At 29.5% G+C, this 72089-nt stretch overlaps 4 protein-coding genes across 4 annotated transcripts; 2 read left to right on the top strand and 2 right to left on the bottom strand.

Moving 5' to 3' along the window:
* Nucleotides 1–17054: 17054 nt before the first annotated feature.
* Nucleotides 17055–25843, top strand: LOC129308165 (agamous-like MADS-box protein MADS4). Its single transcript, XM_054949205.1, has 8 exons — nt 17055–17400; nt 19742–19820; nt 23522–23589; nt 23704–23803; nt 24094–24135; nt 24234–24275; nt 24726–24859; nt 25467–25843. The coding sequence occupies exons 1-8, from the start codon at nt 17216–17218 to the stop codon at nt 25543–25545; spliced, it is 729 nt and encodes a 242-aa protein (XP_054805180.1). The 5' UTR covers nt 17055–17215; the 3' UTR covers nt 25546–25843.
* Nucleotides 25844–34068: 8225 nt separating this feature from the next.
* On the top strand, nt 34069–36787 carry LOC129310147 (uncharacterized). Its single transcript, XM_054952013.1, has 2 exons — nt 34069–34757; nt 36240–36787. The coding sequence occupies exons 1-2, from the start codon at nt 34385–34387 to the stop codon at nt 36254–36256; spliced, it is 390 nt and encodes a 129-aa protein (XP_054807988.1). The 5' UTR covers nt 34069–34384; the 3' UTR covers nt 36257–36787.
* Nucleotides 36788–43533: 6746 nt separating this feature from the next.
* Nucleotides 43534–44115, bottom strand: LOC129310024 (uncharacterized). The gene has a single exon (XM_054951832.1). It carries the CDS (start codon nt 44022–44024, stop codon nt 43815–43817), a length of 210 nt encoding a protein of 69 aa, XP_054807807.1. The 5' UTR covers nt 44025–44115; the 3' UTR covers nt 43534–43814.
* A 26231-nt stretch (nt 44116–70346) lies between these two features.
* LOC129307856 (uncharacterized) lies at nt 70347–70995 on the bottom strand. Its single transcript, XM_054948784.1, has one exon. The coding sequence runs from the start codon at nt 70796–70798 to the stop codon at nt 70589–70591; it is 210 nt and encodes a 69-aa protein (XP_054804759.1). The 5' UTR covers nt 70799–70995; the 3' UTR covers nt 70347–70588.
* Nucleotides 70996–72089: the final 1094 nt, after the last annotated feature.

The raw sequence follows: 72089 nt of genomic DNA on the forward strand, positions 1-72089 counted from the left end.
CATTCCTATGACTTTTATGAAGTCTAAGGATAGTTATTTATGTTTTTAGTCATTGGGTAAATCTGATGACAATATTTAGTGTTGTTAATAATGGGTTTAGAGTTAACCTTAATACTAATTATCCTAGGTTAAGCTTAATAGAGATTAAGTAAGCTAAGGGAAGTTAAAAATGAGATTGTTTATTGTTAATATCACTAATTAGGGTTTTAGGCTTTAATTGTGATTAAAAGTTAATTAATAATGATTAGTTATTGATGATGTTTGTTAATCCTAATTTGTATATTAACTAATTTCAGAACTAGTGTACTCTTTGTGAGCTTCATCGAAATTCAAATTGTACTCTTTTTAAATCAAGAGTTGCGATAATCAAGAGTTAAAGTCTCATATATGTTTATGTCTACATTTATGAGCTTGTTTGAATTTAGTATGGGAATAAATGGCTTTATGATGTGCTACTAAACATGATATAATATATTTTACTTGAAATAAATTAAAGTAATTTTTTAATATTTATATTGATATTTATTTTTGTTTTTAAAATATTAAAATATTCCCGCTCATAGGACATAAATCTAGTTAAAAAAAAAAGTATATAATGACTAATAATGACTCACGAGCCGATTCACTCATTTAATTTCTAAACAAATCTTCCAAATATACAATTAGGGTGCGGAATTGCAACGACATCGTACTGCGCGCTCGATGACATTTTACTTAAATAAAAATTTCAAAAAAGAAGAAACTCCTTAAGGGCTTAAAACTAATTTTTTTAACTGGGAAGAATATCAATACATCGTACTCGCTACCTGACTCTACCCGAGGATCTGGCCCGATCCAATTATACTAATTTCTCTGGCTTTACGAGAATTAATTAATTAATAATCTAATTCGATCCTCAGGCCTGAAAAATTGTAACTCGACCCGACTTACACGGATCGGCTGGGTCAGCCCAAAGTTGTGGGACCAACTTAGGGTTTTTATTTTTAAAATGAGGGGATCAACTTAGGCATTATTCCCCCTACGTTTAATATATTTTGGTTGGCAAAAAATCACAAAAAAAAAATTAAAAAATTTATTGACTTAATTTATATTTTCAGTTGTGCCCTTATCCATAGTTAACACTAACAATTTTCTATTATAAAATTAGTCAACACACATCAGCCAACAAAAAAGTAAAAATGGAAAAATATTTTAAAAAAAGCTATTAAATATCTTATATTTTAAACCAATATAGAAAAATATCGGTTTATTTGCATATAAGTTAGCGGAGTATTGATTGGAACTTTCATGTACTTGTTTTTTAACTTATATTTTTAAGTACGGGTATTTTAATAGTTTAATACATGTTTTAATTTCAATGAGATAGTTAGATGCATTATATGTATGAAAAGAGAGACCAAGAGGAGCATTTGAAAGAAAAGGTAAAGCAATAAACCTTCATTTTGATAGAGGCCATGGCTGCTTAAACACAAGGGGTGACTAAGAAAACAATCTTTGTAAAATTATCCTTAATTAAACTTGACAATAGTCAAATTGATCAAATCAAATACATACTTTCTCTGGTTTTTATTGTAAAGCCACCTTCTAAAAAAATTGATAATCTTTTATATAAGACATTTGGTTTGGTAGTTATTATATTTTTCTAATATTATTTTTATTTAAACTCATTAATAATAAAAAAATATATAATGCAAATTTAACTTTTCTTCAATTAAATATAGGTAAAATTTAAAAAAATCAAATAAAAGTAATAACCCTGACCACCTCTCATTAATTCTAGTAAAGCGCTTAATAGTTTCTCATATACTCTTTTCATCTTAATTTATAAAATATTTTTAGAGGAGATTTGATATATTAAAATATAAGACATTTTAATAAAATAATATTTTATTAATTATATGCTTTTTCAATATTATCATTCTCATTATATTCTCTCTTTTTAGTATTTTTTTTCTTAGATGAAATATTAAATGAATGATATTTTTAAAAGTTCATATCTTTAATTTTTTAAAAAATAAAATAATAAAATATATTTAATAAATTGTATTAGTAATTGTAATTTTATTTAAAAGTATTTTATTAAATTGGCAGCTTGATGTTGGAGTTGGGAAAGCGTGTTGGCGAGTGAGAGCGCGAGTGGGGAAGAAGAAAGTAACAAGGTAGTCCATAGGCGAAGAACGATGTGTGGTGACGTGGTGGTCTGCTAAATAGCGCCAAAAGAAACGTTTCGTATTTGAATGGAGTTTTGATACTCAGCCTCTCTTGTGATCTCTTTAATGCCCCTTTCCTTTCTGGGAATGACGCTCCTCCTCTTATCCCTCTTGACGTTGATGCTGTTCCTCCTTTTTTGGCATCCCCTGGGCCCCACCCCCTCCCCCTCTCCATTCATCCATCTCTCCCTCTCGGTCCCCACTACCTCCTATGCTAGCTACTCCTTCATCCTCTTCTACTCTTACAAATAATTAAGACCATTTACTCAACCCATCAAGTCATCTGTTCAGTGGTTAAAACTGTAATTAAACTATAATCAAACCAATTATTAATAAAGTATTTCATTTTATTAGATTGATCAAAATACTAATTCAATAATTTATCAATTCAATTAGTAATTAGATTAACTTACGTTTCAATATTACACGTCTCATACATGTCTTTTGATTTCCACTTGATTTTCCACTTTCATTACATCACATATCATTCTCTTTTGGTACTAAAAATAAAACCATTTTTTCAACCTATTGAGACATTTAATTAATGGTTAAAATTGTAATTAAACTATAATCAAACTAGTTATTAACAAAATATTTCATTTTATTAGACCAGTTAAGATACTAATTCGATAATTTATTTGTTCAATCAGTAGGCCAGGTTAATCTGAACTTCACTACTACACATGTCTTACATATCATATGTTTTTCGACTTCCACTTGATTCCCTATTTTCATTAATTACATCACACATCATCCTCTTCTCTTATAGGACTAGTCCAGTTAAGGTATCGGTTCACAGGTCAATGATAGTTGAATCATAACTAGAATAGTCATTAATAGAGTATTTCATTGAACCGATCAAGATACTTATTCAATAATTTATCAGTTAAATAAGTTGGATTAACTCAAATTTCAATACTAGCCATCTCTCACATATTATCACATATCACGTCTCTTTCACTTGATTCCCCACTTTCAGTTCACTTCATCGCCCATCATTGATATGTGTTCTGTTGATCTTTGTAGTGGCTTAGGTTAAAAGATCTTTTGAGACTCTCACAGATCACAATGGTTCACATCACAGTCCCTCTTGCGCACCATGTGCTCTATAAGTTATCAAACCAAAACTAGTAATTAATGTGACAATAATATTTGGCTTGGTCCAGAGTCCGGACGAGATCAATGAGAGATAGATACATACACAGTGAGAAACAAACAAATACAAGAAACACGTAGTTCTCATTACTTTTATGAATGGTACTTGCAATATGCATCGGGTGGTTGGCGTCGCATTTATTCACTAACTTCACTGCATCGATCATCATCGATCAGACACAGTGCAGTACCCACTAGCTTATGATGAATCCCCACACAACAATGTCATTATCTGATCAGATCAATGCAGCTCCAAAATGATTCATTCTGATCTGGCCCACTCACCCATCTCTGTTATATTTACTCAATAACCATTTATCAAGCTCTTCAAGCAGTGTTCGTATATACTGGAAAATGAAAAATGGCCTGGGATCATATATATATATATATATATAGAGAGAGAGAGAGAGAGAGAGAGAGGCTTGTGCTGATGAAAGGGTTTTGTATAGTTTAGTTTTATATACATTCCTTTGTTATGACCAAAGAAGGGAAGGTAGTACAAGAAATAGCAGACTCTTTTTTCATTGATCTGGCTCATGAATTCCTGTATAAAGTGGGGGTGCATGACACCACCATGAAAAGATGATGAAGTAATTAAGTAAGAGTGAATATATGGATGCTATGTCCATTTCATATTTATGTATATGTTGTAGCAGTATATATATACAGATATATATATATATATATAGAGAGAGAGAGAGAGAGAGGAGGGTGGGTGTGGAGGCGGAAAGAGCAGAAATGGTTAAAAGAAAATGAAAGGAATTGGACCATTGGACGGCACAGTACACAACCTGACTCACAACACCAAGTGGGGTTTAAGAGGGGGAGAGCATTACCCCTGTTAACAGCATGTAAGTCATCTTCTAGATTGACATATGAGTTTGCCATTTTTCATGCTAACCCTTGTTTAATATTTTTAAATATAATACATTTGATGAGGATAAATTAAAAAATTTCTTTCCTTTTTCAGATAATTAGAAGTGACTTACTCCTTTTGTTTAAAATTATGAAATACTTTTAACTAGTTTAATTTACACCATCAATAAGTTAGTTAATGACATTTAGAATTTCATAGTTTTCATATTAACCCTTGTTTAATATGGTGTTTAATTAGAAAAATCATACTCCCTCCTATCCAAAATATAAGCACTTTCTCTCAGCTAATCTTGATCTAAAATATAAGTAATTTAGTGTCTATAAAAAAATTATTTTGCCTCTTATATTTATTAATCTAGATTCTTGTGCTCATAAATTTATGACCTTCTTCTCACTCATCATAAATTAAAATTAAGGGTAAAAGAAAAATTATATATATTTCTATGAGAATAAGAATTTTATTGATATATGAATTATTGTTAAAAAATGCTTATATTTTATACGAGGGAAAATATTATTTACACCATCTATTTAATGATATTTTTGTACAAACCTTATTGACTATATCAAGAAAAACTCTAATTGTCTTATATTTTTAACATGAAATTTAAAAACAATGCCATATAACACTAGATGGAAGGAGTATACTATATATATAGGCATAAAGTGAGTACATGAGTATTTATGGTATTCAATATAGCAACGTCAATTGGGTTTAACAAAAAAAGTTAGTCTCTTACAATATGGTAAATTAAGATTTAAATTCTTACTAATAAAAGTGTCTATATTTAATACTCCCTTCATTCAAAAATGTAAAACATTTTTAATCTATCAATAAAATAATTACTTACTTTTCAACTAACCCTATCTTTTTATATTTACTCTTATTAAACATACTATAATAAATATAAATTCATTAGTAATAAGAGCACTTAAAAAAAAGATAATGATTACACCTCGAAAGATTAAAAATACCTTACTTTTTTTTAATATTTAACTCTTCAAAAAATACCTTATAATTTAAAATAAAGAAAATATCATACTATACCTCATGTAGAATTGCATGAGAATACCTATTAGCACTAAAAATAAATAAATAAACAAATAAACAAGTGGGAAATATGATTGGGTTGGGCAGAATGGCAAATGAAGAAGCAAGTGGGGCATTAGGGAATTGATGATGGAGCCAATAAAGTCACGTAGGTGGTCGCTAGTCACAATCAAGTAGGGCCTACTCTATACACTGTACATGGTGCCATGCCTGCATTATCTTCACTTCAGGCGCTTCAATTTTATTTATATTCTGCAGAAATAAGAAGCTTGTGATTTTGGAGGCTAAATAATGGAGATCTCAAGCAGAGGGAGATTCAAAGGAAAAGGCAATAATAGAGAAAAGAATCTAACAGAGAGAAAAAAGAGTCTTAATCATGACTGTGTTGTATGGTTACTTAGGTTGATAAGTCTGGACCACCTGCACTGTTCTCTTCTCAAACCCCTTTTGTCATATTTCTTCCATATAATTCATCCTCATTACTTCCTCTCGTTATGAGAAACAATTCAATCTGACAGCTTAAAAAGTTAAAACTCATTGAAGTAATACTTTGGTCCATTTAATAAAATAATTTATTTATTATCAATTAGACAACAACAAGGGTAAAAACAAGGAGACCAATAAAGCCACGATCTCCTAACTTTTCAATTTTTTTAATAAAATATAAAAATTATATATTTTTAACCCCTTAGTTAACATGTTATGAAAACTTTGAGATACTAGATGAAATTTTCATTTTAATTTTATAATCATATTTTATGCATGTATAATTCAACTGTCGTGGTAGCTTGAAGATATAGTTATTATAGAATCTACTTATTTTCAACAAAATAACATTACAGATAGTACTAGGCAAATGGGTTATGAGCTAGCATTTTTGCAGATTGGGTTGGGCCAACCCGTCAGATAAAAAGGGTTGAAAAATCTAACCCAACTCATTTTTTTAGTGGGCTAGCGAACCCACAAGCTGGCCTGCAAAAATTTATCAAATTTTTTTAACAATTTAAAATTTATATAATATATATATATATATATATATTTATTTTACATTTTAAAACAAATTAGCAATTAAAAAATTATAAATAAATAAAATAAACATAGAATTTAACCAAGCAAATTTATTTTGCTAGATTTTTACTATTAATCATCTTCTCACCTAGATGTGTTATCTTTCTCAGTGAGAAAGAAAATTTGAATATAAATCCATATTATTTTTCTCAATGAATTTTTATTTATGATTTCAATTAATAGGTCTTATGAGATTAATTAATAATATATATTTAAAATATTTTTATAAAAACTAATAAATCATCGATTTACAAACTATAATAAAAAATTTATTTGCAAATTATAAAAATAATTTACACTATATTTCAAATATAAAGAATATATTTGAGAGTTATAAATTATATATTTGAGAAATATTATCATTATTGTAGATTTATAAAAAGATATAATATAATAAAAAAATAAAAAAAATATTTTTTAAAAAATATATTAGCCCATGGGTTAACACATTTAACCCTCGGGCTAGCCCATTTTAGTCCACTAATTTTACGGGTTAAACTAGCTCAACCTATTTTAAAAAATGAGTCAATTTATTCAACTCAATCCGTCAAATTTTATAAGTTAAACAGGCTAGCTCACGGGCTCAACCCATTTTTTTGACTCTAGTTACAAACTCATAGTTGTTCTTAAAGCATTGATATTATTTAATTTTGCTTTCATTTTATATTTGATAAAAAAATTATGAGAACTGTTACTAATGAACTTTATAAGACACTACAACAAAAATATCAAGATATATTGAATGAAGAATATATCAATTAAAAAAATTAAATAGTAAATTTAATAAGCAAGTAATATAGGTTTTTTATATTGAACAAAAATTTGAATCCCAATGATATATTTAAATTATTCGATGCTTATAGAGAAACTAAAATATTCATTAATTTAATGATAGTTTATATTAAAAAAAATTTTAAAACTTTTATCGTAAACATGATATTAATTATTCTAATACCATAAAAAATTAATAAGAAAAATTTAAAAAATAAAAATATTTATTTATTTTTGTTATATATGTGTATGTGTGTAAAATTGAATATAAATATATAGGTTGAAATATTTATGCAATGTTAGCGAGATATATATATATATATATATATGTATATATAATTTTTTTTATTATCATATATGTTTGGTCAATTTGGCCTTCTAAACAAAATTTTTTGGCTCTACCCCTGGACAACAATTTTAATCAATAATCTTTAAATTAGTATCTTAACTGATTTAATATTTAACTAATCTGATTTTAATACTTGTTATGTTCAATTTACCTACTTATAAATGATCAATTCATCATTATATACATGATTTTCTCTTTTATTGTATTTTTAGTCAAATTAAATCACTCAATGTATACAAGTCACATTGGACTCTAACTAATTTGAAGTAGATCGTGAAGCTGCATGAGGGTAATGAAAGCAACAAAGACGAAACACTGGCGTCTAGCAGTGACCTTGACTAGATCCCTCTAGTTTTCTTTTCTTTTGTTTTTTTTTTCCTTGACATTATACAGATGTTATAAATTTTCAATCCCAAATATTTATGGGAATTTTACCTTGTCGCCCTCAATTTTAAGTCCGGATTCAAATTCAAAACTACTAACATGGTTAGAAGCTAAATTTCATGCTCGCAGGTTAACTAATTTTCAAGTGAAATTTATCCATTCTCTTAGAAAGTATAACTTTGCTCTCCTATTTATTTTTGATTCTATCTCCTTGTATTTTAGAAAATTTGAGAGTATTGCAAATATCACTCATCTAGACTAATTCAAACTTCACTATGTGAGATCATTATTATCAATAATAATTTCACTGATACATTATGAATGTCTTTAAAGTTTTTATTTATCACAACTGCTTAAAACTTGGACTCAAAATTTAAAATATACAAATTCAACTTAGTCAATTAGGTAAACCAAGCTCTCTAGATAAAAGTGTAGCTCTCTTCCATTTCTCTAATCAAGCACTAACATCAAGGTTCTTTAAAAAAAAATCTCATACTTTCTAAGAGCTTACTTCTCATAAAGTATATGCTTTTAGAAAATTTATACACTCATTTGAGTTCCTTTATAAATTATTTATATCAATATCATTAATATCAATATAAAAAAATATAAGAAATAAAAGTGTGTAAAATTTTAAATATGTTCTCATATAACAAGTTTAAAAAGTAATATCATATTATTTTTTTTCTTTTTCTCATAAAAATTAAGTTTGAAAATAATTTTTAAATATTATCTAAAAATTTGTATGATAATTTATAAATAAAATTAAATAATTTTTTAAAATATAATTTATAAATAAGATTGGAGGAAGTATCACCATGTACACGAATTCAATCTCACAGTGCCTAAAGACTACTTTAATAATCACTGTGGTCCACATAAAATTGCTTGCGGATGTCACTTATGTAATACTCGCTTTTGTGCTTTCTAGGATAGATTGACAGTCTTTTTCATAAGTTACTTTATATAAAATAAAAAATATCATTAATTATTTTCTTTTAATTTTTTTGTAATTTTCAATAGGTAGAGTAAAATATTACATATGATAAATAAAATGTTTTTAAAACTGAAATATTTAATAAGGATATGAATTAACAAATTTTGTAATATAACATCAATAATTTAACTACATTTTATTGCTAATGTGCAAGGTAATTAAAAGTAATTTATATTTGACTGGAGGGAGTAATTCTTTATGTTTCCCTTTGTTGTTGATCTTTTCAACATGTTGTTAACGACTTGCTCAATATATAGGACTGTGATGCCTGTCATTCTTCTTACTGCTAGTTTTTTCTTTAAAGAAAAAATATTCATTTAGTTTATGTAATTTTAATTCAATTATAACTTATAACTCAGTTTCTAAACTTTAATTTATTATAACTTAATTTTTATAATTTTAATTTGATTATAACTCAATCATTAAATTTTAACTCGATATAACCTAATACTTATAGTTTTAACCATTTAAAATATTGATCTTTATATTTTTAGAAAGTATAATTCTAAATAGTTTTTTTTTGAAGTTTAGGAATTAACATTTTAAATTACTAAAAATTTTAATCTCTAGAAAGATTATAAAGATTAAAAATTTTTAAATAATTTTTTTAAAAACTATAAAGATTAATATTTTAAATAATTAAAATCATAAAAATTGACTTACATTTTAAAATTGAATTACAACCAAGTTAAAGTTTTAGAATTCAGTTAAGATGAGTCTTATAAATAAGCCAAAACTTGTAGGGACCAATTATCAAATGATTAATTTGCCAAAAGAAAAAAATATTCACATAGTATATACATACATAAATGTGTGTGAGTTTTCCACACCAAAAATTCATTCTTGAACTAAGATCCATGCTACATTATTTGGACGGAAATTTATTTTTCAAAAGATTTTATGGCGATGAATTTTTTTCTTTCATCACCTAAATGGTAATTGTCTCCATTTTTATCTTCCTTGGATGAAAAGCAATGCAAGAGATGAACGATGACGTCAGCTCAATCCCTCCATATATTCGATCGGCCGCTTTTGCAGGTCCCATAAACAAAGACCCAACAGTACTCTAAGTGGACGAGGTACTTCTCAACCCAAATCTAATCACATGCTATTCAAAATAGATGTTAGCACTATGAGTTCTCTCATGTAGGAGTGCACAAAAGCCCTCCAATTTTTTTTTCACTCAATTTGATTTGGAAAGATTAAATCTTGTCTGATCTTATTAAAAATTAATCTTTCAAGATTGAAAAGATTAAAAAAAAATTAACCTGTTTTTTCGAGTTGGGCTGGACAGGAGATTGAGCATTTAAACTACTTGATCCAATTTGATCCTATTAAAATTTATTTAATATAATTATAATTAATTTAATAATTATTTATGATAATAAGTTAAGATTATTAATGATTTAATAAGTCCGGTTCCACGCATGATTGCAACTTGCATGCGCAAACTAATAATGTAATAATTTACACCACTTGGATTGTAATTGAATTTTTTTTCTTGTCGTTGAAAATTATTATAAATTATAAGTATTTTGATTATATTAATTGAGTTTATTAAGTTAAAATAGATTATTCCCTCTTATAAAGGAAAAAGGAAAAAGAAAAAAAGTTAAGTGAGTATTGAACTAACAGGACTAATCTCTCAGTTCTATGGACTAAATTTTATCTTGTTAATCTTTGGGTTATTATTAAACTAGACTGAATTATGAATTGCCTGACTTAATTATTTTCATAAAAGAGATCGAACTTTAAATTAGGTTAATATCTAGTCCCATTCAACTTTTTTGTGCAGCTATACTATCAATTGTGATTAAGCAATGTCTTTATTTACTATATTTGAATAATGTGTGTGCATTAGTATTTGAATGCCTAATGATAACGAAACTGGTTAAAAACGTTGTCTTGCGGGGTTAAATTTACTTCAACACTGATATTCAAATTAAAAGCTCTCATTCTACTTTTTTTTTTCCACCCCCTTGCCGACATAATCTACTTTTTGAGAGTCAGCAGTCATTTTTTAAACTAAGAGAGATCCTCAAGTTAAGGTATGTTTGAGTGAGTTTTATAGGAATACAACTTATAAGGGATGTGGAAGGGAAATTAAAACTATAATAGTCTTGGGATTGTATGCTTGCAAGCGTCCGGTTTTGAAACTAGCTTGCTTAGTCATTAAAAAAATTTAATGGTATGTTTGGATCAATAGGGCTTGAATTTGGATTAAATCCCCCCTTTGGATATTAAATTTTTTTTTATGAATTTGAATTTTTATTATATTTTTTATAATTTCAAATTATATATATTATTTTAAAATTTCAATTATTTTAAACTTCATATTGTCTTCATATTTTCACTATTGATGTTTTTATAATTCTTATATCACTTTTTATTTTTTGTTATCATTTCTCATGAATTGAAAAATAGAGGTAAATTTATTACTTTTAATTTTTTTATTTTTTTTTAGAATATCAATGCATCACTCCTTTTTATTTGATTTTTTTTAAATATAAAATAGTGCCTTAATCCAACCAAGGGATACAGAAGTAATCAGTTCTCAACTTGGAAACTAATTCTTTCATCATCCACCACCTTTTGACAAAAAAGTAATGGTTGATGAAAAGCACAAAAGCTCTTTACAAACTTTAAAGTATTATGAACTAACAAATGTATATAATAATTTGCCTCTAGCTCTGTACATAAAGTTTAAATACATAAATCTAAATGATCCAAACAACATTTTGCTTGCTCAGTAATGTCACAAAAGGGGTGTTGCTTATGTTGATTAACACAAGATATTTTAGTTTAATTTCTTCATTTTTAGGCATATAATTATTAATTTATTATAGTTAATTAAGTTTTTTTAAACTATGTTATACATTCTTTTCTCTTATATATAAAAACAAAAGAAGTATACGTTAAGTTAAAAATATAATATATTTCTTCCATCTTAAATTGTAAGATATTTTTAGAGAAAGTTTGACATCCCAAAATATAAGACACATTGACACAAATAAAATTTCATTAATGATGTGTTTTTAATATTACCCTTCTCATTGTATTTTTTTTAATAGAATATTAAATGAAAAGAATTTTTGCAATTTTATATTTTTATTTTGAAAAAAATAAAGTTGTAAAGTATATTTAATGAATTTTATTGGTATTTTTAATTTTATTTAAAAGTATTTTATAATTTGAAATAGAGTAAGTATTAGTTTATTTGGAATTATTTGTGAAATACATATCCAAACAAAAACTTCTCCTTCCCCTTTCAAAAAAAATATATATATATATATATAAAATAGATTTTGAGGACTATACAATAAGAATTTGTTTTGTTTGTTTAGCCATATATTTGAAAATATATAATTATGATTATAATTATGACTCGTGAAATTTCGGCCACCGTTTTCAGTTTTGTTGATTAACTAATAGTATGTGGGATGGTTAATTAATAAATAGCTTTATGCACATGTTATTATTGGACTAATAATTTTTTGCTCAGCTATGTATAACTATTTTCACCTAAACAGATCTTTCTGCCTTCTTTTCCCTTTCGTCAATGACCTAATGACACTCACCTATACATGTTTTCTTTTGTTTTTTTTAAGGGTAAGACTTAAATACTTAGTTTTATATATTTTGTGTATTTTTACCCAGTCAAATTAAAAACAAGTAAATTTTAATATGTTAATAATATTAATAATAATAATTTATTATAGAATAAATAGTCTGTAAATGATACTCATGTCTTTACTAATTAAACAGAAATAAGTATATTAAGTATATAAGGTTTTGTTTATAAATTTTTTCTTTTTTTATTTTAATTAGTACAACATCTAAATAAGGTATTTCCTAAGATTTATAAAGGCTCATATCTGACAAAAGCGATATTGTTAACTAATTCAACTTACAAATTAAATAACTTTCTTTTTCTTTCGTTTTCATCATTATTCTTAATTTAGAGGCTATAGCCACGCCGAACTGAATCTTCGTCATATAATAATTTTTTTACAGGACTTTTTTAATTTAATTGACGCAAGCAATCGTTTTATGTATTTTTGTATGTATGACATATTTTTCTTTTTCTTTTTCTTGTTATAAAAAAATGACATATACGAATAAGTGTTTTTTTTTTTTTAAACCAAAGTACACGAATAAGTTAAAACACGTTGTGGTGAACAAGAAACCACGAGGGTCCAAAAGCATGTTAGATAGCTTGCAGTCAACTTTCCTTGAGATTTTGTCTCCTCTTTATTTTATTCAATCCTTTTATGTTTTTTATGTTTCATGTTACAGTGTAAGCAGCAAACATGCAATTCATACCCTATAAAGATATGGATTCAAATTTCATTGTCTATATACAAAATTGCAATTCTGACTCTACCTTAAACATTTATATTTTCTCCGATCGTATATTGTTTCTAATTTAATTTCTAATTATCTCATCGAAATCTGAATGTTGTTAAATTATTTAATTTGCATTTTCTTTAAAAGAAAGGAATTTTTTAAATTTATTCTTACTAAATGAATTGTTTTTAGAAACATTTTCTATCTTATATGAAATCTTTGACCCTAATTGTAAAAATTTTTGAAAAGGTAAAATTAAAAGAACGTATTTAATAGTACATTTTTTCATGCAAAATGACGTATAAAAATAATCGTGATCTTTTTTTTAAAAAAAAAAAAAGAAAGTGACTTGTAGAAAGTACTACACAAGAAAATAGTCTAATTTTTCAAAATAGTTTACCATTACTAATAAATTATTTTAGTTTGTGAAAGAAACACAATTTTTGCTTGGTCATGAAAGTTGAAAGCGAACGCTTTCTTATCATAAAATATACTCCCTGTCGTCTTATTAATTAAGTCACTCCCAACTTTTTTAGTTGGAATTAAAAAAATTTGAGAGAATGACAAATAAGCACCTTGTAAGTCTTAATATCAAACTAATATTTCTAAATTTTAGTACTGCTTTTATCATGTTTCAATACTAAAGTTTTTAATTTGGTATTAATGTTTTTATAAGGTCTTTATTTATCATTCTCCTAAAAAACTTTAAATCTCATTAACTCTATCTAAAAATTTAATAAGTCTCTAACTTTATTCTTATTAAATATACATTTTTTACATTTAATAACTTTCCTAACATTTAATAGGAGTAAAAGGGTAACAATGCACACAATAATAATTGAGGTGTTTTATAAATAGAATTAAAACATACTCTCTCTCTCTCTATCATATGAATAGGAACACAGGAGTATATTGTGAGTGCTATGTTAACCTCTTTTGTTTAAAATGAGATCTGCAAAGTTTAAGGTGTACAAATTAAATAACCATATGGTTCCGACATTTAATATTCAATTATGTCTAAAATAAAATTGTCTCTAATAGAAGGACATTGAAAAATTGAAAAAAAATTAAATGATCCTATTAAATTCAAAATAAAAGAAGTGGTTAATTAAAAGGCATTAATAAAACAGATTATAAGGATATGTTGCTAATTACTTCAACCTTTCTTTCATCCTTTCTTTTATTTTTATTTTTATTTTTTTGAAAATTTTTTGGTTGGTGGAGCAAATCAAGAAATGTTATTTACTTATGTTAATTGCTTTTTGTAAACAAACACAATACATACAATAGTAAGTTTCTGTCAAACCACCAATATGGCATGTCACGAATTGCAGGCACCACGTTGGTTTGCCCATAAAAAAAATTTCCAAAAAAATAAGACACATTTTTTACAATCGTGGAACCACATGTTTTGGTCTCCAAGGTAATAACATGTCTAGTTTATAGGAGTACGTTTTCCCTCTTCTTGTGCGTGAAACACAACACTATCCCTAATTAACCTTTTCAAGGATTATTATTATTATTATCATCTTATTAACATTTCTTCTAATTAATTTATCACACCAACCAAGTAAGTAGATCAATAATTGATCATGTATAATCCATCCGTTTTCAACAAAAGAAAAATTGACTGGGTTTTCTAATGATTTTTTGCTCAAGCTATAATCAAAACTTGAGAAAATTATAACAATAGGTCCCTTTACTTTGATTTCATTTTGTTTTGAGTCCGTACACTTTTATTTCATTGTTCTCAATCTGTTTAGTTTGATCCGTCTATAAGATTAGTCCCTATATTTTTTAAAATATATAGAAGGGTTAACCACATTATTGTTGACACAATGTACTTGATCTTGCTTTTGCGTCTCACATTTGGTTCAATCCAAACATACAAGGAAGCTTTTTTTTTTTTGGCCCCTCACCTCTTTGTTTTTAACCACGCCTTGCCAATTTAATTTTTTTTCACATCAGCAAAGGAGTTAGCATAGTTACATCGAAATTAACAACGTCAGTGCCATTTCATGTTCGTTATGTAAATTTTTAAATTTGTAAGAATTTATGTTGCAGATGAATCAAACTAAACTATTGAGAACACTGAAATAAAATGATAAGGACTAAAAATAAAATATACAATCAAAATAGAGGGATCAATTGTTGTATTCTTCTAGACTCAAAAAGGAATGTAAGTGTCATGTCATTTTCATCGCTTGGCTTCTTATTTTTTGAGATAAATGCAATCAACCATGTTAAACACGCCAAATTAAAAGGAACAAATAACTAATTAAAGTCACTTCTTCATTGTTGTATGCAAAATTCTGGGTCATGTGGTTTTAACTTGACCAATTGCACCACGCATGTGCATATTAATTAATGACCAAGTTTTTAAGTTTTGTTTTGGTGAAGTCAAGTTATTTGATTCATATCAACAACGAAATTTGAATGAGAATTCCAATTTAGGATATTCACTCAATATTACAAGAGAAGGAAGCCCAAAGGAAAATTTCATCCAAAAATACTAGCATGTTGGGTGGGAAGGTCTTTTAAACTTATAAACCACATTTTATTTGTAAGGCTCCCAGATATAGGACTTGTGACAATATAATGCTACCCCATTTGAGAGTCGACATCCCCGCAGTTTATTTCATAGCACTTCACTTTACCTTTCCCTAGTTAAAACCATCTGTGGGTAGGTCTTTCCATGATATGGGCCTCTTAATGAAAGCACTAGTGTTATAAGTATCAGTTTAAAAGGAAAACCTACATCAAAAGATTAGTCTATTAGGTGAAAAAATATCCATTAAACTTATAAACTACACTCCATTTATGAGGCTCCATGACATAAAATTCATGACAATATGTGTGTTTGTGCGCGTGCGCACTTGTTAAGAGGTTTATGTTGATTATGAACAATCATTCATTGACTTCCATGACTCAAAGATCTAAAATTTGAATTTTGTAATAAAAATGAAATTTAAGTATTATTGAGTCTAATTAAAAATAGTTTTCATTCATTTGACTTAAAAGAAATCAAGTCGTCTTTTACTAGATTAAACCACCATTCTTAAAAGTTGTCTTATCTGCAAGGGTGTGATTCATGTTACACAAGAACATGGATCTAAATATCATAGCACATGCAAGGACTTTGTTGCTGACTACTTTGTTAGTGCTTCTGTAATTCTCTTTTTAAATCTTAAGATTTATTTTTTAATTGCTCATGAGTATTCTTGTATAAAATATAATCCTATTCAAGATACAGTTTATCATTAAATGTGAGTATATCTTTTAACAGGAATTTAAAGTTCAATTCTTCATATTATGAGAGATCTTAGCCAACACCTTCCACTATACCTAAATTTGGTTAGTTACCTTAAGATTTATTATAACCTTAGAGAGCTTGTAAAACCTAATTAATCTAATTTTGTTTTAGAGAATTAAATATATTAATTGAAGAAATGAAAGGGTAGAAAATTAATTAAACATAAATGCAAGGATATGTGAGGAAGCTTACATTACACAGGAATTAAGGACCACCTGGTTAAGGTTAGGTCACATGATTGCCCAAACCCGAAATGGCCAGGTAGATATCAGACTTCATCCAGCTTTCATACATCGACACGTGGCACTGTTGCATATTAAAAAGATTAAAAAAAAACCTTATAATTTAATTTCCCTCTCCCTTTTAAGGATGCTCCCACATTTCCCAGATTTTCCCATGATCACTTTGATCCTATGCTTCTCAACTCCCCTTTTTACCCACCTTCTTACCTCCACCGTCCGATCTCAATCACACCTTTTTCGACATTCCATCTCTCTAGCTGGAAGAAAAAGGCACATTCACACCCACACACAGTGAGAAACAGTCTCTCTCTCTCTCTCTCACATCACATAATTATCACATTTCGCTCCCCTTTGGTATATATACACGCCCAGGCGTACGTAGCAACCCAAAACCAGAAAACCAGATTTTAATTTTGTGAGAGAGAAGAGAGGGGAGAGAGAGAAAGAGAGAGATGGGAAGGGGAAGAGTGGAGTTGAAGAGAATTGAGAACAAGATCAACAGGCAGGTGACCTTCGCAAAGCGAAGGAACGGTCTATTGAAGAAAGCTTACGAGCTTTCCGTTCTTTGCGATGCGGAGGTTGCTCTCATCATCTTCTCCAATAGAGGAAAGCTGTACGAGTTTTGCAGTAGTTCAAGGTATTCCACTAAATCGCAAAATCACACACACACACACACACACACACACACATGTATATGTATATGTAAATTCACTTTCACTTTGTTTTTCTTTTGTTTATTTCTTCAAACACCTTATATTCACAGCACAAAAAAGGAACCTCCCTGACTCTTTCGTCTTTCTTCTTTCCTTCATTTCTCGGTTTTGCATAGTTTCCATTTCTTCGTATCTTTCGCTTTTAATCCTGATGACGATGCTTCCGAGATCTTCTACTTGATTTTTCTTTTGTTTTTTTTTTCCTGTGATAACCCAGGGTTCCGGATTTTTTTTTTTTTTGAAAGATGAGAAAGTTCATTTTCTTTTTTTCACTCTTTCTATTTTTTTTCCGTTTCGGTGAATGTCTCGGCGTTTTTAGCAGGTTGAGTGATTCTGCGATGCCATTGCTGTTAGATCTGCAACTGGAAACGCCATAAAAGATAAAGAAGGAATTACTGTTATATTGACTTAGGTTTTTCTTTTGGAAATCTTCTTCTGGTTTTTCTGAAGCTCTCTCCTCAGCTTTCTTTTCACGCTTCGCTCTTTTTCTCTCCCAAGTCTCGTCCCGGCGTCAGAAGTTTCCGTTTCCCGTTTAATTCAACAGATCCGGCTATGGCTCTAGTCAGACTTGTTTTTAATGTAATTTACGTGCTAGAAAAGGAGAAGCACATAGATTGTCCTATTTTTCTGAATCTTCAGAAGCTGGTATAGATTATTTTCTTGGTTAGATGTTAGGAAAAATTGCCAAGAATCAGTGAGACAGACCTAATCATGTCTCATTTAGGGCGAAATATATGCGCCTGCAAGCTTTTTTCTTCTTTTCTTTTCGAAACCAGTCTTGTTTTCTAACTTGTTTCCATGCTTATGTCTCTCATATTCAAATCTCTCTGGCCTAGGGTTTCGTTCTATTTCTAAATTTAAGTCTTCGTTTTCCTTCGGATCTCTCCATTTTTCTCCTTCTTCCCTATGTCTCGTTTTCAACATGCTTTATCAGGGACTATTTTTAACTTTTCTGCTTCGGATCGATCATCTCCGATCTGTAACCACAAATTTCAAAGTTTTGATAGCTCGCTCGCTTTTGCCATTTCTCTTGGCAGTTGATCAAATCTGATGATAGACAATATCTTGACCTTTGCTTTTGTTAAATCAGAATGGTCTTTTCTCATAAAGCCTGTAATACTTCTCGAGCATACACTTATTGACGCGAGAGGATTCTCAGAATTTTGTTTTTCCCCAAGCTACTAAATTTGCCAAGTTTTCTCACTCTCTAGAAAGCAATTCTGCGCCTTTCAGATCTCAATGTTTCTCAATATGTGCTCTATGCTTCCATATGTCTAATTAAAGGGTGGTGCGAATGAGCCATCTATTGTTCATAGGACATCCAAGTTTTTTTTTTTTTTTTTTAAATGGTATCAATACTGAGTTAATGCTTTTACTTAATGGATATCACACATGAGCTCCACAAGTCCCATTGGTTTTTACATGTATTATTTCATCGTAGTACTGTTTATGCTGATTATTGATATTTGTGTAAAAGAAGACATTCTTTTACCCTCCCATGTAATTTATTTTATTTTAGTCAAACTGCTAATTTACCATCTTTTCCCCACAGATTTTTATGGAGCATAGTAGACTTGCCCTAATTATTGAAGGTTTAACACTATATATATATATATATATATATACGTGTCTTGTAATTTATTTGCGTTCCTAGAAGGCCAATGGAGTAGGGAAAAAGTAGTTCTTTCATTATTGATCTTAGAATTTCTGTGAACTCATGTTTTTTTTTATTCTATGAGAAAAACTATTTCTTTCATAATTAATAATTTTAGTTTGGTGGAGCAAATTTCAGAGTCAAAATATGCCTTAACAGAAGGCATGAATAAATTCTTTTTGGTACCTGCCGTTTGTTGTACAGGTCTTGTATGTTTGCGTTATATCAGGAATGATTTTATTACTTTTGATTTGACTAATAATGTTTCAAAACATAGACTAGTCAAACTAATCATTGACTCGGTGCAAGGAAGGGAAAAAAAGAAAAAAACAAAGTCAATTTAATAATCATCATATGGTCGAGTTTAGATAAAACTTTGGATAACACAATTATTCGTGTTATTAATATTAATATAAAATATTTAATTATAGAATATGAAAATGATTTACAGTACTGACTCAAGTTTCCCAATCCTTCATATGCTATTTATTTATTTGGATTCTCAAAATGACCGCAGCTACTTCCTTATATTTTCGGGATTTTTAATTGTATACTACTATATGATATTCGTTGTGGAAATGATCTAAATGTTGTGGACGTTGTTAATGCAGCATGCTCAAAACGCTAGAGCGGTACCAGAAATGCAACTATGGAGCACCTGAGCCTAATGTCTCAACAAGGGAAGCCTTGGTAATTTTTTTTTTTTTGGGACCATCAAGTCTTGAAAATTATCTCTTTATCTCATCTTTTAAATATTTTTTGGGTATCTACATCCATTTAAAATTAAGATAATACAAACTTAAATATAAGTAATAACCTGTTAAAAAACATTGAAGTTCATTAATTAAAATGAATTATTAATTATGATCTAAAACAAAAATGTTTAAATCCATGCAAAATTCTAATTCAAATCCCTTATATTAGACTTCTAAAAAAGTGAGATAATTTAGGAGCGAAAGAGATTGGATCAAATCCTTCACTCTTAAGGTGAGTCTCATACAGTCAACTTTTTCTTTTTTTAAGAGATAAGTGAGGATCGTCGTCGGCCAAGAAAATGCTTGCTATAACTTCTTTTCATTATGTTCTCATATGAGTAAATGTAGCCTCATATATTACTTATTGGTTTCCAAAAAGGCTTGCCTTATTTCTTTAATTTCCTTAAATACTTTTTAATATATACTTTGCCTCAACTTCTTTCCCAAATTGCTGGCAAGAAAAAACTTATGTTTCAGTTTCCTGATCTTGTAGCATTCTTGTGGTTCCTTGCCCCATGAACCAAACAACTACTTCTGCACCTCTTGATTTCTTCTTCAGACATATTCCATATCTAGTAGTTAACTATTGAACACTTATATCTCATTACAACCAAAAATGCTCTCAAGTTCATATATAAAAATTGATGAGGATGTCATTCTTCTTCAACTTAGTTTATTTTCCATATACACCTAAGTGGTCGGGTAGATAATGCATTAAATTTTTTTGCAAATAACTTGAAATTATTTTCGATTAACAAATAACAGTAGCTAGATAAATATAGAACGAATAATCAATATATCTATTTAATTAGGCCAGCAATACACCAATTCAACCAGTGAGGAAACTTAATATAAAGCAATATGCCAACTAATAATAAATCAAAAGCTTAAAAAAATGTTCTTCCTTTACCGAAAAAACATTTTTTAAAAAAAGTCTTTTTCCTACTGAACTAGAATATGCAGTACTGTCGTCAATATTCGGGGTATTGTGTTGGTGTTAAGGTGTGTGTTCCTGCCACATGTCACGTGTTCAAATAGATATTAAGAGGAGAAAAGAATATGCAGTGTCAAATAACATATAATTAAGTAGGAGAAACAAGACGTGCCATGCTGAAGGTAAAAGTCAGATGTAAAAAGACTCCATAATTTTGTGATGGGAATTGTAGAACACTCATACAATTTATGTAAAGAGGCCTTTAATTCTTACCTGATCAGTGAATTGAAGGGAATTATGAGGCACTCATACATACAACAATAACAAGTCTTATTCCACTAAATGGGATTGACTATGTATGTGGATTATATGATATCATTGTACTGCAGCACTAATACCTACAAGAAGAAGAAAAATATCGATGAGAAAAAAAGCAAAGATTCTCTAGTTTTTGAGAGACGAGGCTCTCCTCATTAAGTCATGATTTTCCCCCCCTGTAGTTGCTCTCAGTATCCTTCTCTATCAGAATTCTATCTCAGTCCTACTTGTATACCTTGTAATCTTCCCTTCTATTTGGTGTTTTCTTTCTGTTATACACGTACCCTCTTAGGTCATGGCCATGGACCCATGAGTTTATTTTGTACCCGCTCACATGCAACAATTACAAGACGATTTTTAACACTCAACCACGAGCGCCAAGTTTTCCCCTAACTTAATCTAAATGACTATATATGTTGGTGTTCACGCACTTACTAATAATGACTCCTGTTCAATTAAACCGGATTGCAAGAAGGTTTCTACTCATAATTCGCATGATTTTCCTGCACTTTCTCAAAATTACAAGACTATAACGAGGAAGGACATATAAATGATAAGCTGGATTCTTTAATGCTATAAAGGGTACAAGACAATAGAGAGAGGCAAGGAATGCTGCAGGACAATAGAAAGAACTAAACTCTTGATACTTGTTAGCTATATATGGTTCAAATTCTGGTTTATTTTTTGGACCCATTGGCAACTTCTGGGGGGAAATATCCAATCTTCGGACAACTCAAGTATATAGTCTTCCTTCTCCACTTCTGCGGAGTTAACTCAGCATTATTTCCTTTCTCAATTTCAAAAAGTCTAATAATTTAGGTTTACAAATATTTTTGCTTGATTGAATTGACCCTTTCTTGCATTTGAGTTGGTTTTCTTTCTAGGCTGATCATTTTGAGCCATGATATGGATGACTTCCTTCTGGCACAAAGAGAGAGTGAGATGGACGTTTCCTTGAGACCTTGACTATAGCTTGTTTATTTCCATATTGATTGGCTGTTCTTATTTTCAGCACGTGAACTAATCTCGATAAATAGAGCGCTTTAGGTTTCTCAATATGTGGATAGCGCAGTTTTAGGTCTGCTCTAAGTAAGGATCAATAAGTCAATATTTTCAATGAGATAAAATCAATTTTAAATTAAGTTAATTTCATTTCAATTTTATAGAAGGATGGCAAACCTGCATTAGCTTCCCCATACCATCACTTCGTGTTTTTCCTTCGTAAAACAGTGGTCTAGTAAACAAAATGTTATTCACCTCGTGAAATTAGTTAATCTTCCCGTTGTGCTGTATCTCATGTTCAATATCAGTAGAAGGGTGAAATTGAAATTTGAAGTCGACTGCCCAATGGAACAGTTTGTGCTTTTAATACCCAAAAAAATAGTGTAGGTTTAACTAACAAAAGTTGATTCAATTAGTATGGATTTAAATCATAACTCATAAGATTGTAAGATCAAATTCTATTGTTGATGTGAGGACTTTATTAATTTCAATATCACTAAGTTTCATCATAACCCCCTGGGGTTCCTTCGAGTTTTGCTTGATAATTCTTTTGGATGCTTGCTTGCTCGTATTGTCTTCCCAACTTTTTGTTGTTTTAGGAAATTCGGCAAACATATCCATCCATCATAAGGATCAAGTTTGACGTCCCCTTGTACGTAAACCAAAGCAATAACAGATAGAAGAATGTAAACTAGGCTTATCTAAATTTTGTTGAGGGAGGATTTCAAGGAATCTGTATATTGTCTCATTAAGAATTTGAGAATGAATTTGGCTGCTGATCCAAGATCGACGCATGAGTTAGTAACATTATACTCTATATATCACTTAATTGTCAGAGTATAGATTAGAAACTTTATCTCCTTTCCCTGCGAAAAAGGAGGACCAAAAAAAAAACTTCGCTATTATCAAGGTCTTTACTTCTCAAGTTTTGACCATTGATTTATATCCCTTTTCCTCCCTCCAACACCACCACGGACACATAGTAAACATGTCAGTGACGTTAGGCCAAGATGTTATTAATGAAAAGCTATGGATTTTGATACCAGCCATATTTGTTTGGATCATTAAAAGGAAAAAAGTTAGCCTTACGAATTAATGTCTTCAGTAGTGATGTTAACATTATGAAGACCTTGTTTGTCTGTCTTCCTCGCGCAAGACATCCGAGCTTAAACGTTAATGGCTGCCGTTGAGATTAAAGACAAACAATATTACTCGATCTTTTGGAAAACAATCGATCATATCCATCATGATAGGAGTAATGGAGAGCAATTTACTTAAAAGAGAAAAGAAAAGGAGGAGAAAAAAACATTCTTGAATTACCACAAATATGGGCTTGCTGGTTTTAGACTTCCATGTAACTAATTTTACTAGTGGGGGTGTAGGAGTTAAGCAGCCAACAGGAGTACTTGAAGCTGAAGGCACGTTACGAAGCCCTGCAACGATCTCAAAGGTATTGACAATTGATTCTAGCTCTATGTCATGCTCGAATAATACATTATCATTATTTTTCCCGAAAGAAGAGCTATTTAATGATGCACTAAACTCTCACTATACCGTACAACAGGAATCTTATGGGAGAAGATCTGGGACCTCTAAGCAGCAAAGAACTCGAGTCACTTGAAAGGCAGCTTGATTCCTCCTTGAAGCAGATCAGATCAACACGGGTACTTCTTTTTTTTTTTTTTTGTATGGGGAAAAAATTAAAGAAGCTTTTTGATCTTCAACTTGAAGAATGATCATCTTCATTCCTCAAACCTTAGCCTACATAGTATTTTGAAATATGATATCAAGGAAAACTGGGATATGAAATATGACAAATATTCTGATTTCTCTCTAGTCTTTCTTTGCTCACGATCAGTGTAGCATTTAGTTATTCTTAAGCTCGTAAACACCAGCCATTAGTTGTCTTCTATCTATATAATGTTTTTGGTTTTATAACTCATTTGTTTTACAGACACAATTTATGCTGGATCAGCTATCTGATCTTCAACGAAAGGTACGATAGACAATTTTGCTTTCATAGGTCAATGCTTGCCCTGTTTGTATGGTCTTCCGCCACTTTGTTTTGTTCACTGATCACATTCATTTATGCAGGAACACATGCTAGGTGAGGCAAACAGGTCGCTTAGACAAAGGGTAAGAACCACTTCAAGCTTTTAAAAATTTGTAACTCCCTCATAGTAGGCTTCCTTTATAGTCCTCCCATTTAATCATATAACCCCTCTCCGGTTCAAAATATAAGCACTTTCTCTCAATTAATCTCGATTTAAAATATAAACAACTTAGTACATGTAAAAGATTTTTTTGTTTCATTTCACCCCTAGTATTTATTAACTTAAATCTTTATGTAAATGTATCACCTACTCATCATGGAGTGTATTAGTAATTGTGATAGGGGTAAAAAAAAAACACAATACATACAAACACATATAGATATTTATGAGAACGAGGAATATGCAAATTTTCCCTAAAATCTGTTTATATTTTGAACATGAAGGAGTACTATTTTTTCCATTTATTGTTCTCTCGATTGCCCAACACCAAAAGAAAATAATAATAATAATGAATTTGGTTTGCGTTCTGCAGCTGGAGGGATACCAAATTAATCCACTCCAATTGAATCCTACTGCTGAAGAAATGGGATATGGGCGACAACCACCTCAACCTCAGGATGACGGCTTCTTTCATCCCTTGGAGTGTGAGCCAACCTTGCAAATTGGGTATGCTCCCTTCATTAAAGGCTTTTAGCAATAGATTGTTTAATTATTTCATCTGATTACATTTTTTAATTATTTCAAAAGGACCAATGCCACTGTCCCACATTAAACTAAATTTATGACTGTGTCCGCCACCCTCCCTTAGAATATGAATAATCACGATACACGTGATCTTAAAACTAGATACACTACTCCTTATGATTATCTGACTTGTAGTTGTTATCAATCAGTCAAGATCAGGTGCTTAAATTGTTAGAATCATCTAATATATTTGTGGGAGCCAAAATTAATATATTGGAATGTACTAAGCACTCTTGAAAGAATTTAATATCAAATAAGAACTTAGATGGATCGGATAAACTTCACTTGTTAATTGTTAATATTTCTTTGTCCGAAATCCTAGTCAAATATTCAAAGGTCCTTTAATGATATCTTTCCTAAAATATCCAATCACTTTGTATTAATTGGTTGGGACTGCATGATTAGGGACGATCCAAGTTAGCCATGTTGTATTTATATAAATGTAGAATATAAGTATGTTTGAGTGGTAATATAATTACTGTTGTTATATAATTAAATGAATAATGGGAAAATGTTGAAGCGGATGCAGATATCAGGCAGATCCGGTATTAGTGGTTACAGCAGGGCCAAGCATGAGTAACTACATGCCAGCAGGATGGTTACCATGAGATAGATTATGAGGACCAACCAAGATGTGGTTTCAATTTTATTTTAATTAAAGACGAAGAAAACAGAGAAAGTGAACATGGTAATGCCATGCCATATATTCAAGGACTTTTCTATAAGCAGGTTATATATATTCACTATTTAACTAGGAACATTAATGTAAGTAGTGTTTTCTGCTGTGTGTACGCGCTTCCATAAACTGCGCTAGATTCCTTGTTTCTTCCCTTTTCCTTTATTAATAAGTGATTAGTGTCTGCACCAACTATATTCCCCTAATTACACATAATCCTTTCTATATAATTTTAGCTCTCTCTTTTAGATAATTATATGCACATATATATATATATATACACATACCATTTGTATTAATGTAACTCCTTGGGATCATAATTACTGTTATTCTTCATGAGAACTTAGACGCGTTATCGATAATTCTATATCACTTGACTTATAGTTTTGGCATTAGAATTATATTGCAGTGGGGGAATAAAAAAGCAATTAATTAAGGTGGAAGATTCAAAATATTTGAATTTGGATTAATCCGCCAAAAGCTACAGAGTTAGTAAAAGAAAAAGGTATTTTTTTGTTTTTTTAAGTGAAGCTTGATTCAGAGCACTTCATCAAATAACTGTTGTGTATGCACTTTTTTTTTAGTTGTCGATAGGTATTCTTCTAGTATACCAATCACATTTATTATTAGCATGTGATGCACAATTATTTATCAGTTTTTAAAGTCTCTTTTATAATAAGAAGTGCATCTAGAAAAGTGCACCAAATCCAAGTTTGTAGACCGAGATCTCAATATGAACTAGGTTGCTTCTGTTTCCTTCCTTTCCACTTATTTCTTTCCCCAATTTCCATTATAAGCGACTAGATGAGGGAAATATAAAGAAGGAAATGAAGAGAAAAAGCAAGTACCAAGAAAGATGAAGTAGATCTATCTACTTACCTATTATTGTCTCTTGTCTGAAACGCAAGGAAGATAATTTTTTTATTTTTGTGGTTAAGGACTAGGGGGCACGGAGGTAAGGGTAAACCCATCAAACTCGGATCACTCTCCTCACCACTATCCCCCATCAAGGCACACCCATCACTTACAATCAGGCTCGAGCAAAATTCGAATTCAAAATAGAGCCTCATTGTATACTCTAAACAAACCAAACAAATCAAGCAGCTCAACTAACCTTGTGTCAAACACTAATTCGCCCAATGTGACCCCTTTACTTCTAGTCTAGGTCTCCTGCATTACTTTGTTTTTTACTCCCATCACCAGAGCACTTACATTATACTCACCTCTAAGGAATGAACAGTGACTTCCTTGCAAACTCTTTAATCTTCTAAGTTTCGATAGCTTAGGCATTCTATAGGACCTTGGAAATTCACAATTGCTAATCAATATTCTAATTGAGGAAAAATCTCCTCCAGCACGCCTGGCAAACACAAGAGGCAAGATGCTCTGAAACCAGACCAAACAGTAACTTTACCAATAAAGTTGAGTCTAGCAAAAAAAAAAATTGTTCCTGACATGACAACGTTGTAAATTAATTAATGTTTGAATCCTTGCAATAAAATAAATAAATTTAATAATTCAAAAGTTATTTTATTTAAAATGAATACAAATTTTTAATATAATTTAAAGCTCATTATTTATTTAAAATATTATTCTTTTCAGCCAAAAAAAAAAATCTGGAGGGAAATAGCACCGCTTTTGGAGGGATTAGTGAGTGTGTGGTGATTATCCATAGTAGTGCTGACCACTGTTTTGTTTTCTCGTCCTCACTTTTGTGAGTCACTCAACATTTTAAGCAGGAGAGCCAACAAGGTTGGGCCCCATTGTTTCCTTTTCATACGTGGCATTTCCCACGTTAACATATGATTCTTTTTCTCTTTTTCTTCCTGATTTTGGAGGAGCAGACTTTCCTCCTCGGAGAATAAATGAGAAATTGTTATAAATTTAAACTGTTAAATTAAATTTAATATTTTTAAAAAATATGAATTTAATTTGAACATTTTAAATATATAGTAAATGAGTGGTAGAGAGAAACCCACCCTATTTTTGAAAGGGTGAATGTCTATTTTTTTGCCCCACAAAACAACTTTTTATTAATTTCCACTACCTAACAATATTGTCTCACCTAATTTTAACATCTAATCATCCCCTATCAATTATGTACATATATAATATCAAAGTAGGAAGATGTCATATGTTATGAACAATACAATTGAGATCCTGAAATCCATACAAGTCTAGGATATTTTTCTTTATCAAAATTAAATAGGAACTTGTTGTAAATTATGAACAGTACAATTCATTTTGTATTCCATACAAGTGTAGGGTTGTAATTTGATTTCTCATCAACTAAAATAATTAATATAATTCTGATTATTCTATAACATATGTTGAAGGTTGGCAACCACGAAACTGAAGGTGAACCACGTGAATTAAATATTAAATATAATATAATATAATATAATTTATATGAATATGAATGAATCAGCCTTGCGTGTCTCCCCAATCTATCCCCTCACTCAACCTCATAATTAGTTCAAAGCTGTCATTCATATATTTTACATATCTTTTTGTATATTTCTTTCATGCAATAATCCAATTCTCATGTCAAGTTGGTGGTTGATCAATCACAATTGATTTTCCAAACATAATTTTTTTATATTTACAAATTTTAACACTCAATTTTATTTAGGGAAAATCAATTTTTAAATTTTTAAATTTTTAAATTTCTACTTCTATAGATAGATTAAAACTTAATATATATATATATATATATATAACAATAATGTAAGATTTAAAGTACATTTTTATTTTAAAAGTGTTTTGGATAAGGTACGGGAAACCTAAAAAAATTATGATACAATGTAATAAATAATATTTTAAAATTGGCGCAATATCAGTTGTTGTAATCTCTTGAGATGAATATAACGAGTGGTGCAAATCCTAGAACTATGGGTTGGTAATCTAAGTATTGGGTAAGAAGTTCAACCTGTATACACGAAGATGGCCTGCATCCAATGTGAGGAACATCGAACTTTGAAATTTAATTTTGACCTGCCAAGTAACTTAGATTAAAAATTTAAATCTTTGGAATTTCAATGCTTCCTGTGGCTATTTCAATATACACCTTCCTTTTTTAAGTATAAGAGAAACTATTATGTATAGTTTGTTTTCATTTGTTAACAACACTATAAATTTCAAAAAATATTTATCACATTTTCCCTGTCCTTTATAAAGTAAATAAACACTAGACAAATTTATTTTACTAATTATAGAGATAATTTAATCCATTTTTTTCAATTTAAGACATAATTATTATACTTTATCAACATTCTAAAAATGTGTAAATCAATTATTTTCTTCTATATTTGAAAATGAAGGAAGTATGTTATTATTGGATTGGAATTATTATTTGTATATATGATGTGATGTGTTTGTTTTTGGTTCATCGAGCTTGTTATGAGGCCCACTGATGGCTATAATGTCCTCCAACATTAATCATATTTAACTACAATTCCTAAAACCAATAATTAAAGAAGATACTAAAGAATAATGGGATCTGCATAAAAAAATTTTCAAAAATTAATTAAGAATACTTTTTAGTGTTGGGATTTAAGGATGGAGGTAGAGAGGGACTTGAGTGAACATAAATTTTTTTTACCCAGTCAAGTTATAATACACTCAAGTTATAATACACTCAAACACATAACTTTTGCCATAACTTTTCCTAACTCTTTCTCTCTCTTACCTCACTTCTACCCTCTTACAGACTCTATACTAACACACATCCACACTTTCCTTTCTCCTCTCACCTTGCATCACTTCACTTTTGTTTTTTTCCCTCTCTCTCTCCACACACACCACTAAATGATGCGCGCACCCACATTATATATATATATATATATATATAGAGGTGAGTTATGTCAGTCAAATCATTCATCCATAAGCATTTGAAAATTTCACTTCTTCATCGTCATTGCATTTTCTGACTAAGGAACGAAATATCCAAATCTGCACACTCAAGAAACATATGGAATATTGGCGATAGGGGAGAAAAGGTGTTGATATCCAACACTCCCCATCAACAACCACTCTCTCTCAATCTTCACATTGCTTCTTCATTTCTTCAATCTTTCAATTGGTTTCTTGAACATGTCACAGTCAAATTCCACATCGTGGAGGAAACTCACACGCATCCAATTTTTGTCTTGTGATTGAAACATTTTTATTCTTGACTTATGTATCTTCATAGATCTTGGTGATGGTGAAGACTAGTCTTGCTGTCCATCTTCATGTTCATATTTTTTCTTAATCGAACTCTTAGCATTCTCTTCCCAGACTTCATTAGCTTCTTCCGTGATGCAAAATGCTATTATTTCTTCTCCACTAAAATCTTCTATCGCCATCTCTTCTTTAAGGGCAAATGGTGCTTCGAAATCCCATTCTTACTCATTGTCATTTTTATTAGAGGTGATAACATTTCCTTCAATCCCTCTATGCCAACAATCTCACGCGAATTGGCCAATCTTCCTGCAATTATTATAACACTAAACTTTCTTTTAACAATTTTTCTTTTTATCAAGCTTGTCTCAATCTTTGCAAGCTCCCCCTTGATGTGAGCTTCTATTGTGACATCCTCTATACCTCTCATTTTTTCATCTTCTATCATCTCCTTGCTTCTTTGTATCGGAATCATCCCATTGATCTATCTTTTTGAAAAAGAGAGCCTTTTCCTCATCTTTTAAAGAAACTTTGGACATTTGTGCATCCAAAGCTTATTGATTAGCTAGGATACTGTCCAACTCAGCTGAGGTTCCTTAAACCAACCTCTAGGCCATAATATTTTGGATTTAACCCCGTAACAATAATTCTCCTCATCCACATATTCATAATAGGATTCCTTGGATCTAAGTTTGAAATCTCATTGCAAATAGATTTAATTTTTGAAAAGTACTCATTTACTCGCATATCATTTTGTTGAATAGAGGCAAGCTTGTTTTTCAACAATTGCAACTTTGCAACATTTGCTCTTGTAAATAGCAAGGACAAGTTTAGCATCTTTACCTCTTTGGCATATCTGATGAATTGTGCCTCAACAATAATAGCTAGTATGTAAAGAGATTTCTTGACTCTTACCTATCACTTCTTCAATTCACTTGGATTATTTAGGGGTATAGTATGTCATCTCCATTGATGAAATCCCAAAGATTCTGACCTCCAAGGTAGAGCTCAACTATTGTACGCCATACATGATCATTATCATTGTTTAGCTTCTTCACTAAAAAAGCATTCAACATCAAATCATCTCAATCATGTTCAATAACTTACGTCCAATCACATCATCATCAACAAGACAATCTTAAACAACCCACATTATTTATTTTTTTTTAACTTTCAGTTACTTCAACTATTAGTTTACTATACCAAGAGTATAATTTGGATTCCAAGAAAGTCCACAAAAAGTCCATGAGCTTTAAAAATAGTTAATAACAATTTTAATTAATTATCTCTTAATTGTGATTAAGGCTTAAGACCTTAATTTATTGATTTTGACAATAAACAATCATATTTTAAGCTTTCATTAGCTTATGTAACCCATATTAAGCTTAACTCACATTGTTAAACTTCTCCATTAGCTTAATATATTATAATTTCATTAAGGTTATCTCTAAACATATCATTAACACTAATAAGTAATGCCGTTAATTTAAACCAATGATTAAAAACTTAGAACAGCACCTATAGACTCTATTGAAGTCATAGGGATGACAAAAACTTGGCTAACAACTTGGACAGCAACTTTGTTCCCTAGAAAACTTGAAGAGATAGTGTAGAAGAGGGAGGAGGAGAAGAGAGGAGACCTACTCAAGGTGTAGATAGCCTAAAATCACCTTCAAACACCCCTAAAATAAGAACCCTAACAAATCTGCACGTCCCTCCTTAGTTTTTTTCTCAAACTCTCTTATGTTTTGCTACCTGATTCATGTTTTGCAAATTTAAATTTCATTCCATCTATAGTGATGAACTATGCTATCTACCATGGTAGATGATCAAAAATGAAAACATTCACTTAAACCCATTAAATTAGGTTAAAAGTGACCCAATTACTAGGGTTCAATTTTAACTCCTATTTAAGGGGTCTAATGGACCCAAAAGGTCATCCACAATTACTTTAATTGACTAATTAAACCTTTTAATTAATTTAATTAATCCTAAAGTAAATTTTGGGATGCTACAATGGCTAATAGCATTAGGGGAAGTTTTGGACACTTTGTAGGTAGGAATTTGAGAAAAGGTGATTATTTCAGTTTCAAGTTTCCAACTCTATCATATCATATTATTTATAGTCAAGACCGTATCATTACTTAGTTCATTGAATAAGCTTTTAATGGGTGTATGCTTGAACCACATCAATTGAGCATCAGTTTTGAAAAATATATTTGCTAGAAGTTTTCCCATGTGTGGTGTCATGACAATAAAGCTGTCATGGTTTTTCCATAATGAACCACAATGCTTGGCGTCCTAGCCGCAACGCTTGATACAAACAATGGAGCGCCCTCTCTTTGTCGTCCATCATAGTCATGTTGTGTTTGTTGTGACGAATGGTGCACTCCTAGAATGTCTTCTTTGTGTCATCTGCCATTGTAGATACACTTTTAACCATGGCATATATGTCAAGTTGGGCCTTACTTATTTTTATTATGGTGGATCTTATTTAACCTTGTTTGATCATTTTCTACCTTTTTTTTCGTAAACTAAATTACAAGTCATTTCTTTTTCAATCATAATAAACCTTAATACTTATTTTTTTTTTGTTTTTTTACCACGGTTGACATATTTTAACCATGGTTAAACTAAATTTATATTAGTAAGTTCAAGATTAGGGTATTAGCAGAGGGTGTAACAAAGAACTTAGCATCTATTGCATGTAAGGTTTAGGAAGTGTTATGTATCTTGGATAAAGGATATCTCTTGTCCATAGTAATTGTATTAAGTGTGTTTTGTTTTTTTTTTTTTTTGGTTTAAGTATTGAGGTGTTTAAGGATTGTCTATTTCACAAAAAAAAAAGTTAAATTACTTGATTTGACGTATTTTAAATTTTATGTATTCCTAATATATTTTTTAATTATTGGATGTGAAACTTTTTTCTAATATTTCCCCTATTATATACTTCCTCTATTTAAAAATATAAGATATTTTTTAAAGAGTTAGATGTTTAAAAATGTAAGGCATTTTTAGTCTTTCAAAATGTAATCATTACCTTTTTTCAAAAGTACTCTTATTAATGAATGTCTTTATATTTATTGTAGGGTGTTTAATAGGGGTAAATATAAAAAGATATGATTAATTTTAAAATAGGTAACTACTTTATTGGAGGTAAAATTTAATTAAAAATATCTTATATTTTTAAACAGAGAGAGTATATATATATATATATATATATATCACTTCCCATTGATATTTATATTTGGATCACAATCAAATGTTGTGGATATATGATACTTGCATATTTTTGCTAGCTGGATGTAATTTTCAAAACTATTTCACAATAGTAATTTCCAATAATAATAAAAAAAGGACATTTTATAAAATAAAACCAATCATTATAATTCAATGGTTATTCATACATTAATATAAAATTTGAATTATTTATCCGTATTTATTATCAATGCTTATTATGAAAAAAATCTATATTTTTATATTTTTATTTGGCCTGTCAAACGATATTAAAATTTTCTAAATTTCTTTTTTAAATTAAAAAAATTAGCTCCCTGGAGAACTTATCTTAGTTTCTTAAAATAATATTTCTTCAATGCACAACATAATTTTTTAATTAAATATTTTAATTTTTAATAAGAATTAAATATTTATTAAAAATTTTGAATAAATAGTTTTCAAGGCTAAAAATAAAAAGAATTAAAAGAGAGAAGACCAACACGGTTGCACGGGTTGGGTATACTGTTATAACGAAAGAGATTTAAGAAAATTATCCCAAATTAAACTCAAAAATACTTAGAAAAGAGACCTAGGTGAGAAAAGGCATTAGAATAATGAAAAAATTACACCTAAATCTCATAAAAAATTTAATTATCAAAAAATATTGTAAAATATATAAAATATTTTTAAATATTAAATCCCATATATTTATAATTTTGTATTTAAAATTTAAGATTTAAAAGTATCTTGTGTAGTTTTTGAAATTTATTTGTTAGGATTAAAAAAGAAAAGTCAAACTTGTTCCGTAGCAGAAACAATATAACACTCCGCAAGAAAGCGGAGATGATGTAAACCAAAAAAATAAAAAGCGCAGAAGATAATTTGACCCCAAAAAAAAAAAAAAAGCGTAGCAGATAAGGCCCCACGTCAGGAGGGCGCCACCTAATTAACAGTTAAATCGCATTCGCTCCAGCGCCAATTCACGCGTCGTGTTTCCTACGCGCTACTATGACGTGTCTCCTTGTCATAGCCCGAATCGTTTTCCAGTATTTATCTCAAATTTTCTCGCCTTCCTAACGTCACGCAAGAAAATTCATAAAGCAGGCTTCCAAGTTTTCGGATTGATACGCTTACGCGTCTCTCTCTCTATCAATCTGAATTCCCGTGAAGCAAACAAGGCTTGTCTTGCCCTATCATAACTTTCACACATGTAATCGAAACATATAAGGTTAAAATAACCTCCCGATCAAATTTCGCTCTGGATAAAGTTTCCGAGTATATCCATTTGCCTCGTTCCTAGCAATTCCGATTTCTGAATCGTTTCACTCAATTTTTCTCCTATCGCTTATCGGATTTTCTTTTCGTGTGGTGAATTGTATTTTTCTCGAGCAAACATGATGCGAGGACAACAAGACCAGCAATCTCGGATGTTCTACGAGCTATCCACTCTGGTTCTCAATATTCTTCGATCTTCTCCGGCACCAATATCTTTACCTGATCATCACCCGGCCTTGCCGCCGTCGAGGCCATCGCCTTCACTGAGTCAGATATCGCCCGCTGGGTTTGCTTCCTTGCTTTTGGGAATTTCGATGGCTTTGATGCTCTGTGGATCGGTTACTTTCTTTCTTGGGTTCTTTCTGATGCCCTGGGTTTTTGGATTGGTCATGGTGTTGTATGTGGCTGGAATTGTTTCCACTCTCAAGATGTTGGGGCGTTCAATGATTTGTTATGCTACGTCCCTGGCAGAGCCGCGCAAGGAAATTCCTGGTAAATAAATCATTAAATTCCTGGTCTCAGATGTTTTTTCGACCGTCGGAGAATCAGATTAGTTGAAAATCCACATATATTTCCATTTAATTGCAAATTTTCTTGTGATTAAGAGTTCTCTGTTCGAGGTTTTCATTTCGAGCTGACTCGTCTTGAAGGGGTTCAATTTTCGGTCTGTTTATTTCCCGTGTATTTTCGTTAGGGGTTTGGGATAGGAAGGATTATAGGTCAGCCTTCTCTTTTTTTAACTTTTGAATTTGTGAAGTTCTTATTTGTTTATATCTAACAAATTTACAAGTAGTTTAATCAGGCTCTGTTTTATGAATTGCGTTCTTCTGTTCTATTTCTTCCAACAATCATTTTATTTTGTTGGCAAGTATCTGTATTCGACAAGGGCTAGAGCGTGTAGTACATTCATTTTCCCTATCACATCTGGTAATGGTTTCCTTGGTCTCAGTCAAAGAACTCACGTTAGACAAAATTCGTGGATAATGTCTTGTTTATTTGCTCTTACAAGGCAATTTTATGTGAAGGATTCTTGGCCCAGGACTTTGTTCCTTCATGTTTTTTTGGGGGGTTACAAAATAGGAATAAACCAAATAAAACGGAATCTTACCTGTCAACCATAACTCATTCTTGGAAAACCACTCCAGCCAGGTCATCATTTAGGAGTTTCCTAACATGGTTTGCCATGAAATGGCCCACTGATTGCCCTTGCCAAACATGTTCTCTACTCACACCTGCGACTCTCTTCGTAACACCTAAATATCCTGTATCTATCTGGAATTCCGATTAGATTGAAAACTCTTCCCATACTCTTATCTTGAAGTAGCAGCATAACGTTGGCCAAAAAAAAAAAGTAGCAGCATAATAAAACTACTGTCAACATCATGAAGTTTCAAGCTCACCTAAAACGACCCTCTACTCAGCTTGTACAACACTGCAATGGCCTATATTTCTGCAATTACCCCACAAGCCATTGTCCACTCGAGGCGAGTATCAGTCCCTCCCCTGGCTTCCCAAGTTGCTCCAAAAAAATTTTTTTTTTTTAAATCCTGATCTATATGCCACCCAAACAACTCTTCACTTTGCCTCTCAGGCTCTAAAACGTCCATCCACTTGTCATTGGCTCGCAATATATCCCAATGTAGATTTGTGGTTCACTTAACCATCTCAAGGCAAGTTTGAGTTTGGGATTGTGGCAGTTAGTATGCCTTGGGTCACACTCCAGTGTCTTGTAGGATACCTGTGCCGAAATGGAGCAAGTTGCTGAAAAGAGATCAGAAAATTGTTTGTCTAGCTCTTTGTCAATCGTGGCTTAGCTAAGATTTGATTCAAATCAATATTTGTCATTAATTTTAGCCGTCACCCCTTTTTTGAGATCATTTGCTTTTGCCTTCGTCCTCAAAATGGCAGTATATTACTGCATTACTTGTGTTTATTAGCTTCCTTCTCGCCATGCTAAAAAAATTGATGTTGCAGCATGGAAGCTATTGTAGAAGGGTTTGAGGCAGTATGAATTGTGTTTGGTGCTTGCCCACGCAAGGTATGGGAGGATTGACGATGAAGATTGCGGACTTTCTTCATATATTAAAGCCTGAATCATGGATTATTTACAGAGTTTTTACTGAAACTTGTTGATATCACTACTCCTTCAATTAGAAAATAGCGAGACCTGAAGCAATGCTCAAGATGCGAGGGAGTTATTACAAGTTTCTTTCATCTGTTTTCATTTATTGTCGTTATAAATATCATATCCTGTAAATTTCTAATGTACCAATAGACTCTCGAGAGGGTCAAAACAAAGTCGCATCAAGGCAAGAGAAAATCTGGGATGGGGCAGTCGCTACATTCTAAAGCAACACATATTTTTCCCTCTTTTGGTTATATTCGGTTTTGATATATAGATGCATTAAAGTTTACTCTGTAATACAAAGTGCGACTGAACAAAGATAGGAGCAATGTATTAATATTGTTGAAACGGTCATATTATAACTAGCCGAGCTCGGGCTTGGAAATTACTGGTTCAATGCGAGTCCGTGAATTGTTGGTCTTCATCTTCTTTTTTCTTTTTCTTTTTCTTTTTCTTTTTTTCTTTTTTTTGGCTAAAGTATTTGCAGGAGTGGCTCGAATCCATGATGTGAGTATCACTAGGATTAGCCACTTGAACCAAAGGTTCTTGGCTTCTTGTTACTTGTTGGTCTTTGTTGCCATTTTTAATCACTATCTGTGACCCTCTTCTATGGACAAGTTTCTACAGTGTTCACCAGAATAACATCTCTAGGTTGTGTTTGTATGTGTGTTGGAAACGTGGGAAACAATGTTTCTAAATCCACGTTTCCTCGTCATTTCCAAACACGTTCTTAATTTTCCCTCTCTCTCTTAACAGCCATCGCCATGTTTGGGCAATCATTTGATGTATTGCTCGTAATATGGGCAGGTAAGATGATGTTGGAGTTGGAGCAGGAATGTAACTACGAATTAGAAAATCAATTATTTCTTTTAATCTTATTTATAGAATAAAGAAAAAAGGTATCTTTTGTTATATTTATAAATCATTTCATTAAATTTTCAATCCAAATTTTCTCATATATTCTCTATTGAATGTTGAAGATAGAAAATATGTTGTTAAAACATGTATACTTCTTTTAAATTATAATATAAGTCATAGTTAATTAATTCATGATTTAAGAACAATGTTAGTTGAAATTTTAAATTTTTAAGAGTGTTCATAATTTTTATTTATAACCTCATTAGATACCCTATATGAGAGAATTGATAATAGTAATTAAAATTTTAATTCATGAGTTTTTTAGAAAGAGTAATAAATGAAATATAGATATAGTTGAAAAAATAAATATAAAAGTTATTCAATGCCTTATATTTTGGACCAGATAATGTTTCTAAAAAATGCCTTATATTGTGATTTGAAGGGAGTATTTAATAAGGAAAATTTGAGAACTTGTTAAATTTTAAAATAAATTTTATGAGTTTTAAGATTTTTCTTAATCTCATTAAAACATGTTAAAAGAGACTTATAAATAGGATTAAAAAATATATACTTTATAATAAAGAAATATGAAGTGTCAAGTGACATTTTTGAATTATTGTTGGTTTATTAGATACTCTCTCCATCCCAAATTATAAAATATTTTTAGATAAAATCTCACGTATTAATAAATCTCATTAAATATGCTTAACAACCTTATTTTTTCAAAATAAAAATATAAAATTTTAAAAATATCCATCATTTAATATATTAAAAAGAGAAGGGTTGTAAATTAATTATAAAGAGAGAAAGAGTAATATTAAAATTGATGTATTTAATAAAATATTAATTTATTTAAAATATTTTATATTTTTGAATGAAAAAACTCATTTAAAAGTATTTTATAATTTAAAATAAAAGGAATATTTTACTAGGTTCCATTCCACGTATTAATTTCAATGTCCCTTGCCGGGGACAAAGTGTTAGTAATAAATTAAGGGCTAAAACTGTGTTAATTATAGACTTATGGCAGTTTATGTGCACAAATCACAATTGAGATGGTGTCCAACACTGTTAACGATAGCGTGTGGGAGAGTTCCATTAAAAATTTAAAAAAAAAAAAAAGTGAAAGGGAGTTTTAGTGTTGGGGCCCATTTGACTTTGTTTCGGAAAACTATTTTTATGTTTTAAAAAATAAAAAATTATTCACATGAATGTTCTAAATTTAAATAATAAAAAAATATAATAATTTTTTAAAAATTATATTAATAATAATTTAATCTCTTAAAATATCATAATTATAATAAAGTCTCTGAAAACGTCTTTGTTAATAATTTTTTTGATAAAAAGATCATTTTATTCTTATTAATAAATTATAATTTTTTATTTAATTCTTACCATTTTTAAAAGAAAATTTGTGGTTTTTTAAACAAAAATTATGAATAAAATTTATTATTTTAAAAATTTATTTTTTAATAATAGAAATTATATTTGACAATTCTTGTTCAATTGTTGAGATTTATAAAAAAAATTATTATTTTTTAAGCAAAAGTTATAATTATAGTTTATTTTTTAATAATAAAAATTACATCCAATAAATTATAATTTTTTATTTAATTTTTGCAATTTATATAATAAAAATTGTAATTCTTCAAATAAAAATTGTAAATAAGGCTTATTATTTTCAGTAATGGTAAAATAATCTTTTCACTAAAAACATTATTAACAAAAAGATCTTTGAAGACTTCATTAGAATTATGACAATTCAAAATATTAAATTATCATTTATATTATTTGAAGGAATTTTATTATTATTTTTTTATATATTTTCAAAATTATTTTATTTTTTAGATTTTAAAAATAAAAAAATGAGTTGTTTCTATTTTATTTTGTTCTCATTTCTAAAGTACATTAATTATTACTGTGCCAATTACTATCTTAACTCATCATTCGATTTTTTAACTCAAAAAAAAAAAAAGCAACACAATTAATCAATTAAACAGGCCTTTCTCGTGATTTGAATCATTGAGATTAGTCACCATCAAATCAAATGCAGCTTTCAAAAATTAATCAGTTTTATTTTTTAAAAAAAAAAATCGCACAGGAGAAGCAGCTAAAGGATTACAGTTACTGCCAACCTGGGGTTGCGTATTTGATCAGCTAACCTTGATTCCTTGAAAGGCAGGACTTTCCCTTTTTTTATTCGTTCACCGAAAGATGTAGATCAACCCTTTTTTACACGTTTGTTTCATGCAAAATTAATTATTTGATTCTAATAATTTTAATTTAATTATAATTTAATTTTTAAATTTTAACTTATTATAATTTAATTTTTAAATTTTTAGCTCAGTTGTCTATCCCTAAACTTTAACTCTTGTAACTCAATTTTTATAATTTTAATAATTTAAAATATTAATTTCTATATTTTAAAAAATAAAATTATAAATATTAAAATTATTTTAAAATTTTAATTGTTATAATCTTTGTAAAGATTAAAAAGGTTTCGCAATTTTATAATTTTTGTAAAATTATATTAAAATTTAAAATTAATATTTCAAATTATGAACACATAGATTAAAAAGATGAAAATTTTAAAATAATTTTATTTTTTATAATTTAAGGACCAATATTTTAAATTGTTAAAACTATAGTTAATTTATAAAAATTAAAATTTATAAATTGAATTACAACTAAATAGAAATTATAAAAATTGAATTACAATATGTCAAAGTTTTATAATTGAAGTCCAATTATATCAAAATGAGAGGAATTAAACAATTAATTTTTCTTTTATCTTAATACAATGCCACAAAAGATCCGTTAAAAACAGAGCATATATAAAGTTTTTTCCCCCTAAGGGTGGTTTTACAAAAAATAAATCATAATGCGTAAATTGATATTTGATATAAGTCGAGCGAGTCAATTTGTATATTATTTTATTTATCTAAAAGCATAATTAAAAGTGATAGTCCAATCTCTCACAATCAAATCTTAATTTTTGTTAATAATATTTGAAAGAGAATGGTTTTAAGAGTAGTCCTTGAAATATGAGAGTTTTAATAAAATCAAAGTATATACATTAATTTTTAGTAAATTTATTATTCCAGCAAAAGTTGAAGCTAACTTAAATAGTGAATTATCGTCTCTCAACACATGAACCATGAGTTTTTTGAATGAAAGATATATGTACCCCTTCCCATTTTGATAAATTCCATTCTAATTATTTCACTGTTATAAAGAATAAGTAATTAAATTATTGATGTTATATGTAAAAAAAATTATTTTATTCTTATTAATTGTATTATCCTTACAAATATTTTTCTTTCACACGTAACCTTATATTTTACTTGTAAAAACTTATGAAAGGATAAAATTAAAAGAAAATAATTAATGATATATATTTTTAATATAAAGTGACTTATGAAAGAGATTATAATTTTTTTCTAAAATATAACTTTTGTATACAATCTTAAGGAGGGAAATTAGATTATAATTTATTATTTTAGCAGGGTATTTTGCTTGTAAAGGAACGTTGCCAACAAAGAGCACTATTTCCCCAGTCACTCATTCTCATTTTTGATAGCATTGTCGTTTTCGGTAAAAAATAATTTTTAAAAATTAATGCTGGCATGGATATCCCATTTGATTACAGTATTTTAAAAAATGCAAACTTATCGAGATTAGAATGTGCCTTGCTATCCTCCTTTTATATAAACATATATACTTAATTTAAAATATTATTATATTATTCATCATAATAAATATTATATTATTTATCATGCTTATTTCTATTTTATCATGATCTCTCAGTTTTTAAAATTAAATGTTTAAAAATAGGAATAAGATTATGTGGAGTTATAATGGTGGGAGAGTAAGGAGAGATAATGAGGAAAGAATTAGAAAAAATTGAATTAAGATAAATCAATTTTTAAAAGCCTATCAAAAAATAAATAAATTTTTAAAATATAAATTTGAAATTGCAAAAATAAGTTAATAGAATAAAATGAAACTATTGTGGCGCTTTGTATTTGCAGCATTTTGAAAAAGAGGACACGTATTGAGCATGAAAGGAGGTTTACAATTCTACTTATATATGTATATATATTAGGGTGCTAATGTGTGATTAGTGTTAAACACATTAGTTATATTTGCCAACCTTAAGTTCTATATAAAAGGAGCTATATTATTTTTATAAAATTATGGAGTTAATATTTACTCATAATTTAACTTTTATTAGTTTTTATGATTTGTTTGTATCAAAGAAAATGGTTGGGACGAGAGATTTTAAATTTTAGTGACTTTTTAGTGACTTCAATTTTAGAAAAATAGTTTCTTTTACATCTCTCAAATAAAATTTTATAACATATTCATCCTTTTTTCTTAAAATGAAATCATTAAAATATTATCTTTCCTTTCATTTTAAACAAAAAAATGAGAGTTAATATTTTCAAGCATCGCATGAGGTATAAAATTTAGTTTAAAGTAAAGTGAATATAATTAATCTCGTTCTTAACTAATTTATAGTTATAACTTATAAAGTATATTTTATATCTCAATAAATTAATTAATTATTTTTAAAAATATATATTTCTTTTTATGTTTGTCATTGTTTAATAAAAGACGTGTCAATTAAAAAGAATTTATTAATTACACTTTTAAATTGAAATAGTTTTGGAAGAATCTTATTTTTTTGTGATAATTATAAGGAGTAGGCCTCATCAACCTAAAACATCAAAAATAAATCGGGGAAGTGGGTTCATTATTCAAGAACGGTACTGTGGTTTGTTGAGATCAGATAAGTGGCTTAGGGTGTGTTTGGATTTTAATTGGAAAAAATTGATTAAGAAAAAAATTGATTATTAGAATGTGATGGTGTTTGGATAAATTTTCAAAAATTGATTATGATATTGATTTTTCAAAATGGAACAAATTTTAGCTTATTCCAAATGGAGTTTTGGAAACCAAATGGAGTTTGGGAAAATTGGGGTGTTTGGATAAAAATTTTCAAAACCATGATTTTGAACCCAAAATTAATTCTAAATGGGTATCCAAACAGACCCTTAGTTATTCGATAAAAACATTGTAGTCGGCATGTCGTTTTAGCCCGTCATGGAGGGCTTATGAACCTTGTTAGCCCTCATGGTCTCCCACCTTCCAATATTGTCACGCACACTTTGAATACTGGACAGGTTGGTGAGAAAGAACTTTACATGATCGAAGAAATTAAATTTTAAGATAAATTAATATAAATTATTATATTAAATTTTAAATCCTTAGTAAATGCTCGGGCAAACTCCTTCTATTATACAATAATATTAACATTAATTGATGATGATTGATTTACATCCAATTCATTGACCGATTACAAGAGTTGTTTAATTTTATTCTGTGTTTTTTACATCTGGTGCCGACACAAAATGATTATAAATCCCTGCACGACGCGATGGCGAGGCGAAATGGACATTGTTGGATCAGGTAGCTGATTGTAGCAATACAGAATTTAATAATTGGGAGAATTTCATCTAAGTCTTTGAATGTGATAATTTCAACTGGGGCTCAACAAAATTCTGGAACTTCACCACGAGCTCAGAGTATTGAAATAAAATATATTTTATTGCTTGAATAACCAAAATATCTTTTAATTATAATTAGCATTGTTCAGATAACAAATCAGCTTGCAATTTTTACAAGTAATATTAATAAAATAATAAATCAAATTATGAGTTTTACAAATAACATTAATAGAATAAACATAACTTCTTATTATTCTCATAATATTACTTATAAAACTTATAACTTAATTTATTATTTTAATAGTATTACTTGTAACAATTATATTGTAACAATGTTGTTTGTAAGAAGTTATAACTTGCAGTGTTATTTTATTAATATTATTTGTAAAAATTATAAATTGCCTTATTATTTTAGTAGCTTTCATTGTAAAAATCATAATTTGATTTGTTATTTCAGTTATATTGCTTGTAAAAATCATTACTTGACTTATAATTATAATAATACTACTTGTAAAACCTTAACTTTATTTGTTATTTTAATAATATTATTTATAAAAATCATAACTTGATTTATTATTTCAGCAGTGTTAATTATAGTTGAAAGGCATTTGGGTCATTCAAGTAAAATAATCAAAATACCCTGAAAATACTTCAATAACTTCATCATAAAAACCACTAATCAATCTAATTTCCAAAGAATTCCCAACGTTTTTTTTTTTTGTGTTTTTTTAATAACCTTGAACAGCCCGATTCATAATTGAATCGAATCATAGAATACATCATAATACGGACCCACATCTATTTTCTCTGAGACAAGAACAACACACAAAACTAATCAAAAGTCACCCACGTTTAACAACAAAGGATTAATTAAACCCTAAAGCCAAGCTCTCTAGTTCAAGCCTGACTATAATCTGAATCAAAGACTTAAGTAGATAGAGGAGCCAAATAAAAAAAAAGAAATTAAACACTAAACCAGAAATAATTAATTAAAGCTAAGAAAACACACGAACCCTAGAAAAATATGAAAAGAAAAGCAAGCTCCTCTCTGTAATCTTATCCAGTATAGATGTGGACGCCAATGGCGATGAGGAAGATGGTGATGAGGCCGAAGAAGATAATGCCATGAATTAAAATGGAGATGCCACTGGTTTCCATGGATCCAAACGCCACAATTCGGCCTCTTGCCGGAAACTGAAACAGAAGGCCTGGGCTTAACAGAATGAATAGCACCACCGCGATCACCACCGGTCCCCAATCCGCCATTATCGTCCTCCTCTCAAGCTTCTATGGCTGATGATATTGATTCTTGTGTGAGCCGAGCGAACCGATTATTATTATATCAGACCCAGTGTGTGTCAGCTATATGTATATATATATATATATATATATATTGCTGGGATGTTATTGAGCCGAGGAAGGAAGGAATAAGATGAAATGATGAGCATCAACTAAAGAAATTTATTAATTACCCCCTCCATTTAAAAATATAAAATATTTTTAATTGAATCTCACTTTTTAATAAAATAGTTACTTATTTTTTAATTAACCCTTTTTTTATATTTATTCTTATTAAATACCCTATAATAAATAGAAAGTCATTATTAATAGGAATACTTTAAAAAATAATTATATTTTAAAAAATTAAAAATATATTATATTTTTAAACATTTAAATTTTTAAAAAATATTTTATATTTTCAATCGGGCGGAATATTTTATTTGTTTGGTTTGTTTTCTGTTTTTTGAGCAAAATATTTGTTTGGTTTGTTATATTTTTGTTTTTGTGGAAAGAAATTTTGGCAGTGGATGTCATAATCAGATGAGATGCCTGTAGGAACATGCCAGCACCAAGAAACGCTACGTGGTTTTTTTGAGGCCGCGTGGCGCGCGCATATATATATATTCCTTTTTTTTTTGTTATAAAATGACTATGTTATAAAAATTAAAAAAATAACCGTTAATTCATTAAATATGTCTTCAGATTACTCCTATTAAAAATTGAAAGAAAAAGATACACATACAATATACTCCTCCAATCCTGTATATTAATTATCTTTTAAAAACATAATTTGATTCACTTTCTAAATTATTAGTTGATGGGATTATTTTGTTTTAAATAAAAAATTTTAAACTACCTTGCAAAAGTTAAAAAGAAAAAGATGAAAAAATAATATTATATTATTTATTTACTTTTTACTTTTTATTTAAGGATTATATTTAAAATTTTACTTACTTTCATTTCTTATACTTGTATTGTATTAGTATTGATATAATTGGTAGAATTAATTTATAAATAGGACTAGAAGAAGTATATGATAAGTAATGAAATTAAATTTTACAATAAGGATGCAATTGGAAGATAATAATAAATAATATTCTTTGTGTCTTATAAGTACATGGATGCATGGGTTAAATGGCAATTTTACTCTTAAATCAAAGCTTCGAAAATGTATGAGACTCCTAACTTTTCTTTTTTTTTTTTTTTTAGTGTGTGATGTTCTTATTCAAGGATGCAATTGGAACATAATAATAAATAATCTTCTATGTGTCTTATATGTACATGGATGCATCAGTTAATTTGCAATTTTGCTCTTAAATCATAGTTACAAAAATATATGGGACTCTAAACTTTTTTTTTTTGTGATGTTCTTATTCAACAATTAAAAACATTACAATGTTTATCTTGGCCACTAACAAAAGTTAAATTTGATAATTAATTGACATAAAATTATTGAAAATGCCATCAAAAATTACAGAAAACATCCTAGAAAATTATAAATAAGTATTTTATAAGAAAATTATAATATTTTAATAAGATATTAGTAAAAAATATATAATATTTGTTTAGTTACTCACCAGATAATTGCTTGTTAGCTAGTCAAAATCACAGGTTAAAATAGTATTTTGGTCTTTTATAAGGATAAAAAATAATATTTGCCTCTTGGAATTAATTTATATTTTAAAAAACTTGATTGATATTAATTTTTCTATAAGATATTGTTCTGTAATTTTTTTCATTTTCTATAATTTTTAAAATTTTTTATAATTTTCTAATCAATTAACTGTCTTTTTATTAATGGTGGAGATAATATTGCAGTATTTTCAAATATTAGAGAGGAATATTGCTTAAAAAAATATAGGGGACCATAGGCTTTTAGATCTATATAGTTTAATGATAAAATTATCCTTTAATTCTCATAAATGTGTACACCCACCGAATCAAAGCAATTGAAAAGGCATTTCGAAAAGGCTTTGTTTCAAGGTTAAGAATCAGACCATGTTAATGGGTATAATTATAACTTAGAGAATTGGATTCTACAGCTTGGCATTGAACATGGCCTCATGAATAATATGTCTGTCACTGCTTGAAAGATAAATTCCATATTCTCTTTATTAACTTGCCATTTTTCACCCTCTTTCTTCTTTATTAACCATGGTGGTTTTTAACTGCCTCGGCAATTCATACTAATTTTATATTGTAATTCTATGAACAACATTAGTTATATTATATAACGGAGCATTGAATTGATTGTAAGACTTTCCATTGTCATATTGTGAAAAAAAAAAAAAAAATTTACTTATGACAGAGTTACCTATGGTCATTTGAAACTAATGAGATCGGATTTGATGAATACCTCAAATATTCTCATTTAGTAAGTGCTCCACATAGTACGATGGAGATCGATTGTCAATTTATTCGAGTGGTTATTAGAGATGTATGCATAAAATATATATATATATATATATATAAAAAATATCAAATTACAATTACAATTCTACCTTTTGTTATACCCCATTCCTTAGTTCAATTGTTCATATGACGTTAGAGGAATTGTTAAAATACGTCCTTATATAACTGGCCTTTTGGTTATTATTTCATTTATTTCTCTTGTCAAGTATGAATTTTCAAGTGTTGGTAAAATCCTATGACTATAATATGGACACTCAGAGAAGATTTAAAACACTTATAAAATTTAAATTCAATTAATAATGCTTAAATATGTCTCTCAATTTTTTTTAAAGGAATCCTATGTGGAGACAATCACTGTTGTCATTTTTTATTAGTGGAGCTATCTTTTTCTTTATTTTTTTTGGGTCATTTTTTCATTAGTGGAGCCTCATTTTATTCTCACCACACCGTTATTGGTTGGACATCAAAAGCTTAACAACCATTTTCCCCTTTTTATCTTTTTTTTTTTCATAGTTTTCTTGTGAAAAGTGACACTAAGGCAAAATTTTTCGTAGTTTAACAGCTGTAAAGTATGTTAATAACTTGACATATATATATATAGCTAAATAAGAAAAAATTAACTATCAAAATAATTTAATTTTTATCAATTTAGTCCCCTTAAATTATGTTTTATTCTTTTAAAAAAAATTCTAAGTCTATTTTTTATCATTTAAATAATTAATTTTTTTCATTAATTTATATATTTGTTACCAATATTCTGTTATTTATGTCAACAAATTTTAATAGTGTTAGCTCCTCTTTAAATAATAATGGTTAAGTTAATAATCAAGGCAAACTTAAGAGACTAAATTGATAAAACGTAAACTCAAAAGACCAAATTAATATTTGAAATAAATTTAAATGACTAAAAATTTCATTATCCCTAATTATCAGTCTCAAATATGGGATGTTTTGTTTTATTTGGTTTTAGTTAATAAGGATTTAACACATTACTTACAAGGTCATAGGTTCAATTTCTATTACTAATGTAAGAATATTATTGATAAGTGATCTGTAAGTATTTTTATAAGTTTTCTTTGATTTTGGAGATATGTCTTAACCTAAGTTTTCAAATCTAACTAACCTACATTTTTTTAAACAAAAAAAAAATAGCATTTCAACTTTTATTTATTTTACAGAGACAGGTCTCAAGGTAAGAAGAAAAGCATGATACAACCCTGGGCTGGTTGGATCAACACAAATGGCCCCAATAAAAAGAATCATTAACTTATGGTGATGGGCCTTTGTGCTAATCTATTTTCCTTTTTTTTTTAAATCAGAAAGAATTTTCATTTTCTACCGAAAATAAAAAATAAAATATAGTCTTGAAGCATCCTTTTTTCAAATATTTTTTAAAAAATTTTTTAATCAAAGTTTTACTAAAAAATATATTTGTAACACCTTTTTTTTTGTGAAAATAAATCTGTAACTCACACTTTTTAATCAAAAGAACTACTTTCATAAGAGAAAAATTTTGAAACAATATTATACTTCTAAATAATTCATCGTTTGAATAATTAATTTACTTCAGATTAAAACGCTTAGGCTTAAAGCAGTCCATTAAAGGATTATAAAAAAGTCCATTAAAATAAGAAACGGAGAAAATAATGAAAAAAGGGATATATATATATATACATATATATATTACCTCTGACCTTAATTATGGTTCAACATTACATACTTACTTCATAATATTGAGAAAGTGATTAAAAACAGCTAGATTTCTTAAATTTACCAGAAATTGAAATTATTTTTCAAAAAATACTCCCAATTGAATATTTAATTAATGTAATTTCTTTACGGAAAAAATTAATATAATTAAATTCTCTCTTTCATTGTGTTTTGACTCTTTGTTTGACTAATGAAGACTAGGAATGGAAAAAAAAAAAAAGTAATCAATACTCCAAAAATTGTTGTTTGTGACTTATAAGTTGGATCATGAGAGAACATCTTCTCAAGTAACCTATATTCAAGACCAATTGAACAAAAATTCATTTGAAAGAATCACATTTAAAGATCACTCAGTAAATTATTAACAGACAATAATTAATAATAAATCTCATTTTAAAAAAAAGAAGTCATATTTTTATTTTAACAACAATTTATTTAATATTGATCCTTATCTGTGAATAATTTTTTTAAGTAATCCTTGAATATGATTCTCCTAAATTATTTTTCTTATTACATTGCAAGGATCGTGACTAATGAAAATGTCAAAACATTTTTCATTTTCCTACACTTGTCTCGAGAATACAAATTATTAAAGATTCATGAATGACTTTAACGTATCAGTGCTGAAAATGAAAAATTATTTCGTTATTATTATTATTTTTTTTTTGGAAAAAATATCGTCACTCCATGACTTGGTGCTCTATAAGTTTTGTTTCTGCATTTGGAATTTATGTCCAAATATTTGGGTGTTTTGGTCCTTGTGAATAATTATGTTCCTGAGGAGTCCGTGGGTCAATGGCCCAAGGCCTTACCCTAAAGGGAGGAATTAAAAGCCTCATGCAAGAACACAAAAAGATTGACTTGTTTAGGAGACAAGTGAAAACGGACAGATCAAAAATCAACACCATGACGGCCAAGAACTTGTTTCTACTGGTAGAAATGTATAATGTATCACCCCAATTATTATGTTATAATTTAATTGTGAAAATTGAGATTTTGATTGAGAAAATGTGTGTAGTTGAGGATTTAATTGGAGAAATATGTTTTTGATAATTTAATTGATGATTTATGTTCATTGAGGTTTATGGAAGTTAATCAAAAATTTAGGTACTTAATTATGATGTAAATTGCACATAAAATCATGTATTAGGGTTATTTGTGGTCAAAAATGAATATTGGACTAGACTGAGCCTAAAATATTGGGTTTAATTGTGTTTGCTTGGCACTGTACCATATGTCGTGCTATACGACACATTTTTATAACTTATATTTCAGTTCAAAAAATTGAAATGTAGAGGGAGAAATAGAAGTTGTGGGCAACGATTTTGGAGGCTAGCACTCATTGAGCATGATTTTGGGCTCCTAATCACTCAAGATAACTATGTTAATCTCATTTCTACCTCCTAAACCTCTCTTTAAACTAGTTTATGTTTGGGTTAAGCTTGGATGTTCATTTTTGTGGGCAACCTAGTTAATGGGTCTATATTCTAAGGTGGTTTTGAGGCTAAATAAGTGTTATTTATGTAGCTTCAATGATGATTATAGTAATGGAATGTTGGAATCTAAACCCTAGAGCTGATAGGTGATATTTTTAGGTTGATTTAACATTGTGGAGACCATTTAAGGGATTAATTAATGTAATGATGATAATTATGAATATGTTCAATGGCTTAAATGAGTGTCACAATTTTGGGTTAATTAGGTTAATTAACCTAACCCTAAGATTATGGTGTAATTCATTTGTAGACACTGTAATTAGATATGATTAACATTGTATTAACAATAATTAAAGTCACATTGTTTGTAGATCGTGATGTTGACACTATTAGAGGTGATAGTCTACTTGTTTGGGGAGTTATATTAGCAAGGAGCAAAGGCAACTACAATTAATGTGTGTAAACACTGTATTTTGCCCGATCTTTTAAGTATAAATTAAAAATTAATAAAAATACAATAAATAAAATAAAGGAATGAAGGAATAAAAAATGGGGCTTTTGTGATAATAATAACAATAATATATTTCTTTTTACCCCAAATCCCCTTAATTATATTCCCATAAAATTTGACTTTTTTTAAAGGAAATTTAGAATATTTGAAATCTGATTTGAGAAAATTATGCCTTGACTAGAATTTGTTAAGAAAAAAAATTTGAAATCTAAAATAATGAAAAAAGTCAAAATAAAAAATCTCTTTTTTTATTTGATTCTATCATTAAGTAAGAGAACTCTAGTTAGTACTTATAAAGGAGATATCTACAAAGGAGAAAAGGACTGGGAAAAATTGAGAAGAAGAAATTGGTGGGGAGGCCAAAGAGTGCTGGAGAAAAGCGAGGACAAACAGTGAAATTACTAAAGATATGGAGATGATTTTCATGCTTTTCATATTTTCATTCCTAAGATCGTGGTAGAATAGTGAGAAAATGTAGTCTATCACTATTATGTACCTCTCATGCTCAATAGATTATGAAGCTACGAATTACTTTTTAAGTCTAATAGTTAGAGTAGTGCCTTTTTCTTGTTTTGTTGATATTTGTATTGAAAATTGGAATGCCACATATTCATATTAATCCTTTCTTTCCTTTTTATTATTTTTCTTCTTTGCTTTCTTTTATCTTTGTCATTTCTAGCAAAATTGAGAGGCACCATTTGCATTTTTTTTTTTGTCTTCTTTTGTTCTTTTTTTCTTCATCGCTTTTTCCTTTATCTTTGTTTGCCCTTTCTCTTGGTCAATAGTACTTATACAATCATTCCGTGTGAAACTATTTCATGGCCATATAAATTAAGATGATCAGTGTGAATAGATGGAATTAGCGTGTTCCCATAATCAACTCAGTCTCCAAAAAAACATAAGGCCTCATAAATTTTGGTATTAATTCGTAAAAAGAAAATGAATTTAATTTTATAGGCTCTCATAAAGTATAATCCTTTTAATTTTTCATGAGTGACATTAAATTGCCATAAATCCCTAAAAAATGTTAAATGAGATACCATGAGTGACACTAAGTCATTGTAGGTATTAAATTTTATATTTTTTAAAATTAAATTAATTTTTTTCTTTTGAAAACTCCTTTAGGGTTTGCCATGAGTGATATTAAATTACCATGTGCACTTAGAACATCAACTAATGAACTGTGAGTGATACTAAATTACCGTAAGTTCCAATACTAGTTAATTTTCCCCCCTCTTGTACATCATTAAAAAAAATAAAATTCTTAGCATATTTTAAGTTATGCCATAAGTGATACTAAATCACCTTGGATCCTTAAAAATATCAAAAGAAGATACCGTGAATGACATTAAGTCATCACAAGTATCAAATTTTGTTCTAAAATTTAATATTTAAATTATTTTATAAAAAATTATTTACTTAGAAATTTCCTTTAGGGTTTGCCATGAGTGATATTAAATCACCGTACGCACTTAGAGTATCAATCATTGGACTGTAAGTAGTACTAAATCGCTGCAAGTTCCAACACTGGTTATTTTCTTCCTATGCAAAGGTATTTTCAAAGAATGAATTTTTATAAAAATAATTAATAAAAATATAACCCAAAATATCATTCTCTTCATAAAAGAAATTAATTAAATGAATGTAAAAAAAACTTAAATAATAACATTCGAACTACGTAGACTTTGATTCCCATCATAGGGTATATAAGCCCTAGACTTTGATCCTAGGTCAAGTCCTTCCATGTAAATAAATAATTTATTTTCTTTTATTTTTTTATCTTTATTTTTCATGTGCAATAAAGGATAACTAAGATATTATTAAAAGATCAATTAATTTACACGATCAACTTAGGGTAACTGTTCTTATGAACGAGTATTGTGGGGTGCCTAATACCTTTTCCATGCACAACCGACTCCCGAACCCTATTCTGGTTATTATAAATTATTTTATTTTTTAAAATGTTTCTAAAATTATACTTTTAAATTTTGGTGGTGACTCCTACATTTATTGATTTTTCTTTTTCGGGGAGATCATGATTCGAGTGCGACAATGTGTGATAGTGTATGTGTGTGTGAGAGACTGACTATGTGTGATTTTTTTATGTTTGCAATAATATTCTGTGTGGAAAGAATATATTTTTCTTTGGAAAATTTATTTGCCAAGTGAGATAAACTATGCATGAGTACTATGGATGATATAAATATTGTTCAAAAGCACATTTTTGTTCGAATATGTTTTTGTTTGAAAATTTCTAAAATATGCTTAACTTGTTGGGTCTTCTTTCAAAAATGTGCTATTAAATATTTTGTCCATAGATTATCTACCACATGGTAAGCTCTCATTAGATTCAATAAGTGGCTATTAGCTTAGACTAATTTACATTTGGCTGGGTAACTTAATTTTGGGTATGGTATATAAAGGGATATAAGGTGTAGTCATGTGCATTTTTTTTTTGTCCAAATTGTTTGAAAGACACATGTTTGGAAAAAAAATTTATATGCACACTTAGCAATCACATAGTTAATTGCATTGCATGTATCTTTACATATTAATTTTAGTTACTAGGATCTTTGTATTTCATTTCCCATTGTTAACATTTTATAGTAAAATGTCCAACTGGAGAAGCACGAGAAAAGTAGCTGTGTGTATAGATACCACCTAGCCTAGTTGGCCTCTATTTTGTTAAGTTGTGTGTGATTGTCAACCTTAAGACATATTTATTGTAAATGAGCATGTAACTCTCTATTTTTTCTTAAATTAGACTCCCATTTGATTGCCATTAAGTGGTTGTGTGACATTCATGGCCATATTTTATGATGATTAAATGATTTATAACATATTTTGAAAAAAAATATTTTACTTGTGTCAATTTATGTGGTGTTTGCATATTAATTGTATTAGATAGTCGTAACTTTAAAGTCATCCTTACTAATCCATAATTAACTCCACAATTCAAGATAACCACGGGAATAAACCCAAATAAATTATCAAATTTTTAAAATTTACATAAATGAAATCCCAAGTTTTTAAAATTTAAAATGTTATAAAATCATTAAAAAAACTAAAATCAAAGCAACACATGTATACGGAAACATGGACATTATACAAGGTAAGATAATATTAAATTATGATCAAAATAGCAAAAACTAATTCTAGCACAATTACGTTGCTGCATGAAATTTTATACTATGGCACAAACTATGAAACTTGTCATGATAGATTTTTTGGCCAAACTTTTGACGCGTCCCAATTCTCAATCCGATATCCGATTGAGGTAATAAGGTGTCTGCAGAAAACTTTCTTCAAGCTTCAGTTAATGACACTAGTTTCATATTTAAATTATTTATTAATCAAAAGTTAGACATTAAAATACAAACTCACTTATTTATGCTTTCAAAATATAAATAGGGTGTCCAAAACTCAATTCAAGTGCCAAAAGCCCTCACCAACTCTTAGGGCACACTTAATCGATTATAACAGACTCGTACAATACATTACAACAATCAAATAACACACATATCATATTTTCACTACTCAACTCCTTAATCATAAAAACATAAGGAGGAGCCAAATCATATAATTTTACATCTAAATCGCCATCATTCATAAATATACTCACTCCTTACTTACATAAATATTTTGACCTTGTTCAGATATCTTAACTAAAAAGATACCACACGCACCAGGGCTGAAAATACACATTTAATATGTCATCTTCAATGGTGCAAGTATAACAAAATATGAACATCCTAGTTGGCAGTATCATGAAAATTACACATTAATCAAAAGTAATTGAGATATTATAGTAGAAAATTTAATTATTAAATCTCATATACCTTTCCCTTATCCCGACTAGAGCTAGCGTTGTAAAATGTTAAATGAGGGGTAAGTACAATTACTCAGTAATCAAGGTTAATCTAACTTATACAAATACATATTAATTAATCATAGTGATATAAGTAGCATAATCAAATAAAGTGAGTTCACACATTAAACCAGGTAATTCATTTAGTCACAAAACTAGCAATTATATGACATTAGATTATTTAACATGCAAAGGTCACAATACTAACAACCATATGCCCTTTATGAAACGTGCAAGACCATAAAAATAATAATCATGTGGCCATATAATGATATGCATTAAAACACATATGGGGTCACAATACTAACAATCATGTACCCCTATCAAATTATGCCAAACATACAATAATAACAACCATATGACTATGATATGATATGCATGATTAATACTAATCTTATATACTCTTAATACCTTTGACATGAAGTCGATGGATATTTAGTGGGCTATGTCTATGAACTCAAACTTCCTAAGCCTTGCATTTATGAGGAGTTGCCCAATCAAGGTTACTATACTTATTTATGCAACTCGATTTCTCTAATACTAATAATCATGGGGTGCTGCATCTTTAATATAGCCTCCTCATGAACCAGTGTAAATTAATTAGGTTCAAGTCCTTCAAAAACAAGTGGGACAGTCCCTACGCAACAATTGGACAATGAATACCTCTTGATTCCAACTATTGACAGTCTAGTTAGCTTTCGATTCTAACGGTAAGCTGCTAATACCATGTAGATTTATTATATCTACTCCTCTCTTTACAGACAAACTCCTACCTTGTAACACACCAAAATTTTTTTTTATAATTTAACTCAACCATAGTTGGGTTACAGCCACCCAATACATTTTTATATCAATAATTTCAATATAAAATATTTTATAATTAGCTTCAACTCACACACTATAACATTTCAGATAAATTTTTACCTCCCACATGCCATTAGGCTAAATCACATTTGTCCATCCTTATACTCCCAACAAGTAAACTAAATCACATTTGTCCATCCTTATACTCCTAACAAGTAAAATAAGCAATTTAGTCAATTTTTAACACAAACCAAATATTAAAATTACAGTCATCCAAATTATACCAAAAATAAAAATAGTTTGAAAGGCACGATTACATTTATATATTCATATAATTGACAATAAACAAAAAGCCTTAATATTGGCAATATAACACATTATAAATCATAAATTAAATACCCAAAAGAGACAGTGGATCTATACCACTAAGCCTCTGGGACTCCTCCACGTGTCACTCGTGGCTCTTCTCCTGAAAATTGTTAACCACATAATGAGACTCAAAAGTCCCAGTAACCAAAGCCAATTTATGATAGTGTATACAAACAGTTAAGTGTGTACTTATTAAGTAAAAATTAAAAATAATATAATTCCAACAAATATAAGAAATATTACAATACACACAAATAACCATCCTTATATCCCTCCATTAACCTCGAGCCGTAGCCCTCACTCGGTGCTAAATTACCCGGCCAAAGGCAGATTAGCCCGAGCCCTTACAAACCACCTATTGAGCTCCAATAGGGGCATACCACGTGGCACATAAATACATCAATAATAGCAAGTCTCCCGACACCTCCCACAATAATTAAACAAATTTATAATAATATTGCACAATTATACAATATTACAAAATTCATAATTTTCTCAATAATCACCCAATTAACATGAAGTAACACTAATCACAAATTAAAAGCATGGTTACCTTGTGGCTTTTTTCAATAAATTATTCCTTACAATTTTTCTCCCACCACAATCTTCACCAATAAATTTATACTCTAGAATATTTATTATACTACTAACAACCTCAAAAATCATATTTATTCAACATAAATTCATCCCTCTTCCAGATCTTAAATTTTCTACCACTACAAACTCAGAAACCAAAGAAGGATGACTAAAAAAATTTTTTAGAACACTTACTTAGTCTTGAAAAGCTTAAAATCACACCCTAAATATCCTATTAAAAACTCTTACCTTAAAACCCAGCACCGGCGAACTTGCACACCGTCACCCCCTCTGTTCGCGCACGAAGAGAAATGAAAAGGGCAGAAATGAAGAAACGAAGAAGGAGGGATGAGTTTTTAAAAAAATATTGTGGGTCCCACATTTTTTTAATTATTTCCTCTCTCTTCTTCTTTTTTTTATTATTATATAAATATAATCATTGCGGGGAAGAGCACCGAAAGCGTCTTGTTCTCTTCTTTCTTTCCTTCTTTCTCATACTTTTTTTTTATTATTATTATAATAATAATAATATTTTAATAATAATATTTTATTATTATTATTATTTTTTAATTATTTTCTTATTTTTTTTAAATTTAGAATTATATCCTAAGTTAGATTTAATAATCATCTCCTACTAATTTACTTACCTCTAAATATTTTTTTTTAAAATTTCTATTTACCAAAAATTAATTATTAAAATTTAAATTGGGATGTTACAATTCTCCCCTCTTTTTAAAAATCTTGTCCTCAAAATTTGAAGTTAGTAATTATTAACTACTTACTTAATCAAAAAGACGAGGATAATCACGTCGCATACTGTCCTCGGTCTCCCACGTAGCATCACCTGGAGTTGTGCCCTTCCAGATTACTTTAACCAATCTAATGGTCTTGTTTCTTAATTGCTTGTCCTTATAATCCACAATCTCTTTCGGTTCAGCTCTGAATGTTAAATTCTCCCTGAGTTCAATCTCCTCAGGTTCAATTATATGGGAAGGATCTGGTTGATACTTCTTTAATTGTGATACATGGAATACATTGTGTATACCAGCAATTTGGGGTGGTAATGCTACTTGGTACGCTACTGGTCCAACTCATTTTAAGATCTCAAAAGGCCCCATAAACCTTAGTGTCAATTTCTTAGCCTTAATAGCTCTTCCAACACCAGTTACCGGAGAGATTTTCAAAAATACATGGTCACCTACTTCAAACTCAAGCGGTCTTCTCCTCTTATCCGCATAACTCTTTTGTCTACTTTGAGCTGTAAGTAATTTTTGCTTGATTAAAGCAATCTTTTGGGTAGTCTCATCAACAATGTTTGGCCCCAAAATAGTTCTCTCACTTAATTCTGTCCAACACAGTGGCAATCTACATTTTCTTCCATACAATGCCTCATAAGGTGCCATCTGAATGCTAGAATGAAAACTATTATTGTAGGCAAATTCAGCTAATGGCAAGTGACTATCCCAATTATCTCTAAGCTCAATGGCACAAGCTCTTAACATGTCTTCAAGAGTTTGTATGGTTCGTTTCGTTTGCCCATCGGTCTGGGGGTGGTAAGCGGTGCTAAAACTCAAACGAGTACCCATGGCTTCCTGTAATGACTTCCAAAAGTTTGATGTGAATCTCGGATCACGATCAGATACGATATTTGTCGGTATTCCATGCAATCTCACCACTTCTCTTATGTAGGTTTCAGTTAATTTTTCAAGAGAATACGTGATATTAGTAGCAAGAAAATGAGCTGATTTGGTGAGTCGATCTACGATTACCCATATAGTGTCATGACCAGAAGATGTTCTAGGCAATCCTGTAATGAAGTCCATAGAAATACTGTCTCATTTCTACTCTGGAATATCAAGAGATTGTAGCATCCCAGCTGGTTTCTGATGCTCAATTTTGACTTTCTGGCAAGTCAAACAACGAGTTACATGTTCAGTTACATCTCTCTTCATCCTTGGCCACCACCAACCACGTCTTAAGTCATGATACATCTTAGTTGCTCCTGGGTGAATGGTATATTTACTCTGATGAGCCTCCTCAAGTAAGATATTTTTCAATCGAGCATCATTAGGTACACACACTCTACCTTTATATCTTACGACATCATCATTGGTCACATCAAAATGTTCAGCCTTTCCAGCCCCAATTTCTACCCTAATCTTATTCAAATGATCATCCTTCTGTTGCGCAATTCTAATTTCTTCCCAAAAATTATTCTCAAATTCAGTAATTTGTAGAGCAGCCAAATGATTCTCGACTACTTCTACATTTACTGCATGGAAACTATTCCATAATTCATGTTCTCTGACCATCATGTGAGCAGTATGTACAAGCTTCCTGCTCAGAGCGTCGGCGACTACGTTAGCTTTCCCTGGATGATACTTTAACTCAAAGTCATAATCCTTCAAAAACTCAATCCATCTGCGCTGTCTCATGTTGAGCTCCTTTTGATCAAACAAATATTTTAAACTTTTATGATCACTGAAGACTTCAAAAGAAGAACCATAAAGATAGTGCCTCCAAATCTTCAAGGCAAATACCACAGCAGCAAGCTCCAAGTCATGAGTAGGGTAATTTTCCTCATGAGGTCTCAACTGTCGAGAGGCATAAGCCACTACTCGATCCCCCTGCATTAATACACAACCTAAACCTTTCTTAGAAGCATCAGTATACAAGGTATAAGGAGCAGTTGGAACAGGTAAGGTGAGCACCGGTGTGGTGGTCAACCTCTTTTTTAGCTCCTGGAAGGCAACTCTTCACTCGTTCGTCCAAATAAATGGAGCATCTTTCCTGGTCAACTTAGTCAAGGGCATTGCAATTTGTGAAAAACCCTTAATGAAACAACGATAGTAGCCTGCAAGACCCAAGAAACTCCTAATCTCTGTAACACTTCGAGGTTGCTCCCATTTCATCACTGCATCTATCTTACTGAGGTCCACCGCTACCCCTTCTTCTGAAACAACATGGCCTAAGAATTTAACTTCTTTAAGCCAAAAATCACATTTGCTCAACTTGGCATAGAGCTTGTGCTCTCTTAATATCTCCAAATCAATTTTAAGATGTCTAGCATGGTCCACCTCATCCCGAGAATAAATAAGTATGTCATCAATAAAGACTACAATAAATTCATCGAGATAAGGCCTGAAGATCCGATTCATATAATCCATGAAGATAGCTGGGGCATTTGTTAACCCAAACGGTATCACTAGGAACTCATAGTACCCATATCTAGTCCTAAAAGCAGTTTTAGGGATATCCTCTGCTTAACCCTCAATTGATGATACCCTGATCTTAGATCAATCTTAGAAAACACCGCTGAATTGACTAATTGGTCTAACAAATCATCAATTCGAGGTAAGGGGTACTTGTTCTTGATGGTTACCTTATTCAATTGTCTATAATCAATACACAATCTAAGGCTTCCATCTTTCTTTTTCACAAATAGTACCGGTGACCCCCATGGTGATACACTCGGTCTGATAAATCCCTTCTCTAACAACTCTTCAATTTGTCTCTTCAACTCAGCTAACTCCGATGTAGACATCCTATAGGGTGCCTTAGAAATAGGCCCCATACCAGGTACGAGTTCAATCGAGAACTCAACCTCTCGTTCTGGAGGCAAACCGATCACTTCAGTAGAAAAGACGTCAGGGAATTCTCTCACTACTAGAATCTGATCTACACCTTCTTCAATCTCTGCCTTGATTGAGAAGAAAATCATAAAAGCTTGACAGTCCTTTCTTATACCTGTTCTACTTGAGCGGCAGACAGCAACATAGAACTTTGGGACTCTACAAGAGTTACAGTAAGAGCTGAGAGTGACACACTCTTTTTCTGACAATTAAGTACAGCTCCATTTGCAGACAACCAATCCATCCCCACAATAACATCAATCCCAGAAAAAGACAAACAAATAAGGTCTATGGTGGTCTTTCGACCCTCATACTCAACCTCTACATTTAGACATGCCTTAGCAATCCTTACAGTCAAACCAGCAGGAGTAGAAATCTTCACATCAAAAGGTAAGGTACACACAGGCAATTTACATCTTTTCATACATTCATCAGACACAAAAGAGTGTGTAGCACCCGAATCAAACAAAGCACAAACATCATTATCAAGGATTCGAATTATACCTCTGATAGCATTAGGGTTGTTAACAGTCTCTGGCCCAGAGAGGGCATACACTCGTGCTGGTACTGTAGGTCTCTGATCATTACCCCTATTTTGGTTCTGATAGCAGAATCGAGCAATATGACCAGGCTTCTGACAGATGTAACAAACCCAACAATCACCAGAATGAAACTTCCCACACTTACTGCATGCTTGATTACTAGCAGCACCGGAAGTAGGAGTAGAGGTTGCTGGGCTCCTATAGGACCCCTGACTCCCACTCTGATTCCTTCTGTAGCTTTGGCCCTTATGGTAGTAGCCCTTCTTCTTCTGATTTCTAAAGCCTCCAAAGATTTGACTGCTCCTCTTCTCTACTCCACCAATGGGTCTGGTGTGGATAGGGGGCTTCCCATGAGGTTCTTTCCTCCTCTCTCTATCAGCTTCTAATCTAGCATCTCTCTTCCTCCGAGAAACTATTCGAAGCTTATTGCACATCTCACTGAATGTCTTGATCTCAAAAGGGGCTAACTGTTCCCTTAGATCAGGCTTCGCCTTCTCTAGTAATCGTTCAGCCATCCACTCTGTATCTTCATGTTTTTGGAGGTAAGTGGAGTATTTAGATAATTCTGAGAATTGTTCAATAAATTCATCCTCATCTAGATCACCCTGGCGGAATGCATGAAACTCAGCCTCCTTTTCTGCTCTCAGTGCAGTAGGAAAATAATTCTCGAACAATATGGCTTTAAAATCTTCTCAAGTAAGAGAGGAATCATCCTTCGGTCCTGATATTTCCCACCATTTCTTAGCACTCTTCTGTAGTAGGAATATTGCCAGCTGCACCTTTTGATTAGAAGTGCACACAACCATACGAAAAATACTCTCCAATTGATCTATCCATTCTTCAACCACCGCTGGCTTAAGATTTCCATCGAAAGTAGGAGGATTAAACTTACGAAAAGTACTCCAGATCTTTGTGATCGTGGATGTCTGTTGCTCAGAGTGAAAACTCACATTCTTCGAACTAGTCTCATGGTGAGAATAGGAAGGTGAGCCTTCATCAGCAGATTGGCTCGCATTAAATACCTTGGTATGGCTTCCTTCTTGTTGGCCATTTCCCTCTCGGTTGGAATTCTCCTTATATTGTCTTAAAGCGGCCAACTCTTCTTCTTGTCTCTTCATGCGGTCACTAAGATTATATAGTAGATCCATCATTTGCCTCATGGTTGGCTCATCCTGCCTTAGTTGTAACTGTATGGGCTCACCCTGCCTGATTTGTTGCTGTGTGGGCTCCGGTTGTGGCAGTGAAGGTATGTCATTTCCTATTGGCTCTATAGAATCACCGGCAATTTCGCCACCTCTCCTAGTTTTAGACACCATCTCTACCCTCCTAAAGAATGGAAGTCACATAATTAAGTTAACACTAACCTCAAGACAAGAAAAATAATGGAGAAGCATTATGATTTAATAATGTATATTGCCAATAAACTAGGTTAATGTATAACAATTTCATAATTTATAAGAATTGGAAACATGTAGCTCTAAAACCAAAATTGTAACACACCAAAATTTTTTTTTTATAATTTAACTCAACCATAGTTGGGTTACAGCCACCCAATACATTTTTATATCAATAATTTCGATATAAAATATTTTATAATTAGCTTCAACTCACACACTATAACATTTCAGATAAATTTTTACCTCCCACATGCCATTAGGCTAAATCACATTTGTCCATCCTTATACTCCCAACAAGTAAACTAAATCACATTTGTCCATCCTTATACTCCTAACAAGTAAAATAAGCAATTTAGTCAATTTTTAACACAAACCAAATATTAAAATTACAGTCATCCAAATTGTACCAAAAATAGAAATAGTTTGAAAGGCATGATTACATTTATATATTCATATAATTGACAATAAACAAAAAAGCCCTAATATTGGTAATATAACACATTATAAATCATAAATTAAATACCCAAAAGAGACAGTGGATCTATACCACTAAGCCTCTGGGACTCCTCCACGTGTCACTCGTGGCTCTTCTCCTGAAAATTGTTAACCAGATAATGAGACTCAAAAGTCCCAGTAACCAAAGCCAATTTATGATAGTGTATACAAACAGTTAAGTGTGTACTTATTAAGTAAAAATTAAAAATAATATAATTCCAACAAATATAAGAAATATTACAATACACACAAACAACCATCCTTATATCCCTCCATTAACCTCGAGCCGTAGCCCTCACTCGGTGCTAAATTACCCGGCCAAAGGCAGATTAGCCCGAGCCCTTACAAACCACCTATTGAGCTCCAATAGGGGCATACCACGTGGCACATAAATACAACAATAATAGCAAGTCTCCCAACACCTCTCACAATAATTAAACAAATTCATAATAATATTGCACAATTATACAATATTACAAAATTCATAATTTTCTCAATAATCACTCAATTAACATGAAGTAACACTAATCACAAATTAAAAGCATGGTTACCTTGTGGCTTTTTTCAATAAATTATTCCTTACAATTTTTCTCCCACCACAATCTTCACCAATAAATTTATACTCTAGAATATTTATTATACTACTAACAACCTCAAAAATCATATTTATTCAACATAAATTCATCCCTCTTCCAGATCTTAAATTTTCTACTACTACAAACTCAGAAATCAAAGAAGAATGATGACTAAGAAAAATTTTTAGAACACTTACTTAGTCTTGAAAAGCTTAAAATCACACCCTAAATATCCTATTAAAAACTCTTACCTTAAAACCCAGCACCGGCGAACTTGCACACCGTCACCCCCTCTGTTCGCGCACGAAGAGAAATGAAAAGGGGAGAAATGAAGAAACGAAGAAGGAGGGATGAGTTTTTAAAAAAATACTGTGGGTCCCACATTTTTTTAATTATTTCCTCTCTCTTCTTCTTTTTTTTTATTATTATTATATAAATATAATCATTGCGGGGAAGAGCACCGAAAGCGTCTTGTTCTCTTCTTTCTTTCCTTCTTTCTCATACTTTTTTTTATTATTATTATAATAATAATAATATTTTAATAATAATATTTTATTATTATTATTATTATTTTTTAATTATTTTCTTAATTATTTTTTTATTTTTTTTTAAATTTAGAATTATATCCTAAGTTAGATTTAATAATCATCTCCTACTAATTTACTTACCTCTAAATATTTTTTTTTAAAAAAATTTCTATTTACCAAAAATTAACTATTAAAATTTAAATTGGGATGTTACACACCTCATATGATCATACCATGCACAAAAGTTCAACACATACCATGCAAATTCATGCTCACTAATAGCATATAACTTTTATTGATATCTATCTCATCATTTCATGCTTACCAATATCACAAATATAATCATATTTAACACAAGTCTCAATTCACAATTTTCCTTTTTCATAAGCACCCCTACACACTTTAATATCTACTCACAACAACAATCATATATAACATATATTCCTCACAAATGTCATTCATATAAATTTCATCACGTCATATAACCTTATTCATACTATAACACACCAAAATTTTTTTTTAAATAATTTAACTCAACCATAGTTGGGTTACAGACACCCAACACATTTTTATATCAATAATTTCGATATAAAATATTTTATAATTGGCTTCAACTCACACACTATAACATTTCAGATAAATTTTTACCTCCCACATGCCATTAGGCTAAATCACATTTGTCCATCCTTATACTCCCAACAAGTAAACTAAATCACATTTGTCCATCCTTATACTCCCAACAAGTAAAATAAGCAATTTAGTCAATTTTCAACACAAGCCAGTTATTTGGCCTTATAATCATGCCATTTTAACCAATCCAAAGTAAACCAAATATTAAAATTACAGTCATCCAAATTGTACCAAAAATAGAAATAGTTTGAAAGGCATGATTACATTTATATATTCATATAATTGACAATAAACAAAAAAGCCCTAATATTGGTAATATAACACATTATAAATCATAAATTAAATACCCAAAAGAGACAGTGGATCTATACCACTAAGCCTCTGGGACTCCTCCACGTGTCACTCGTGGCTCTTCTCCTGAAAATTGTTAACCACATAATGAGACTCAAAAGTCCCAGTAACCAAAGCCAATTTATGATAGTGTATACAAACAGTTAAGTGTGTACTTATTAAGTAAAAATTAAAAATAATATAATTCCAACAAATATAAGAAATATTACAATACACACAAACAACCATCCTTATATCCCTCCATTAACCTCGAGCCGTAGCCCTCACTCGGTGCTAAATTACCCGGCCAAAGGCAGATTAGCCCGAGCCCTTACAAACCACCTATTGAGCTCCAATAGGGGCATACCACGTGGCACATAAATACAACAATAATAGCAAGTCTCCCAACACCTCCCACAATAATTAAACAAATTCATAATAATATTGCACAATTATACAATATTACAAAAATTCATAATTTTCTCAATAATCACCCAATTAACATGAAGTAACACTAATCACAAATTAAAAGCGTGGTTACCTTGTGGCTTTTTTAATAAATTATTCTTTAAAATTTCTCTCTCACCACAATCTTCATCAGTAATACAATCTACAAAATAACATATTATTTATAAATATTAGTTTCAATTTTTGAAACTAATAAAATAATTCTAATAATAGAATTAAAAATATAACATAATTCCTAATTTCAATCTTAATATAAATCTATAGTTAATACTATTAAGTAAAATTTTTAACTCCTCTTTTAATTATCAATAAACATTAATAATCTAAAAATCAACTTCTAAACTAATTTCTATTATCAAAATTTTCTTTTTATTTCATAAATTCGTACCTAAAATACCCAAAAATTAAAAATTGAGTCTCTAGTTTAGAATCATAATCCTATAACCATAATAATTCATTTCTCATCTCAAATAATCATCTAAACCTCAATAAATCAACATATATTTTCAGATATAGTCTAGAATTTGATCCATAAGCCACAAATTCAAAGATCACCAATAAATTTACAGATCTAGTCTAGAATTTGATCCATAAGCCACAAATTCAAAGATCACCAATAAATTTATACTCTAGAATATTTATTATACTACTAACAACCTCAAAAATTATATTTATTCAACATAAATTCATCCCTCTTCCAAATCTTAAATTTTCTACCACTACAAAATCAGAAACCAAAGAAGAAGGATGACTAAGAAAAAATTTTAGAACACTTACTTAGTCTTAAAAGCTTAAAATCACACCCTAAATATCCTATTAAAAACTCTTACCTTAAAACCCAGCACCGGTGAATTTGGCTCACAGATGCTCTCTCTCTACCTCAGCTCACGCACGAAAGAAGGAATGAAGAAATGAAGGAACAGGTGAGTTTTTATAAAAATTCAGTAGGTCCCACATTTTTTTTAATTATTTCCTCTCTCTTCTTCTTCTTTTTTTATTATTATTATTTTATTTTACTATTGAGGCGGCGGACGAAGTAAACTTCTCTTTTTCTTCTTCTCTCTCTGTTTTTTTTTTTGCATACCTTTTTTTTTATAATAATAATTTAATAATATATTTTTTTAATTAATTAATAATAATTTTTAAAAAAATTTTAATTTAGAATTATATCCTAAGTTAGATTTAATAATCATTTTTTACTAATTTATTTACCTCTAAATATTTTTTTTTTAAATTTCTATTAACCCAAATTAACTATTAAAATTTAAATTGGGATGTTACACATACTACCACAACTTGCATCAAATATAGTTTCACAATATATCAAGATTTTCAAATAAGTCTTTTCACATATAATTAATTAATCAAGTAAATGTACAAGCTAAATTTTTTTTTATTACCTTAAACCTTTGAGAGGTCAAAGGTTACCCCTAAATGATAACTTTCTTTTCAAGCTAAAATCAAACTCACTAGTACTTCATGAGGTTAATTTACAATTAATATTAACACCCATTACTAATAATTATTAAAACCACTACTTTTGACATTTAATTTCATACTTTAATAATTAAATTTATTAACTACAAGATTAATCTCACATTCAATGAGTTCATTAGCTTTTATTAACTTTATTTAGCTTTTAACAATTTAATTACTCATTAATACATCATCTAACAACCAAAAATTATCATCAATGTCATGAATTACTCATTTCTAACTCTCATATTTAAACATTTTAATAACCTAAAACTCTTAACTCTTGAGTTTAACCACCATATTAGCTTCCATTAGTTCTAACCAACACCAACACAATCCTTAATCAATATTAATGGCAACCACCTATCTCAAGCACTATCATTTTATGAAACTTTAAGGCATAATTTTGTCCCTAATAATGAGCTCAAGCTCAAAGATACTCAAACTCATCAAAACTAGATTTAAACAACTCAAACAACTCCATTAGTTCCATTTAGACTAATGGGTTCGGACTTATGGCCTTAAGTCTGAAAATCATCATCTTTTAACCTCAAATCTCACTTTAAAAACGTGTAGAAAGAAGAAGAAGAATAGATAATAAAGGCATATTTGGGTAAAATCAAGCTCCAATCACCTTTAAAATGCTCAAAAATTAATGCTCTAGTAGAACAATCACTCTTTTTGTTGCCCTCCCTCTGTTTTAGGCTAATTTCTCCTTATTTTTGATGTTTTTGCTTTTTTAAAAAAGTTGGTTCTGGAAATTATGTTACAACATAAATTTTTATGCTGTAACATAATGCTCAGTGGGTAAAAATATAATTTTTTTTCTATAATTTAAGTCTGGATGATCCAATTTACTTCTGAACCCAATTCAAAGATTAAAGGCAAACTCAATAGTCATTTCTAACTATCATCAAACCCATTTATACTTAAATTTACATATTTATCCTTTATTTAGCTTAATTAATCAAGAGAAAAAAATTTTGGGATGTTATAATAACCCAACAATTAGAGTTTTAATTATATGTATAAATGTGTGGGTGTATATTTGTTGTTTGGAATGTGCTTGACATAGTCAAGTGACCTACATAACAACTTTGGCTTTGGGTTTGGTGTTAAAAGTGTTATTACTTGGAAAAGATTGCGTTTTGACCTTTAATGGGTTTTCCTGGATAAAATCCTTATATGGAAGAATTTTTGTACCAAACTAAAAACATTAGTTAAATTATTTCATAAATTTGAGTAGGCACCTAAATTACTTAACTAAATATTTGTAGAGAAAGTTATGCTCAATCAAAATCTGCTATCACTATTCATGCTATCATTTTGTTGATGCAACACTATACATTATGGCATATGTTGCATATGCTTTGGCACACATCACAGAGGGTGGATCTCCCGGGCATATGACACAAACTTTTTTGGAATTGTTGCTATTAAGTTTTTAACTTATGAAATAGTGTCTTTGGATTCTTTTACCCTAATAAATTTATCTTTAGACAATTTAGTTCTTTGAAAACCATACTTCACTTTTAATTATTTTTTTACCATTTTATTGAATTTAGATACTTATTTTTAATGGGATCCAATGAGACACACTTTATTTAACTTAGTTTTCTATCTGTTCTAACGAGCTAGCCATATTGGCTCCCAATAATTAAACATTCAAGCAGAAGTTTTTGGATTGATAAACTTAAATTTTAAATTTAAATTTAAAATTTTACATTTTAAATCTATGTTTTGAAAATTTTTTGTTTGGGAGGTTTAAATAACAAATGTTATTAATAGCATTCCAAAGATGCATATGAAAATTTGAAATAATAAAAATTTTAAATTATGAAGAACTTAATATAAAATTTGAATTTAGACTTAATAAATTTTTAAATACTTAAATAAGAGATTTGACCTAAATTTAACTTGGCATACATGTATTCAAGCGTGGCGTGGGATCAAGTTGGATAAAACAGGAAATGAATCTGACATATACACAAGGTGATGAAGCTCATTGAATTCAATTCATATATAAATTCAAATGAGCTTTAGCTTTGCATCAAACAACTTCTAGATTAGCATGGCCCACAAAAATGACACACACATAAATCGAAAAAAATATGTGTTCCTTATGCATTCTCTTGTCCAAGGGCAGGTTCCACATGGCCTTCGCTTTAAGGAAGCAATTAAAAGCCAAGTTTGATTATAGAAAACTAGTGGAAAGCACTCATAAAGTGCCACGTGCCCTTTACTATGTAACTCATAATTATTGGCACTCGTAGTGGCCCCACAAACATGAATTCTCTGTGGCATCACCGTGTTGCATGGTACGATCAAAGAGAGGGATATGAACAGCATGAATGACATTCAGGCTTGAATTTGTCGTAACATGAAATCCTCGCTGTAAATATTATTTTATAAAAATATGTATACATTCCTTCCGTTTATATCAGTTCAATAAAATAATTATTTATTTTAAATTAATTTTATTTTTTATATTTATTTCTATTCAATAAGGTATGTTATTTTAAAATAAATATAAAGTTATTTACTCCTTTTATTTTTATATATAAAATATTTTTAATTAAATTTTATATAATAATAAATGTTTGTTATTTGGTTACCTAAAAGAACAATGATTTTTAAATGATTTATTTTATTTTTTAAGATAAAGATAAAATTATTTAATTACTCAAAAATATTATTATCATCCCTTATATTTAAGTATAAAATAAAATTTTAAAAAATACTTTATATGTAAGGATGAAGGGAGTATTCAATAGGGACACTTTTTTTTTAAAAAAAAGTGATGATTACTTCTAAAAAAATTAAAATTATCTTACATTTTTAAACATTTAATCTCTCAAAAAATATCTTGCATTCAAAATGGAGTATTATTATATTATTAAAAGTTGAACATTGATTTATTAAATTTATATAAAATTAAGACTCAACTTTTTGCAAAAACACATATTTCTTCCGTTTAAAAATAAAAAGTATTTTTAAAAAAATTATATGTTTAAAAATATAAGGTATTTTTAATTTTTTAAAGTGTCATTATTGCTTTTTTTTAAAAAATGTTCCTATTAATAATGACTTTATATTTATTGTAAGGTATTTAGTAGAGATAAATATAAAAAGATAAAGTTAATTTAAAAATAAATAATTATCATATTTAATATAAAAATTAATTAAAAATATTTTATATTTTTTAATGGAGGGAGTAGATATTTTATTAGAGAATATCTAATAAGCTTTTAATATAATAAATTATTGTGAGATGACGTGGTATGTCATTCTTTCAAATGTATATAAAGTCAAAAGACCTATATACTATGAATGAGTCTCGTCACGTGCTGTCTTTATCCTTATTTGTTTCTAACTGCATCGCATCATAACGTACAGTGCATTCAAATATAGATAGAACTTAAATAATTGGCTGAGCATATACCACCAAACAAATTGTACCAATCTTTTATTATGAATAGGGAAAATATACAAGTTCAAAGCAAGGGGCCATGAATATAGTTAAAGATGTTGAAGTGTCGATGGGTTAAAATTGATATGAAAAAATTTACTTGGAATAACGATAAGCTTAAAAAAAAAATATCTTTGTCCTAATTTACAAAACCATTTTAAACAAAATCACACATATCAACATAACTTATTAAATAATTTTTTTATTTTAAATTATAAGATATTTTAGACAAAATCTCATATTTCAATAAACCTAATTAAATACACTTAATTAACAATCTTTTTTTTTTTATAAATTTTAAAAAATATCTTTCATTTAATATAATGAAGAGAGAAGGGACGAAAATTAATTATAAAGAAATAAATGATGATATTAAAATAAGCCTATTTAATAAAATATTAATCTTTTTAAAGTGTTTTATATTTTAGGATGTCGAATTTACTCTAAAAATATTTTATAATTTAAGACGGAGGAAGTACATTTTATTACAACCATAAATTTGTCAAAACAAAAACAAAAATTCCTAAAAATGCATTCTCATTTAATACTCAATTTGTGAAATAATATTAAAAAAAAGAATATAATATGAAAAACAATACTGAAAAAAGTATCACTACTATGAAATCTCATTTTCATCAATATATTTTATATTTTAAAATATTAAATAATTTTAAAAAATATTTTATAATTTAATATGGAGGTAATATATAATAATAAAATAACTTTTAAATTCAAACATTAAAGTTTTAAGTGAAGATACGATATGATTCTCTTTTCTCTGCAATTATAGACCTATCCACTAGAGCTATCCCCACAAACTTTTTTTAATTTGTTTTAATATATATAGTTTGTATCAATTATTCCCATAATTTATACATATTATTTATTGCCCCCGGTAGTTGATAATTTCTTTTACTTTTTTTATACATACATACATACATATATATATATATATATATATATTATATATTACTAACTTTGTTTTTGCTCTTTAGCTTCTTGTATAGATGTAGTTTGGATATATAATTATATCGTAGAAATCATACATTTTGGAACTCACAAATGGTCATTATTCATTATTTGAATGGAAAAACACGAAAATCACAACATAATGGATTTTAGCTGGACCTTGCAAGAATTACACATATGAATCCCAACAATGAAAAAACTAGATTAAACAACGCAACGAAGAAAGACACATCATCAAAAGTCACTGCTAACAAACAACAATAATCAAGCTTCATGCAGATCAATAATACTGAATGAATCAAATCAAAATTAGAGGTAGCTAGCATGTGCATGCAGCGTCATACGTCGTCGTTTCAGCCCAGGTAGAGGTGGACCTTAAGCGCCAGCAAGAAAACGCAGATGAAGGCAAAGTAAAGCAGAGAGTGAATCAGTATGGCGGCGCCGCTCGTCTGAAAGTTGCCGAACTCGACGCACCGTGACCGGCCGGGAAGCTGAAACAGCAGTCCCGGCGTCAACAGGATGAACAGCACCATGGATACAAACACTGGGCCCCAGTCCGACATCCTTAAAATTCTATATTATATTCCTTGTATTCACTTGATTTCACTGAGATTGTAGCTAGAAGTTGGCTCGTTATATACACATAAGGGAACACATCACCGGCCACCTTGCTCCGGCAGCCGCCACGTGATGGATTCAGAATAACTTGCAGCTCAATTATGTGACGATGAAGCAAGGAATTATTGCTCCTCGCTACTTGTTATCCTCTCTCAGGAAATTATACCATGTTTAAACATGCAAGTTTTGGATTTTGCCTGTAAAACGCTCGCCCTTGTTCGGTAATAAATTAATCATATCACATGGTTGATCAGGTTCACAGTATTTATATATATATATATATATATACTTTCTTTGTTTAGAATTATAGGGTACTCACTGTTGTGTTGTCTCAAGTCATTCTTGAATATTTAACACACACACACACACACACACTGTCTCAATTCAAAATATTATTAATTATACCATTAATTAAGGGTATTTTTGGGGAAATTGTATTTATCATACTGTGAAAGACTTAACTGCCTTATAATTTTTTAATGTGATACTTAAAAAAATCCCTCTGAATTTACGTACATGATATTTTTTATAAGCTTTATTTAGTCTAAAATATAGGACATTAAGTAGGATATATATAAATATTTTTTTTATTATACCAATACTTTGTTATATTTCACTCATGTAATTAAAGATGAATATTTTGAATAAGTCAAATATTATATTTAATTCACTTAAAAGTACAGTTGGGAATTTGTGTGAAAATATTTTAAAAAAAATATCAAGATTTTAATCAATTCTTTTAATAATATAAAGTAATTAATAATGACTTATATTCTAATTGAAGAAAATAACCTATAAAATTAAACTGAAAGAAGGAATTGTATATATGCATACACCCTCACGCGCCACTTCTGATTCTTTTGTTCTATGCCTTGCGTATAAGGATAGACAGTACTCATAAATATCACCTGCTTGAAAAATAGCCTAATTATATGCTCTTAACCTTTAAAAATGTGAGGCAATGTTAATTGAATCTCATCTGAATATACTAATTAATTATCTTCAAATTAACACTATCACTTTATATTTACTCTTTTTTTATGGTATTTCACTTAAAAATAAATACAAATTGATTATATTTATTAAGGGCATCTTTAAAAAAATACATTAATTACAACTTAAAATATTAAAAATATCTCATATTTTTAAACATTCAAGCTAGTTTAATTCATTTAATGAGTTTAATTTTATTAGATTAGATAGTAGCGTGTAATAAATGAAAACAAAAAATTAACT

The sequence above is a fragment of the Prosopis cineraria genome, unplaced genomic scaffold (genome assembly GCF_029017545.1).
Source record: "Prosopis cineraria cultivar Desert tree isolate PC_DT_omini unplaced genomic scaffold, ASM2901754v1 PC4, whole genome shotgun sequence".
In the NCBI taxonomy this organism is placed as follows: Eukaryota; Viridiplantae; Streptophyta; class Magnoliopsida; order Fabales; family Fabaceae; genus Prosopis; species Prosopis cineraria.

What these genes read in the sequence shown, in the direction of transcription:
- LOC129308165 (XM_054949205.1), top strand. Translation starts at nt 17,216, where the DNA reads ATGGGAAGGGGAAGAGTGGAGTTGAAGAGAATTGAGAACAAGATCAAC. An exon ending in GCCCTGCAACGATCTCAAAG is followed by an intron (nt 23,590 to 23,703) that starts GTATTGACAATT and finishes ACCGTACAACAG; the next exon opens with GAATCTTATGGGAGAAGATC. An exon ending in GAGCCAACCTTGCAAATTGG is followed by an intron (nt 24,860 to 25,466) that starts GTATGCTCCCTT and finishes AAGCGGATGCAG; the next exon opens with ATATCAGGCAGATCCGGTAT.
- LOC129310147 (XM_054952013.1), top strand. Translation starts at nt 34,385, where the DNA reads ATGATGCGAGGACAACAAGACCAGCAATCTCGGATGTTCTACGAGCTA.
- LOC129310024 (XM_054951832.1), bottom strand. Translation starts at nt 44,024, where the DNA reads ATGGCGGATTGGGGACCGGTGGTGATCGCGGTGGTGCTATTCATTCTG.
- LOC129307856 (XM_054948784.1), bottom strand. Translation starts at nt 70,798, where the DNA reads ATGTCGGACTGGGGCCCAGTGTTTGTATCCATGGTGCTGTTCATCCTG.